Source organism: Balaenoptera ricei, chromosome 14, assembly GCF_028023285.1.
Source record: "Balaenoptera ricei isolate mBalRic1 chromosome 14, mBalRic1.hap2, whole genome shotgun sequence".
In the NCBI taxonomy this organism is placed as follows: Eukaryota; Metazoa; Chordata; class Mammalia; order Artiodactyla; family Balaenopteridae; genus Balaenoptera; species Balaenoptera ricei.
The window spans coordinates 54,777,072-54,849,160 of record NC_082652.1 but is presented as its reverse complement, the minus strand read 5'-3'; positions in this window follow the sequence as shown (position 1 = coordinate 54,849,160).

The following is a 72,089-nucleotide window of genomic DNA, read 5'->3' as shown; positions in this document are numbered from 1 at the left end:
TACATTTTGGCCCATTTCTATTAAAAGCCAAGTCAAGCACTGTCAGAGAGTGTTACAGACCTCCTCCCTCAAACTGTAATCTTGTCAGATCTCATAAGGTAAACAACGTTGGGGTTGGGTGTGTACTTAGATAAGAGGCTTAAAAATGAAGGTATTCTGGTTGAATCAGGAACTCAATCCACCTTCCTAGTCCAAAAGAGGATCCCAATGATCAGTTCATCCCTGCTCCTAATGCCTTGACCTGTGAGCCTAGACCGACAGCATGCTCACGTATCACACATTGCCTTCTCCTTCCCAAAGTTGGGGAAAATCTGGTCCTACTTGCCTGGCTCTGTTCCAGTTCAACTAATTGCTTCCTCTTGCTTTAAATTCCCCCTGCAGTGTCTATCGAAGGCTGACTCTTCATTTACGATTCTAAACGGTTGTGCCCTGTTGCTCTGTGCTGGCAAGTAGCTGTTGCTCTCCATTCCAGCTGTGGTGGAATTTTGCAGTGGCCAGAGTAAATTGTACACATGCTATATTCAACTGAGGAGGGAGAAGTCGTAAAGTCCTGGAGCTCATCCCAATGATACATGCCATTTCAGTGAAAAATTATTCTATATAACCACATAGATGCAAATGCAGAAATATACTCCTACAGTCTAGACTTGTTAACTCACTACCATCTGTCTGAGACAAATTCTCCAAAGGAAACCAGGGTGGTGAGGCAGAGTGTGGGTTGGAAGTTGTGAAATTGGAAACCCTTAGTTTCATGATATTTATTTTTATTTTTTGCTCTAGCAGGAAGATGCTAATTTAAATCAGTCATTGAAAAAACGTATCCATGTCAGTTTACAGTTTTGTTTAAACACTATTTTATTTTTATTTTTATTTTTATTTTAAAAGAGGGATGATGTTCTGCTACTCATGAAAATAAATTTTAATATTCCAAGAAATGGAGATTATAAAATGTTTGGCTTGGACACATATATGAGGACCTGAGTAATCATTTGAAATGACTTTGTTTTGGGCAAAGAACTTCCCTAGCTCCCTTCTAATTCCTTTTTATTCCCCATTTCCATAATAACTATGAAATATTTTGATCATTGGGAGTTTCCTTCTATGACACTTCTCATTCTAATCTACATTTGCCCTTCACAGTATCTAATGCCCCTAAACAATTCATTTTTGCATATAGTTTCCTATTTTATTTTTTTAAATTTATTTTTATTTTTTTAACAACTTTATTGGAGTATAATTGCTTTACAATGGTGTGTTAGTTTCTGCTGTATAACAAAGTGAATCAGCCATAAATATACTTATATCCCCATATATTCTCTCTCTTGCATCTCCCTCCCACCCTCCCTATCCCAACCCTCTAGGTGGTCACAAGGCATCTAGCTGATCTCCCTGTGCTATGAGGCTGTTTCCCACTAGGTATCTATTTTACATTTGGTAGTATATATATTTCCATGCCACTCTTTCACTTTGTCCCAGCTTACCCTTCCCCCTCCCTGTGTCCTCAAGTCCATTCTCTATGTCTCCATCTTTATTCCTGTCTTGCCCCTAGGTTCTTCAGAACCTTTATTTTTTTTTTTTTTTAGATTCCATATATATGTGTTAGAATATGCTATTTTTTATCTCTTTCTGACTTAACTTCACTCTGTATGACAGACTCTATGTGCATCCACCTCACTACAAATAACTCAATTTTGTTTCTTTTTTTATGGCTGAGTAATATTCCATTGTATATATATGCCATATCTTCTCTATCCATTAATCTGTTAATGAACACTTAGGTTGCTTCCATGTCCTGGCTATTGTAAATAGAGCTGCAATGAACATTGTGGTACATGATTTTTTGGAATTATGGTTTTCTCAGGGTATATGTCCAGCAGTGGGATTGCTCGGTCATATGGTAGTTCTAGTTTTAGGGTTTTTTTTGTTTTTTTGTTTTAACATATTTATTGGAGCATATTTGTTTTACAATGGGGTGTTACTTTCTGCTTTATAACAAAGTGAATCAGCTATACATATACATATATCCCCATATCTCCTCCTTCTTGCGTTTCCCTCCCACGGTCCCTATCTCACCCCTCTAGGTGGTCACAAAGCAACGAGCTGATCAACTGGTGTTATGGGGCTGATTCCCACTAGGTATCTATTTTACATTTGGTAGTGTATATATGTCCATGCAACTCTCTCACTTCATCCCAGCTTACCCTTCTCAATCTCCATGTCCTCAAGTGCATTCTCTATGTCTCTGTCTTTATTCCTGTCCTGTCCCTAGGTTCTTCAGAACCTTTTTTTTTTTTTTTTAGATTCCATATATATGTGTTAGCATACAGTATTTGTTTTTCTCTTTCTGACTTACTTCACTCTGTACGACAGACTCTAACTCCATCCACCTCACTACAAATAACTCCATTTCGTTTCTTTTTATGGCTGAGTAATATTCCATTGTATATATGTGCCCATCTTCTTTATCCATTCATCTGTCAATGGACTTAGGTTGCTTCCATTCCCTGGCTATTGTAAATAGAGCTGCAATGAACATTATGGTACATGGCATTTTAGGAATTATGGTTTTCTCAGGGTATATGCCCAGTCATGGAATTGCTGGGTCATATGGCGGTTCTATTTTTAATTTTTTAAGGAACCTCCATACTGTTCTCCACAGTGGCTGTATCAATTTACATTCCCACCAACAGTGCAAGAGGGTTCGCTTTTCTCCACACCCTCTCCAGCATTTATTGTTTGTAGATTTTTTGATGATGCCCATTCTGACCTGTGTGAGGTGATACCTCATTGAAGTTTTGATTTGCATGTCTCTACTAATTAGTGATGTTGAGCATCCTTTCATGTGTTTGTTGGCAATCTGTATATCTTTTTCAGAGATATGTCTATTTAGGTCTTCTGCCCATTTTTGGAATGGGTTGTTTGTTTTTTTGATATTGAGCTGCATGGGCTGCTTATATATTTTGGAGATTAAACCTTTGTCAGTTGCTTCATTTGCAAATACTTTCTGCCATTCTGAGGGCTGTCTTTTTGTCTCATTTATGTTTTCCTTTGTTGTGCAAAAGCTTTTAAGTTTCATTAGAGCTCGTTTTTAATTTTTGCTTTTATTTCCATTTCTCTAGGAGGTGTGCCAAAAAGGATCTTGCTGTGATTTATGTCATAGAGTGATCTGCCTATGTTTTCCTCTAAGAGTTTTATAGTTTGTGGCCTTACATTTAGGTCTTTAATCCATTTTGAGTTTATTTTTGTGTATGGTGTTAGGGAGTATTGTAATTTCATTCTTTTACATGTAGCTGTCCAGTTTTCCCAGCACCACTTATTGAAGAGGCTGTCTTTTCTCCATTGCATATTCTTGCCTCCTTTGTCAAAGATAATGTGACCATAGGTGTGTGGGTTTATTTCTGGGCTTTCTATCCTGTTCCATTGGTCTATATTTCTGTTTTTGTGCCAGTACCATACTGTCTTGATTACTGTAGCTTTGTAATATAGTCTGAAGTCAGGGAACCTGATTTCTGCAGCTCCATTTTTTTTTCTCAAGATTGCTTTGAGGCTTCTCTGGTGGTGCAGTGGTTAGGAATCTGCCTGCCAATGCAGGGGACACGGGTTCGAGCCCTGGTCTGGGAAGATCCCACATGCCATGGAGCAGCTAGGCCCATGAGCCACAACTACTGAGCCTGCGCGTCTGGAGCCTGTGCTCCACAACGGGAGAGGCCGCGACAGTGAGAGGCCCGCACACTGCGATGAAGAGTGGCCCCCGCTCGCTGCAACTGGAGAAAGCCCTTGTACAGAAATGAAGACCCAACACAGCCAAAAATAAATAAATAAATAAATTAATTAATTAATTTAAAAAAAAGATTGCTTTGATTGTGTTTCCATACAAATTATGAAATATTTTGTTCCAGTTCAATGAAAAATGCCCTTGGTATTTTGATAGGGATTGCATTGAATCTGTAGATTGCTTTGGGCATTATATTCATTTTTCACAATGTTGATTCTTCCAGTCCAAGAACATGGTATATAGCTCCATTTTTGTGTATCATATTTAATTCCTTCCATCAATGTCTTATAGTTTTCTGCATAGACATCTTTTATCTCCTTAGGTAGGTTTATTCCTAGATATTTTATTATTTTTATTGCAATGGTAAATGGGAGTGTTTCCTTAGTTTCTCTTTCAGACTTTTCATCATTTGTGTATAGGAATGCAAGAGATTTCTGTGCATTAATTTTGTATCCTGCTACTTTACCAAATTCATTGATTAGCTCTAGTAGTTTTCTGGTAGCATCCTTCGGATACTCTGTGTATAGTATCATGTCATCTGCAAACAGTGACAGTTTTACTTCTTCTTTTCTGATTTGGATTCCTTTTATTTCTTTTCCTTCCTTGATTTCTGTGGCTAAAATTTCCAAAAGTATGCTGAATAATAGTGGTGAGAGTGGGCAACTTTGTGTTGTTCCTGATTTTAGAGGCAATGGTTTCAGGTTTTCACCATTAAGAATGATATTGGCTGTGGGTTTGTCATATATGCCCTTTATTATGTTGAGGTAAGCTCCCTCTATGCCTACTTTCTGGAGGGTTTTTTTCATAAACGGTGTTGAATTTTGTCAAAAGCTTTTTCTGCATCTATTGAGATTATCATATGGTTTTTCTCCTTCAATTTGTTAATGTGGTTTATCACATTGATTGATTTGAGATATTGAAGAATCCTTGCATTCCTGGGATAAACCCCACTTGATCATGGTATATGATCCTTTTAAGTTGCTGTTGGATTCTGTTTGCTAGTATTTTGTTGAGGATTTTTGCATCCATGTTCATCAGTGATATTGGACTGTAGTTTTCTTTCTTTGTGACATCTTTGTCTGGTTTTGGTATCAGGGTGGTGGTGGCCTCATAGAATGAGTTTGGGAGTGTTCCTACCTCTGCTATATTTTGGAAGATTTTGAGAAGGATAGCTGTTAGCTTTTCACTAAAAGTTTGATAGAATTCACCTGTGAAGCCCTCTTGTCCTGAGCTTTTGTTTGTTGAAAGCTTTTTAATCACAGTTTCAATTTCAGTGCTTGTGATTGGACTGTTTATATTTTCTATTTTTTCCTGGCTCAGTCTCGGAAGGTTGTGCTTTTCTAATAATTTGTCCATTTCTTCCAGGTTGTCCATTTTATTGGCATATAGTTGCTTGTAGTAATCTCTCATGATCCTTTGTATTTCTGCAGTTTCAGTTGTTACTTCTCCTTTTTCATTTCCAATTTTATTGATTTGTGTCTTCTCCCTTTTTTTTTGTGATGAGTCTAGCAGATGGTTTATCATTTTTTTTTAATCTTCTCAAAGAACCAGCTTTTAGTTTTATTGATCTTTGTTATGCTGTCCTTCATTTCTTTTTCATTTATTTCTGATCTGATCTTTATGGTTTCTTTCCTTCTGCTAACTTTGAGGGTTTTTTTTTTTTGTTCTTCTTTGTCTTATTGCTTTAGGTGTAAGATTAGGTTGTTTTTTTGAGACGTTTCTTGTTTCTTGAGGTAGGATTCTATGCTATAAACTTCCCTCTTAAAACTGCTCTTGCTGCATCCCATTGATTTTGGGTTTTCCTGTTTTCATTGTCAGTTATTTCTAGGTGTATTTTGATTCCCTCTTTGATTTCATCACTTATCCCTTGGTTATTTAGTAGTGTATTGTTTAGCCTCTGTGTATTTGTAATTTTTACAGATCTTTTGCTGTAATTGAGATCTAGTCTCATAATGTTGTGGTCAGAAAAGATACTTGATATGATTTCAGTTTTCTTAAATTTACCAAGGCTTGATCTACCTTGGAGAATCTTCCATGAGCACTTCAGAAGAATGTGTAATCTGCTTTTTTTGGATGGCATGTCCTATAACTATAAATTAAGTACATCGTTTTAATGTATCATTTAAAACTTGTGTTTCCTTATTTATTTTCATTTTGGTTTTTGTCCACTGCTGAAAGTGGGGTGGTAAAGTCCCCTACTATGATTGTGTTACTGTAGATTTCCCCTTTATGATTGTCAGCATTTGCCTTATGTATTGAGGTGCTTCTATGTTGGGTGCATAAATATTTACAATTGTTATATCTTCTTCTTGGATTGATCCCTTGAGCATTATGTAGTGTCCTTCTTTGTCTCATGTAATAGTCTTTATTTTAAAGCCTATTTTGTCTGATATGAGAATTGCTACTCCAGCTTTCTTTAGATTTCCATTTGCATGGAATATCTTTTTTCATCCCCTCCCTTTCAGTCTGTATGTGTCCCTTGGTCGGAAGTGGGTCTCTTGTAGACAGCATATGAATCGGTCTTGTTTTTGTATCCATTCAGCCAATCTATGTCTTTTGGTTGTAGCATTTAATCCATTTACAATTAGGGTAGTTATCAATGTGTATGTTCCTATTACCATTTTCTTAATTGTCTTAGGTTTGTTATTGTAGGTCTTTTCCTTCTCTTGTGTTTCCTGCCTAGAGAAGTTCCTTTAGCATTTGTTTTAGAGCTGGTTTGATGGTGCTGAATTCTCTTAGCTTTTGCTTGTCTCTAAAGCTTTTAATTTCTCTGCCAAATCTGAATGAGATCCTAGCTGGGTAGAGTAACCTTGGTTGTAGGTTTTACCGTTTCATCACTTTAAATATGTCCTGCCACTCCTTTCTGGCTTGCAGCGTTTCTGCTGAAACATCAGCTATTAACCTTATGGGGATTCCCTTGTATGTTAATTGTTGCTTCTCCCTTGCTGCTTTTAATATTTTTTCTTTGCATTTAATTTTTGATAGTTTGATTAATATGTGTCTTGGGATGTTTCTCATTGGGTTTACCCTGTACGGGAGTCTCTGTGCTTTCTGCACTTGATTGAATATTTCCTTATTCATATTAGGGAAGTTTTCAACTATAATCTCAAATATTTTCTCAGTCCCTTTTTGTGTTTCTTCTTCTTCTGGGACCCCTGTAATTCAAATATTGGTGCATTTAATGTCGTCCCAGAGGGCTCTGAGATTGTCCTCAATTCTTTTTATTCATTTTTCTTTATTCTGCTCTGTGGTGGTTATTTCCACTATTTTATCTTCTGGGTTACTTATTCGTTCTTCTGCCTAAGTTATTCTGCTATTGATTCCTTCTGGAGTAGTTTTAATTCATTTATTGTGTTGTTCATCATTGTTTTTTTGCTCTTTTGTTCTTCTAGGTCTTTGTTAAATGTTTCTTGTATTTCCTCCATTCTATTTCCAAGATTTTGGATCATCTTTACTATCATTACTCTAAATTCTTTTTCAAGGACACTGCCTGTTTCCTCCTCATTTTTTTGGTCTGGTGGGTGTTTACCTTGCTCCTTCATCTGCTGTGTATTTCTCTGACTTCTCATTTTGCTTAACTTACTGTGTTTGTGGTCTCCTTTTTGCAGTCTGCAGGGTCATAGTTCCCATTGTTGTTGTGTTTTTTTTTGTTTTATTTTTTGTTTGTTTGTTTTTTTACATTTCTGTGTGCTATCAGGTTACCCTTGGATGGGCAGAGCTCGGGGGAGGGGCGCACCAGGGGGTTTCTGAGTTGCTGGTGGTTTTTTTTTTTTTTAATTAATTAATTAATTAATTTATGGCTGTATTGGGTCTTTGTTTCTGTGAGAGGGCTTTCTCTAGTTGCAGCGAGCAAGGGCCACTCCTCATCGTGGTGTGTGGGTCTCTCACTATCATGGCCTCTCTTGTTGTGGAGCACAGGCTCCAGATGCGCAGGCTCAGTAATTGTGGCTCACGGGCCCAGTTGCTCCGTGGCATGTGACATCTTCCCAGACCAGGGCTCAAACCCGTGTCCCCTGCATTGGCAGGCAGATTCTCAACCACTGTGCCACCAGGGAAGCCCCCGTTCCCGTTGTTTTTGTGTCTGCTCCCAGTGGGTAATGTTGGCTTAGTGGGTTGTGTAAGCTTCCTGGTGGAGGGGACTGGTGCCTGTGTTCTGTTGGATCAGGCTGGATCTTGTCTTTCTGGTGGGCAGGACCACGTCCAGTGGTGTGTTTTGGGGTGTCTGTGAGCTTATTATGATTTTAGGCAACCTATCTGCTAATGGGTGGGGTTGTGTTCCTGTCTTCTTAATTGTTTGGCATAGGGTGTCCAGCACTGTAGCTTGCTGGTTGTTGAGTGAAGCTAGGTCTTAGCGTTGAGATGGAAATCTCTGGGAGAGCTTTTGCCATTTGATATTATGTGGGGCCGGGAGGTCTCTGGTGGACCAATATCCTGAACTCAGCTCTCCCACATCATAGGCTCAGGCCTGACACCTGACCAGAGCACCATGACCCTGTCAGCCACATGGCTCAGAATAAAAGAGAGGGGAAAAAAGAAAGAAAGAAAGAAAGAGAGAAAGAAAGAAAGGAAGAAAGAAAGAAAGAAAGAAAAAATAAATAAAATACTATAAAGTTATTAGAAAAAAATATTAAAAAATTTAAAGTAATAAGAAAAAGAAAGAGAGAAAGAAAGAAGACAGCAATAAAGCCAAAAAACCAATCCACCAATGATAACAAGCACTAAAAAATATACTAAAACAAAAGAAGCATACACATACACACTCACAAAAAGAGAAAAAAAAATATATATATATATATAAAAGAAGACAGCAACTGAGTCAATAATCAAATCTACCAATGATACTTAGCTCTAAATACTAAACTAAGATAAACATAAAACCAGAAACAATTTAGATGTAGAAAGCAAACTCCAAGTCTACAGTTGCTCCCAGAGTCCACTGTCTCAATTTTGGGATGATTCATTGTCTATTCAGGTATTCCAGAGATGCAGGGTACTTCAAATTGATTGTGAAGATTTAATCCATTGCTCCTGAGGCTGCTGTAAGAAATTTCCATTTCTCTTCTTTGTTCACACAGCTCCTGGGGTTCAGCTTTGGATTTGGCCCCACCTCTGCATGTAAGTCGCCTGAGGGCCTCTGTTCCCAACCCAGACAGGATGGTTTAACAGAGCAGCTGATTAGGGGGCTCTGGCTCACTCAGGCCAGGGGAGGTAGGGGTACGGAATGCAGGTCAAGCCTGCAGCGACAGAGGCTGGTGTGATGTTACACCAGCCTGAGGTGCTCTGTGTGTTCTCCCAGGGAAGTTGTCCCTGGATCACGGGGCCCTGGCAGTGGCTGGCTGCACAGGCTCCTGGGGGGGAGGTGTGGATAGTGAACTGTGCTTGCACACAGGCTTCTTGGTGGCTGCAGCAGCAACCTTAGCATTTCTTGCCCGTCTCTGGTGTCTGCACTGTTAGCCGCAGCTCGTGCCCCTCTCTGGATCTCATTTAGGTGGTTCTATGAATCCCGTCTCCTCACGCACCCCGAAACAATGGTCTCTTGCCTCTTAGGCAGTTCCAGACTTTTTCCCGGACTCACTCCCAGATAGTTTTGGTTCACTATCACCCTTCAGGCTGTGTTCACACAGCCAACCCCAGTCCTCTCCCTGGGGTCTGACCTCTGAAGCCCGACCCTGAGCTCCCAGCCCCCACCTGCCCTGGCAGGTGATCAGACAAGCCTCTCTGGCTGCTGATTGCTGGTTGACACCAATCCTCTGTGCAGGAATCTCTGTTTTGCTGTCTGCACCCCTGTTGCTGCACTCTCCTCCATGGCTCTGAAGCTTCCGCCCCACCCCTACTCCCCCCGTCTCCTCCAGTGAAGGGGCTTCCTAGTGTGTGGAAACTTTTCCTCCTTCACAGATCCCTCCCAGAGGTGCAGGTCCTGTCCCTATTCTTTTGTCTCTGTTTTTCCTTTATTCTTTTACCCTACCCAGGTATGTAGGGGGTTTCTTGCCTTTTTGGGAAGTCTGAGGCCTTCTGCCAGCATTCAGTAGGTGTTCTGTAAGAGTTGTTCCACATGTAAATGTATTTCTGATGTATTTGTGGGGAGGAAGGTGATCTCCACGTCTTACTCCTTCTCCACCTTGAAGGCACCCCCCAGTTTCCTTATTTTAGAACCTCAGTTTTCTCATTAACAAGCAATCTCCTTTAGTTTAAGAGGAAAGAGCCTGCTTAAAACAATTCCCACTAAAACAAGCATCACTGTGTTTGTTTGCCTGTTTCAGTGGTTCTTTAAACCAGTCAAACACATCCAGACATGGGCTTTAGGGGTCTTATTGCAGTTTCTTTGTTATCCCCTCATTTGTTATAAATCTGCGCTTTTTCTAATCCAACCTCCACTAAACTTTGAAATCCTGCTGCATGACCCACATTACAATTCAGCTCGAGGCAGTGTAGACTTGGCGTTCCACGTTCTTAACTTTTGATTCTGGGGTTTCCACTTGTTGAGGCTGGGCTTGGTGAACTCCAACTCTCCTCACATCAAGAAAACTTTTCTCAAGATAGAAACATGTCCTCTGCTGTAGACGGGCCACATCTGACAGCCTCCTATGGAGTGTAAGAGTTCAGGAGAGGGAGGACAGAGGACTAGATTCATAGAATTGCCTTTAACTCTCCTGTGCTTATTATATTTGGAAGAAGTATTTTGGATTAAAAGTCTAGAGATCTGACTTCTAATTCAAAAATTGTAATTATTTTCTGTGTCTTTGGGTAAGTCAGCCAATCTTTTTAACTCAAGAAATTGTACCAGAATTAGATATTTTAGACTTTGAAATTATTAGAGGTTATTTGATAAAAATACTCACTCCATGCAGGAATTTGGAGGCCAGATCCAAGATAGATTCCTGTCCAGATGAGAGTGATTATTATCACTCAGAAACTTCATGACTTCAATTTTCTTGACTTTCAAGACATTCAGTCAATTCCCTCTTTGACAGATTTCTAAGCTAAGTAGGAAGCTAGCTAATACTTAGGAAGCATCTATTATTGTTCGTTTACTTGTATATACTGTTTTACTTTACCTAAGTGTAATCTGCTCCAATAGCTGTTATTTGTAGTTGGTGAAGCTGAGGCAGAGATTTAAATAACTTGCCCATGAGACTACAGAAGTAAGCTACAGTAATCAAGACAATATGGTACTGGCACAAAAACAGAAACATAGATCAATGGAACAGGATAGAAAGCCCAGAGATAAACCCACACACCTATGGTCAACTAATCTATGACAAAGGAGGCAAGGATATACAATGGAGAAAAGACATTCTCTTCAATAAGTGGTGCTGGGAAAACTGGACAGCTACATGGAAAATAATGAAACTGGAACACTCCCTAACACAATACACAAAAATAAACTCAAAATTGATTCGACACCTAAATGTAAGACCGGACACTATAAAACTCTTAGAGGAAAATATAAGAAGAACACTCTTTGACATAAATCACAGCAAGATCTTTTTTGATCCACCTCCTAGAGTAATGGAAATAAAAATAAAAATAAACAAATGGGTCCTAATGAAACTTTAAAGCTTTTGCACAGCAAAGGAAACCATAAGCAAGACGAAAAGACAACCCTCAGAATGGGAGAAAACATTTGCAAACGAATCAATGGACAAAGGATTAATCTCCAAAATATATAAACAGCTCATTCAGCTCAATATTAAAGAAACAAACAACCCAATCCAAAAATGGGCAGAAGACCTAAATAGACAGTTCTCCAAAGAAGACATACAGATGGCCAAGAAGCACATGAAAAGATGCTCAACATCACTAATTATCAGAGAAATGCAAATCAAGGCTACAATGAGGTATCACCTCACACCAGTTAGAATGGGCATCATCAGAAAATCTACAAACAACAAATGCTGGAGAGGGTGTGGAGAAAAGGGAACCCTCTTGCACTGTTGGTGGGATGTAAATTGATACAGCCACTATGGAGAACAGTATGGAGGTTCCTTAAAAAACTAAAAATAGAATTACCATATGATCCAGCAATACCACTACTGGGTGTATACCCAGAGAAAACGATAATTCAAAAAGACACATGCACCCCAATGTTCATTGCAGCACTATTTACAATAGCCAGGGCATGGAAGCAACCGAAATGCCCCTCAACAGAGGAATGGATAAAGAAGTTGTGGTACATATATACAATGGAATATTACTCAGCCATAAAAAGGAATGAAATTGAGTCATCTGTTGAGACGTGGATGTATCTAGAGACTGTCATACAGAGTGAAGTAAGTCAGAAAGAGAAAAACAAATATCGTATATTAATGCATGTATGTGGAACATAGAAAAAGGGTACAGATGAGCCGGTTAGCAGGGCAGAAGTTGAGACACAGATGTAGAGAACAGATATATGGACACTAAGGGGGGAAAACTGCAGTGGGGTGGGGATGGTGGTGTGCTGAATTGGGCGATTGGGATTGACATGTATACACTGATGTGTATAAAATTGATGACTAATAAGAACCTGCACTATAAAAAAACAAACAAACAGAACAACTAATACTAAACTTTCATTGGGTTATTTGTATGGAAATATGTTAATATAAATGTTTCGGACATTACATGAAATTTCTAAAAATCTTGTATGTTCTGGTATAATGTTATAAGTCATAATTCTAGTTATTACTTTAAAATGTATATCTCAGAAATAACTAAAAAAAAAGTATCATTAGAGGTGGAAATAACAAATGCTAAAGAATAAATATATCTGAAATAATTGTTTCTATTTCACTACGGAGATATGTGCATAGGAGTAAAACCAAATTGTAAAACAAAAAAGTTTGAGTGTTCTGATTTCCACTGCCTGTAATCAGGTAGGTATGATATTATGACTTCTTCAGCATTCAGTTAAACCAGAATGGAGAGATGAGACCCAAGTTCACTGCACTTTGGTAGGCTAAAGCTAATTCTCCAAACTCTTCACATTCTTCAGCTTTGGCTGTTTTGAGTCACACCCAGGTTTTGGATGGTCACTTTAGGAGTTAGATGGGAGCCTCCCAGGCTCACCTACAGTAGAAGACCACCTGAGTGTGCTTGTAAGGACATTGCCTTATTTCTCAGGCTCATCAAGAGGTCTGGTATATACTCTTTTATTCAAGGCCACTTTCTTCTATATACTCCTTTCTGACCACACCTACACAGGCTGCTATATCTTACTTGTGAAATCTTATTTAGACTCACATAACACTTAATTGCATGGTGTTAGTTGTCTGTTCTCTTGTTTTCCTTTTAACATGATATTCTAGGACAATATCTATGTGGTGTGAGGGCTTATTACCAAGGAAAACAATAGAAGGTACTCAGTAAGTTGCTGCCAAATAAAAGCCACACATTTCACTTGCATCTCTGTTATCTCTGAATGAAACTCAAAGAAAGATCTAAAATGGGGAGGCAAATTTGAATTAGACCAGAGGTTCTAACCACAAACCCACCTGCTTTGTTCAATGTGAGTGTATGCTGCATTTAATGAAATCTAGAAAAGCATTTCCCTGGTCTTTCAAAGCCTTGGGTGAGCATTTCACCAATAAATGCCCAGATCACTGAGAGAAATGAATCCCAAGTATCTGAGTGGTATATTTCTTCCTGGATCAGGCTGTCTATTTAATCACTTTCCAACAGCCTCCTCTATTCACATGTCCACTTGATCTACATTAATTATTTTAACTGACATCCTTGTTAAGTGAAATTGTTTTTCCTAGCCAGACTATAAATAGCCTCCACCTTGTTCATCATTTATCTCTTTGGAGATCACACTGGCTGCATTTATAAAGAAAGAAAGTCATGACTTGGCCAAGATACAGGAAGCAGCCCTCTCTAGGGGCAAAGGAATTTCACAGTTATTGGAGAGACACAGCTTATTTTTTTTTCCTGACAACACACCCAGGACAAGGCATCGGCTTTCTTTTAAGTGTGAAAGATTGCTTTTTGTAGTGTTCTTTCTCTGCTGTCCAAGGAGGAGGTGAAGGAGAAACATCAGTAATAAGGGAAAACAGCAGGAATAACTAAAATGAATAAAGCCTCATCTTCTGTCACCTCTCTTCATCCACACAACCATACACATACATTACAAAGAAAGAGTTCCAAGGTTAAAATTTATTTTAAAAGAGAAGAACAAAAAAGGAATAAGTTTTCTATGACTATATGTAAAATGGTTAAGATTAGTTAATTTCTCAATTTCTCTAGACCAATCAAAGAACTGACTACTGAAAAGGAGATAACATTCAGTGTAGAATATATCTAAGAGATTCCAGCTCATATTACTGCTTTTCTGCTGAGATATTAGGACCCCCAAATATCATTCAGGGCTTGATTATATTACACTAACAAACAACACCATAATTTCAATGGCTCATAAAATCAAAACTTTATTTCTTACTCATGCTATGTCTGCATCTATGGTCAGCAGGGTTTTCTGTTCCATGTCATCTTCAATCAGGCACCAATGGAGACTTCATGATTTTGAACATTACTAGTCATCTGCAAGGGTACAAGTAGATAGCAAGTCACACAGAGATTGTAAAGGCTTTTGCCTGGAAGTAACATGTAACTTCTGGTAATATTTTATTAGCCAATGTAAGGCACATGGCCTGGCCTGGCTTTAGCGGTACAGGAAAGTGAAGACTTGCCATGTTTCTAGAAGGAGGATAGCAGACATATTGGTTAAATAGCATGGATGACTTCCCTGAATCACCTCTCTCAGTATTAAATATGAATTGATAAGTTTTTCCTGCAGGCTTTCCTCTAATCCAGCTCAAAGTCTAGAATCTCTTGGAGATGCAGAGTAGTCTCTATAGTAGGTTTGGTTTTGCCTACTCTTGACTCAGACACCTACAAATTAAAAAATATATATATATATATGTCACTTTGTATGGGCATCATATTGACTATTCAGAGGCTGACCAGCAAAAAATCAATGAGATTGTCACTTTCTCTGTTTAAAACAATTCTGCTGTCATGTTGGTTATTTCACTGATCTTATTAACAATTAAATTCCATAGGCCATTCTATACTCTACTTGGTTGTGTGGCAGTTAACTATTATGACCATTGGGAAGATGCAGTAAACAAAATAAAGAAAGACAAAAGCACTCTATTTTGACCAAAATGATATTACAGACAATACCTTTGTATTGTTCCATATTATTCCAAATTTTCTTCTGAGTGTTTTTTACTTTGTCTTTTTGTTTGTTTCACATTAACTTTAATATTTCATTTTATTCTTTGCAAAGGTAGGGTGGGTGGAAAATTAATAATTTCTAATCATATTTAAGTTTATGGTGTGAGTTTTAGAAATTTGGAGTCTGTAGCTAGAATTACTGATTTGCTACTGCTCTTCATTCTCTTATCTCATTTCCACTTCTCTCTTATTTTCTCAACACTTCCTATTCTCTCATTGTTTATTCTTCAGTTCTTTTTACGTCTCTCCTATTTATTGTATCTAACATTGCAAAGTGAGACAGATCCTGGAATTTTCCCAATTATAAAAGCTCAGATTAACTATAATTTTAAAGAAATGAACGTTTCCATATTAGTCAAAATTCATTCAGTAGCAAGGAACAGATTCCTGATTCAAACTAGGTTATATTTTTTAAAGCATATGTATTGAGCTATTGGTCTAACAAACTACCCCCAAAACTCAGTGGCTTGAAGTAACAATCATTTATTTTCTTTCAAGAGTTAGTTGGTGAGCTGATCTCAATTGAACAGCTCAGCTTTAAGGTGCAGATATAGCTAGGGTTGGCTTCTTGCTATGGGTCGTGTCCATTCCATGAATATAAATTATGAAGCTCAGGTTGAAGACAAGTAGCACTTTTCATGGAGATGAAAGGGGCACTAGAGGATAAGCTCAGTGGGACAAATACATGTTGAGTCTCTGTTTAACATCACATTTTTTAGCATCCCATTGGCAAAGCAAGTTGTGGGGAAGAACTCAACATCAAAGTAGAGGGGAGTATACACCTCCCATGGAGGTGGTAACAAGGGAAGGAGTAATCTGAACAGTAATCTCATCCTCTACAATGAGCATTATATTGGTTTATGTATCTGGGAAGTCCAAGGGCAGTAATTAAACTGTGTGCATAGCCAGATCCAAATCAGGTCATTGTTTTTCTCCTTCTCTCTTGCTCTCACTTCCTCCAACTCCATCCCTGATCTTTCATTATGTTCATTTTATTCTCAGGCAGGTTTCCCCAAATGACTAAAAATACAGCCTCTGGTACTTTGAGGTTTACATTGTTATGTGTTATTATTCAGATGGAAAAGGGACTTTTCCTCCCTCAGAACTGATACATCAAACCTCACATAAGCTTCTGCTTAGATTAACTGGTTAGTTTAATATACCTAAAATCAGAGGAATAGTCTATGTGATTGATAAACCTAGATGAATCCATGTGTTAAGAAAGTGGGGCATGATAATTGACAGTCTCAGTAGAATCCTGTGGACTTAGGGTAAGATGGCACCACAAAGGAAAACTGGGTGGTTGTTAAAAGCAAAGAAGTGATTAATGCTGAGCAGGATAAAACAAAATATGTCCATTAGAGCAATATTGTATAATTAATATGCATACATATTATATGAAGTAGTAATTATATGATTCCACAAAAATAAATAGATATGGAATGAAATTTAATGGAGTTTACCCATTTACAAAAGTTCAGGTTTACCCTTTATCTGAGTGTTCAGAAAGGGAAACCATTCCCTCAGTTCCAGATTGCAAAGTTATCTTTTCACTTAAGACTTACATAAAAAGTGATTGTTGTCACTTTACCTTTAAATATATAGAAAATAATATCTATATTTAATTGAAATGTTTATAATGAGATTCTGATAAAAAAAAATATTGAGTGGCCAGGGAGCTTAGAGGTCCTATAATATAGCACACTAATTTAAAGATAAGGAGATAGAGGCATCAAGATAACAAATGACTCTGTCAAAGCCATAGCTAGATATCGACAGGACCCAGCTGGATCAGATTATGTAAGTTAAAATAAACAAGGAAAAAGACTAATTTGGGATTAGATTCAACCAGACCTGTTGCTTAAAAAGATCAAATTAACAGAGAAACAGGGAGTCTCCTCTTCATTCCTTAATTTATAGAAGCAAACCATCCCTATCTAGACCACATTTCAATTAGAGAAGACTAAAAGGTCTAGTCATACCAATTTTCCACAATTCAGAGATTGACAGGGATGTTGAAATGCATCCCCTACTGCACCACACCCAAAGTTGTAAACAATTACATCTTTCTCCAGCTTTCCAAATTTCATCACTGATTTCTAGCCAAAGCCATGCACTTGGTTGGCCCTTGACAAAATGAACTTCCTTCTTTAATTTCCTGGTTTTGTTCCTATAGGATATTTTGGGACAGTAAATGAATGAGATGTGCAAAATAGAGGGTCAGCATGAAGAATAAAGGAGTTCAGTCGAAGAAGTAGTATATGTGTTTATGAGTGAGGAAATCACATTGGCAGCCATTACAATGGTGTCTGTTTCTTCTCTGGGAGGGCAGACATAACACCATATGTGTAGTGTACTTATGCCCACCTGACAACTTTTAGAGGAGAAGAGGGAAAACAAAGACTTTTATTTCAGTTAGAGTGTTAGCTGAATTGTGTTCTTTCTCACTTTTGCCAGAGCCAATTTAAACAGATCTTCATTTTCTTCTCATGCTCCATTTCCACCAAATGTCTTTTCAGTTCAGATGAAACCTCTCTCAGCCAGACTTTACTTCTGTCTTGCACTGGCATAATTACAGAAAATTGCACTGTTTGCTCAATTTTTGCAAATTGAGCTAATGTAAAACTATGTAAATTATTTACCAAAAAGGAGCAAAATCAAACAAGTACATGGGTTTGTGCTGCACATTAAGGGATCAGAGTGGCACAGCCAGCATCTTGGTTACAGAGCCAGCTTGATTAACTCAACCCAGGGCTATATAGTGGGACTGTCCTTTTTTGGCTCCAGGGAGCATTACAAGGGGTGCCCCTCACTGCACACACAAAACCCTAATCAGTTTTTTCCAAGTTCTGAGTCAGCTGGAGGATTTGGAGAGGTCAATATTTCATAGTCTGATTAAGGCTCTTCTACTGCTTCTCTTCGTCTTTCTTTCCTTTCCCTTCTTTGTCATGTCTTTTAACTTTTCCCTTACTTCTCTCCTCATCCTTCATCAAAAAGAAGTTGGCATTCTGGAGTAATGATTAACTAACAGTGCAACTTTTAATTCCATGTTTTTTCCCCCTTTGTCCATCTTCTTCTCTAGCATGCTCACCCATGCTTCCTTGAGAGTTTGCATTCTCTATTTTTTTTCTCTCCCTAAACACTTTCCCCAGACAATCTCATTGACTGTCACATCTTCAACCGTTACCGTCAAGGAAACAACTAACAAATCTTAGAACTTTTTACAATTTGACTAACTTTCTGCATCCCATCCCCCCCTTTCAGTCTGCTTTCTGAGTTGAATATTACTGTCCAGATGCCCGACCCTCTGCAAAATTTTAAATAAGATTGTTCTTGCAAGCATTTGTCTTTCTGTTTTCCACCTTTTCTTAATAGAGCACCATTCTCTTAGCTACCTGGGCTCGAATTCCCAGAATTATATTCTATTCTTTCTTCTCTTTTGTCAAGTTAAATCAATGCTATTTAAAAATCTTCCTTTATAATGTTTTTTGTTCATATCCAATATTATTTGCTTCCCTTGCTGTGCTCCTACTTCAAACTCTGAGTATCCCTGTCTGCTGTTGACTTTGATATTCCCCGTTTTGTGCTCATTGCCCATTCTTCCCATTCCTCTTTTAAGTGACATTTTTCTAACATGAGACTCCACCTAACCCCTTGACCAGTGCTGATGATGTAAGAGATCAAGGTGGCTATGGCTGTTAGAAAGTTTATAACCAAATTCGGGAACACCTCTAACCAATTTAAGGAAATTACATCATGTGTTATGGGCTAACCTCACATTTACCTTCATTTTATCTTTCTACTTTTACTTTCTTGTTTACACTACTTTTATTTTTAAATTTTATTATGTTCTATGATTTTTTGAAAATTGCTATAAATAAAGATGTTCCAGCCATTGATTACCTTGTAACAGACCATGCCAAGCATTGTGACATTAAACCAAACCAGTCATTCATTATTATCTCTAACAGTTTTAGGGGGTGGCTGACTGAGATCAGTTAGGTAGTTCTTACTTAGGGCATCTTATGCAGTTGTAATCAGTGGCTGGGGCTGGAGTCATCTTCACGTCTCCTTCACTCACATGTTTGGTATCTGATCTGGGAAGACCCAGATGCCTGGCAGAGGAACAGTCTGGGAGCATCTGGCATCTCTTCTTATTGTTACGTGGTCTCTCTAGCATGACAGATTCAGCGTAGCTGGACCTCTTAAAGAGTGGCTCAGGGATCCAAAAGTGCAAATCCTGAGAAAGAGCTGGGTAGGATTTCTATCCTCTCTTAGGCCCTAAGAGAAGTCATATTAGGAAGTCATATGCCCTAACTTGTGTGACATCCTATTGCTTGAGACAGCCACAAAAGTTGACTCAGTTTCAAGGGGAAGAGATGTAGTCTCCACCTTTTGGTGGGGGAGTGGTAAGCTTCTGGAGGACCATGTGCAATGTAAGATGTTATTGCATCCATTGTTGGAAAATACAATCTGTCATCCTGGGTTAAGATACAACATAAGCAAAAATATTAAAAACACAATTTATCTTGCCACCTCCAGTGTTTGTCACCTACTAACACAACTTGCTAAAGATTAATGTCCCTACAGCATGAACACTTATCCTATAACCCTCTTCCAATCAATAGATAACCATTCCCACTTTCTTGATGTTACTTTGTGTCCTGTGATAAAAAGGTTTCTGTGGTCAAAAATTGTTAAAGCATTTAAATAAGTTTCTACACTACAGGACTTGTAAGCATGCATTGCAAATCTTTAAGAAGGATGTAAATCATATACAACGTTCTCACAACAGTTTATAGAAGCCTTTTGTTCAGAGTCCCTATTAACATTTTTCAGTACTTGTATTCTGTTGGATGCACTATGGAAATCATTGATCTACACAACACTGTCACAGCTCCTTACGTACAAGATAATCATATATTCTGCTATCAAAACCAGGTACTTTTGGGGACTTCCCTAGCAGTCCAGTGGTTAAGACTACACACTTCCACATCAGGGGGCACGGGTTCGATCCCTGGTGAGGGAATTAAGATCCCACATGCCGCAAGGCATGGACAGAAAAGAAAAAAAATAGGTACTTTTGAGAGACTGAAGGTTGCTATTAATAATCAGAGCCGTTAGGTATTCTGGACATCCCAGGATAAGGGTCATTCTATTAATGTAGCACTGTAGACTCTCCATGCTGGGTCCTAAACCAGCCTCACAACCTCATACCCGTGTATTTAGAAGCATAGCCCCAATCTCCTGCACTCATAGGATTTTTGGACATAATGCATTCTTTCCACTCTCTATACCTGTATATTTTTTCACCTTGAAAATGCTCCAATTCCCATCAGAAAACTTTTAAAGTCCTCCAGTGAAATGTGCCACCCCCTTGAATGAAGTACTTGCCCAAGGCAAACTGCTAGCCTATACAGGTATTCCCCACTCTTCAAGAGTTTGCTTTATGCCACTTCACTTTTACAAAAGACCTACATTAATACCTGTTTTCACTGACTGACAGAAATCTGAAGAAGATATTCTTTTATGAAAAAAAGACAAAACACAAAAATTATTCAGCGTTTGTTTTTCCATATCATAGAGATAGTGGGCACCCAAAGAGTGAAAGCGGCACAGCCAAGCTCCTTCCCTGGGAACCACACTCAGCATCTCTCATCAAGCAGCCATAGCTTTGAACTATCTCTGGTAGCATATGTGCTTAATCTCGATTTATTTTTTGCCTCCATTAGCAAGATCTATCCTGAGGTAATTGCTTATCCACTTTAGGACATTTTGGCTTATGAAAGATTTCATAGGAACACTTTAATTTTGGATAGCAGGGGAAACCTGTAATACAGCCACCTACATCCATGCCTCCTTTACACTGTGAGATGCATGAGTGTTGGGTTAATTATTTATTTTGTTTGAATTGATAGACATCAAACCATATCATATCTTGACTACAGACAGATAGGTATAACTTCCATATTAAAATGTTAGAGTAGAAGTCATTTTTACTCAAATATTATTAATTAAAAATGGTTTGGAGGACTAATGTATTAGCCTTTCCTAGTGCTGAGTAGCAAAGGAGAAAGAAGACATTGACCCAAATTTTGAAGATGGGGCGGGATTCATACATGTCATATGGTGAGTTCAAATACATACAAAGGTTCAAAGCAACAAATTAGTGCAATAAAAATCTATTGGTTTTATAACCATCGATAAAAAAGTCTATAATAATATATTGGCATTATTATAGTCTTGATTTATCAAAAAGGTAAGGGGAAGTGATTGACTAGAACATTCAAAAGTGGTGCAAGAAGAAGAGGTTGGGCTTCCCTTAAATAGCACTTTTGAATTGTCTTAACCATACTGCCTTCCATACAAATCTTAGTTGTGAGTTGGTTTTCAAACTGGAAAGGGGAAAACAGGGATGAAAGATACTCTACACTTAAGGTAAATTATAAGAAAACTGGAGGGCAGGAACATTTATGTTTACCTATTTTTATGTATTCCCACAATGCATTGAACTAACTAATCAGTTTAGTTTGCATATTGCTCACATGTTTATCTTCAGAGCCTTGGGTGTAACTCTCAACCCCTGGAGGAAGATCTCACCTTTAAAAAAGAGCAATGAAAATGGGGAGATATGAGTTGTAGGAATGCCCAATGGATAAGATGGGAGAAGATGCAAGGAAGTGACAGAAGCTAGAAAAAGAAAGAAAAGAATGACCTACATCAGCGGTCCCCAACCTCTGGGCTGCGAACCAGTACTGGTCCATGGCCTGTTGGGAACCGGGCAGCACAGCAGGACATGAGTGGTGGGGAGCAAGCAAAGCTTCATCTGCTGCTCCCCATCCTTTGCCATCACTTGTATTACCGCTGAACCATCCCCTCTCCCAACCATACGAGGAAAAATTGTCTTCCACGAAACAGGTCCCTGGTGCCAAAAAGGTTGGGGACCGCTGACCTACATAATTAAGTTGATTTGAAGGCAGCAAAGATAGTGTGGTAGTGGGGAGCCTAGATATCTGAGGGTAACAAATACACACATGAGCAAAGCAGGAAAGAGCTTTGAAGCCAAAGAAAAGATATTTACATTTTAAAAAGATACTAAGGGTTTAGCTAGAGGGGAAGAATGACCTGATTATTGGATAGCAGGGAGAGTTACCTTCTCAGAAACATTCTGAATTAGGTGAAAACAAAAGCTATGGAGAAAATTTGTCACTGAAGTCTTCATATCAGGGACATTGAGCAACATTATGAATGATATCTTTACTAGCACTATTTACTGGCAGAAAAGGTGTAAAATTAACACATATAATCGGTTACTATTTTGATCTTCAAATAAAAGTCAAGAGGTAATTATCAAAGTGTCAATCTATATATCTATAGATATATCTATAGTGAGAATAAATGACTATAGCTACTAGAAAATCTATGTTCTCAAATTCTCATGTATCTTTTATCCAGTTTCCCAGTTCTGCATCTAATTCAGTTTTAGGCTATCCTAGAAATTGAATCATTAATTTTTTGGGGAGCCCTGTCATTCATGGTACAAAAAATTTTTCAAACTTTGAAAACTGAGTCCTCTTCCCATTTCTCTTATCACTCAGACTCCCTGCCTCAGCAAGTTCATTCACTCATACTTCTTGAGTTACCAATTATAAGAAGATAACTCACAAATACACACATTCAGGTGAGATATCTCTGAACTTCAGATGTGTCTAGCCATCTGCTCACCTGACATCTCCTCCTAAATATTTCAAATACTTAAATCTCGATATGTTTAAAATTAAATTTGATGTAATCCTCTTACATGTCTCTTATCTTTGCACAAGGCCCTATCATATATCTAATTTATGCAATCTGGAAACTAGGAATCACCCTGACACTAACTATGCATGTTTAATTCCAAGTGTTACTCATATCACTGTCTAAATATATTTTTATCCCATCTGTTTATTTTCGTATCCACATCTACAACTTTTGTCCAGGTTGTCATCTTTTCTTTCTAGAATTTTGATGATAGCCACTGTACTGGTCCATCTTTATCACTTCTCTTCTCTTTTTATCTCTTTTCCATATTCTAGCCAGTGTTATTTTCAAAATGCAAGTTTGAATCATATGTTTTTCTAACTTAAAATCATTCAAATCTCATTGTTCTTAAATTCTACTTTGTATTTCTTAACTTGGCCTTCAAGATCAGATATGATCTAACTCCTACCTACCTCTTCAGCTTTATCTTATTGTTTAATCTACCCCACTATTTCTGATTCAGTCATTCCAATCTCTTCTCTTTGTTCCTTTCAGACTCTGTGATCAAACCTCCCTTGCATTTTGATAGTGTGGAGCCTTCTCTGCCTCCAACTTGAAATGTTTTTCACTATCATCAGTCATTACTCTCATAGTTCAATAACCATTTCTTCAGGAAGAGGTCCCTAACTTCCCAGTAGGCTGAATCAAATCCTACCAGTCATGGAACCATGTACTTCAACTTTAGAGCACTATAGCTGTTACAGTTTTACATTGGTTAATGTAGTTGATAATGTTTGTCTGTCTTATTAGAATGTGTTCTATGAGATCAAGTGTTGCATTTTTTTTTCATTACTGTATTCCCAGGATCTTGGACAGTACCTTGTACATATTAAGCATTCAATGAAGACGTTAGATGGGTACATGTATCAATCAATGAATCAAAAGGTAAATGATAGCCCAGATTAATATAAATATCATATGTTTTGTTCTCACCAGATACATGATAGAGACTTGACTCCATATGAATGATAAAAGTACAAAAAGGTAATTAATTATTGAATTTATTTTACAGTAAACTCCAAAGTAATGCATTATTCCAGTGAGGGATCCTCTTTTTTTTTTTTTTTTTTAATAAGTCATCAATTTTATACACATCATTGTATACATGTCAATCCCAATCGCCAAATTCAGCACACCACCATCCCCACCCCATCGCAGTTTTCCCCCCTTGGTGTCCATATGTTTGTTCTCTACATCTGTGTCTCAACTTCTGACCTGCAAACCAGTTCATCTGTACCATTTTTCTAGGTTCCACATACATGCATTAATATACGATACTTGTTTTTCTCTTTCTGACTTACTTCACTCTGTATGACAGTCTCTAGAACCATCCATGTCTCAACAAATGACTCAATTTCGTTCCTTTATATGGCTGAGTAATATTCCATTGTATATATGTACCACAACTTCTTTATCCATTCCTCTGTCAATGGGCATTTAGGTTGCTTCCATGACCTGGCTATTGTAAATAGTGCTGCAATGAACATTGGGGTGTATGTGTCTTTTTGAATTACGGTTTTCTCTGAGTATATGCCCAGTAGTGGGATTGCTGGATCATATGGTAATTCTATTTTTAGTTTTTTAAGGAACCTCCATATTGTCCTCCATAGTGGCTGTATCAATTTACATTCCCAACAACAGTGCAAGAGGGTTCCCTTTTCTCCACACCCTCTCCAGCATTTGTTTTTGTAGATTTTCTGATGATGCCCATTCTAACTGGTGTGAGGTGATACCTCATTGTAGTTTTGATTTGCATTTCTCTAATAATTAGTGATGTTGAGCAGCTTTTCATGTGCTTCTTGGCCATCTGTATGTCTTCTTTGGAGAAATGTCTATTTAGGTTTTCTGCCCATTATTGGATTGGGTTGTTTGTTTCTCTAATATTGAGCTTCATGAGCTGTTTATATATTTTGGAGATTAATCCTTTGTCCGTTGATTTGTTTGCAAATATTTTCTCCCATTCTGACGGTTGTCTTTTTGTCTTGTTTATGGTTTTCTTTGCTGTGCAAAAGCTTTGAAGTTTCATTAGGTCCCATTTGTATATTTTTGTTTTTATTTCCATTACTCTAGGAGGTGGATCAAAAAAGATCTTGCTGTGATTTATGTCAAAGAGTGTTCTTCCTATGTTTTCCTCTAAGAGTTTTATAGTGTCCAGTTTTACATTTAGGTCTTGAATCCATTTTGAGTTTATTTTTGTGTATGGTGTTAGGGAGTATTCTAATTTCATTCTTTTCCATGTAGCTGTCCAGTTTTCCCAGCACCACTTATTGAAGAGAATGTCTTTTCTCCATGGTATATCTTTGCCTCCTTTCTCATAGTTTAGTTGATCATAGGTGTGTGGGTTTATCTCTGGGCTTTCTATCTTGTTCCATTGATCTATATTTCTGTTTTTGTGCCAGTACCATATTGTGTTGATCACTGTAGCTTTGTAGTATAGTCTGAAGTCGGGGAGTCTGATTCCTCCAGCTCCGTTTTTTTCCCTCAAGACTGCTTTGGCTACTCGGGGTCTTTTGTGCCTCCATACAAATTTTAAGATGATTTGTTCTAGTTCTGTAAAAAATGCCATTGGTAATTTGATACAGATTGCATTGAATCTGTTCATTGCTTTGGGTAGTATAGTCATTTCCACAATATTGATTCTTCCAATCCAAGAACATGGTATATCTCTCCATCTGTTGGTATCATCTTTAATTTCTTTCATCAGTGTCTTATAGATTTCTGCATACAGGTCCTTTGTTTCCCTAGGTAGGTTTATTCCTAGGTATTTTATTCTTTTTGTTGTGACGGTAAATGGGAGTTTTTCCATAATTTCTTTCAGATTTTTCATCATTAGTGTATAGGAATGCAAGAGATTTCTGTGCATTAATTTTGTATCCTGCAAGTTTACCAAATTCATTGATTAGCTCTACTAGTTTTCTGGTGGCATTTTTAGGATTCTCTATGTATAGTATCATGTCATCTGCAAACACTGACAGTTTTACTTCTTCTTTTCCAATTTGTATTCCTTTTATTTCTTTTTCTTCTCTGATTGTTGTGGCTAGGACTTCCAAAACTATGTTGAATAATACTGGTGAGAGTGGACATCCTTGTCTTCTTCCTGATCTTAGAGGAAATGCTTCCAGCTTTTCACCATTGAGAATGTTTGCTGTGCGTTTGTCGTATATGGCCATTATTATGTTGAGGTAGGCTCTCTCTATGCCCACTTTCTGGAGAGTTTTTATCATAAATGTGTGTTGAATTTTGTCAAAAGCTTTTTCTGCATCTATTGAGATGATCATATGGTTTTTATTCTTCAATTTGTTAATATGGTGTATCACATTGAATGATTTGCATATATTGAAGAATCCTTGCATCCCTGGGATAAATCCCACTTGATCATGGTGTATGATCCATTTAATGTGTTGTTGGATTCTGTTTGCTAGTGTTTTGTTGAGGATTTTTGCATCTATATTGATCAGTGATATTGGACGGTAATTTTCTTTTTTTGTAGTATCTTTGTCTGGTTGTGGTATCAGGGTGATGGTGTCCTCATAGAATGAGTTTGTGAGTATTCCTTCCTCTGCAAATTTTTGGAAGAGTCTGGGAAGGATGGGTGTTAGCTCTTCTCTAAATGTTTGATAGAATTCACCTGTGAAGCCATCTTGTCCTGGACTTTTGTTTGTTGGAAGATTTTTAATCACAGTTTCAATTTGATTACTTGTGATTGGTCTGTTCATATTTTCTGTTTCTTCCTGGTTCAGTCTTGGAAGGTTATATCTTTCTAAGAATTTGTCCATTTCTTCCAGGTTGTCCATTTGATTGGCAAAGAGTTGCCTGTAGTAGTCTCTTAGGACGCTTTGTATTTCTGAGGTGTCTGTTGTAACTTCTCTTTTTTCATTTCTAATTTTATTGATTTGAGTCCTCTCCCTCTTTTTCTTGATGAGTCTGCCTAATGGCTTCTCAATTTTGTTTATCTTCTCAAAGAACCAGCTTTTAGTTTTATTGATCTTTGCTATTGTCTTCTTTGTTTCTATTTCATTTATTTCCGCTCTGATCTTTATGTTTTCTTTCCTTCTGCTCACTTTGGGTTTTGTTTGTTCTTCTTTCTCTAGTTCCTTTAGGTGTAAGTTTAGATTGTTTACCTGAGATTTTTCTTGTTTCTTTAGGTAGGCTTGTATAGCTAAAAACTTCCCTCTTAGAACTGCTTTTGCTGCATCCCATAGGTTTTGGATCGTCTTGTTTTCATTGTCATTTGTCTCTAAGAATTTTTTGATTTCCTCTCTGATTTCTTCAGTGATCTCTTGATTTTTTAGTAACGTATTGTTTAGCCTCCATGTGTTTGTGCTTCTCACGTTTTTTTTCCCTGCAATTGATTTCTAATCTCATAGCGTTGTGGTCAGAAAAGATGCTTGATATGATTTCAATTTTCTTAACTTTACTGAGGCTTGATTTGTGACCCAAGGTGTGATCTATCCTGGAGACTGTTCCATGTGCACTTGAGAAGAAAGTGTAATCTGCTGTTTTTGGAAGGAATGTCTTTAAATATCAATTAAATCTATCAGGTCTATTGTGTCATTTAAAGCTTCTGTTCCCTTATTTATTTTCCTTTTGGATGATCTGTCCATTGATGTAAGTGAGGTGTTAAAGTCCCCCACTATTATTGTGTTACTGTCGATTTCCTCTTTTATAGCTGTTAGCAGTTGCCTTATGTATTGAGGTGCTCCTATGTTGGGTGCATATATATTTATAATTGTTATATATTCTTCTTGGATTGATCCCTTGATCATTATGTACTGTCCTTCCTTGTCTCTTGTAACATTCTTTATTTTAAAGTCTATTTTATCTGATATGAGTATAGCTACTCCAGCTTTCTTTTTTTTTTTTATTTATTTTTATTTATTTATTTATTTATTTATTTATGGTTGTGTTGGGTCTTTGTTTCTGTGCGAGGGCTTTCTCTAGTTGTGGCAAGTGGGGGCCACTCTTCATTGCGGTGCGCGGGCCTCTCACTATCGCGGCCTCCCTTGCTGCGGAGCACAGGCTCCAGACGCGCAGGCTCAGTAATTTTGGCTCACGGGCCCAATTGCTCCGCGGCATGTGGGATCTTCCCAGACCAGGGCTCGAACCTGTGTTCCCTGCATTAGCAGGTGGACTCTCAACCACTGCGCCACCAGGAAAGCCCTCCGGCTTTCTTTTGATTTCCATTTGCATGGAATACCTTTTTCCATCCCCTCACTTTCAGTCTGTATATGTCCCTAGGTCTGAAGTGGGTCTCTTGTAGACAGCATATAGATGGGTCTTGTTTTTGTATCCATTCAGCAAGCCTGTGTCTTTTGGTTGGAGCATTTAATCCATTCACGTTTAAAGTAATTATCGATATGTATGTTCCTATGACCATTTTCTTAATTGTTTTGGGTTTGTTTTTGTAGATCCTTTTCTTCTCTTGTGTTTCCCACTTAAAGAAGTTCCTTTAGCATTTTTGTAGAGCTGGTTTGGTGGTCCTGAATTCTCTTAGCTTTTGCTTGTCTGTAACGCTTTTGTTTTCTCCATCAAATCTAAATGAGATCCTTGTGGGGTAGAGTAATTTTGGTTGTAGGTTCTTCCCTTTCATCACTTTAAGTATATCATGTCACTCCCTTCTGGCTTGTAGAGTTTCTGCTGAGAAATCAGCTGTTAACCTTATGGGAGTTCCCTTGTATGTTATTTGTCATTTTTCCCTTGCTGCTTTCAATAATTTTTCTTTGTCTTTAATTTTTGCCAATTTGATTACTATGTGCCTCGGCATGTTTCTCCTTGGGTTTATCCTGTATGGGACTCTCTGCGCTTCCTGGACTTGGGTGGCCATTTCTTTTCCCATGTTAGGGAAGTTTTCGACTATAATCTCTTCAAATATTTTCTCTCGTCCTTTCTCTCTCTCTTCCCCTTCTGGCCCCTGTATAATGTGAATGTTGCTGTGTTTAATGTTGTCCCAGAGGTCTCTTAGGCTGTCTTCATTTCTTTTCATTCTTTTTTCTTTAGGCTGTTCCACAGCAGTGAATTCCACCATTCTGTTTTCCAGGTCACTTATCCTTTCTTCTGCCTCAGTTATTCTGCTATTGATTCCTTCTAGCGTAGTTTTCATTTCAGTTATTTTATTGTTCATCTCTGTTTGTTTGTTCTTTAATTCTTCTAGGTCTTTGTTAAACATTTCTTGCATCTTCTCAATCTTTACCTCCATTCTTATTCTGAGGTCCTGGATCATCTTCACTCTCATTATTCTGAATTCTTTTTCTGGAAGGTTGCTTATCTCCACTTCATTTAGTTGTTTTTCTGGGGTTTTATCTTGTTCCTTCATCTGGTATATAGCCCTCTGCCTTTTCATCTTGCCTGTCTTTCTGTGAATGTGGTTTTTGTTTCACAGGCTGCAGGATTGTAGTTTTTCTTGCTTCTGCTGTCTGCCCTCTGGTGGTTGAGGCTATCTAAGAGGCTTGATGGGAGGCTTTGATGGTGGGTAGAGCTGACTGTTGCTGTGGTGGTCAGAGCTCAGTAAAACTTTAATCCACTTGACTGTTGATGTGTGGGGCTGGGGTCCCTCCCTGTTGGTTGTTTTGCCTGAGGCAACCCAACACTGGAGCCTACCTGGGCTCTTTGGTGGGGCTAATGACAGACTCTGGGAGGGTTCATGCCAAGGAGTACTTCCCAGAACTTCTGCTGCCAGTGTCCTTGTCCCCATGGTGAAACAGAGCCACCCCCCGCCTCTGCAGGAGACCTTCCAACACTAGCAGGTAGGTCTGATTCAGTCTCCCCTGGGGTCACTGCTCCTTCCCTGGGTCCCGATCTGCACACTATTTTGTGTGCAGAGGGATCTTCTTGATGGCCAAGATTTGTATGTCAAGGTGCTTGGACTGTTTTTAGTCTTTTGTGAAAACTTAGAGTGAGGAGCAGTAAAAGAAAGAAATACAGCAGGCTAAAGCCAGTTGGCAGTAATGAGGGAAGGAGTGATTGCCAACAACTGCACTTTTCAGTGAGACAAGAATGTGATCAAAGCAATTAAAACCTCAGGGATCACGCATCAAGTCAGTGTACTTGCCAGCCAGCAATCAAATCTTCATCCAATGTACCAGAAAATGCACTGGCAGGAAACCAGAGCCAATTTGTATATTGTTATGAAGTGTCTTAGTTTTTATCTTTAGGAGTGTGATAATTCATCTGCCTATTGTCCTAGAAAGGTTATTCAACAGGAGTTCCAAGCAAAAGGCTCAGTCATCAGTCCTGAGATAGATAAGCCAGTTATACGGATCAGGGTCTACAGACACTACAGAATTCTCTCATATGTCCCAGTTTTGTTTTAGGCACTGAACTATGTTCTGGAGTGCATGTGTGTGTGTGTGTGTGTGTGTGTGTGTGTGTGTATTTGGAGGGGACATTAAAGTCTTTGTCTTCAAAGAACTTATTTTAGTTTAGCATTCAACAGTCTCAGCTTCCCTCTATAACCTGACGTTGACCAATAAATTTACAAAAGGCTTACTGTGCCCCATGCATTGTTGTAGCTATCTCATGTGCCTTACTTAATTTAACCTTCATGACAAATCCATGCTATGGATTTCTATTATGATCTCCTTTGAGAAGATTAGGAAACTGAGACATAGGTATGTTACAAAACATGTCTGAGATGGGGATTGAACACAGGCCATGTTACTGTAAAACCTGTGTGTTACTCACTGCAGGGTTTAGCTTCCAACCTCTTTGCCAACTGCAAAATAAGCTGTACTATTTGTTTACTTGAACACTTGGGGGATATAATCTTAAAGCAGCAGTATCTCGATGTATTAATTCAATGACATGGCCAGAGAGAAGAAGGAGTCTAAACATTTGAGTCTTATGGAATTTGTCTATGCCAATTTCCAGAAACACTGGTAAAACAAATACAATCACCTTAGCTATCCATACTATTTTGCCAATAGTGGGACCTTAGGTAAAATTATTCACATAGTTTCCACTTGGCAAGCATACATGCAGTTTGAGTCTGTCCCTGAAGAAGAAACTAAACTACAGTGTAGTTGATAAGCCATGACCAGTCATGCCAGGTTAATCCCTCTTGGGCTTTTGTGATTTGAAAGAAAAAGGCAGCATGTGCCCATATTCTGGTCACCTGAAGACACAGTTATGATGGGATTGGACTAGATGCTAGCCATTGCTGTATAACCTATCATAATACAGCAATATGGAGAAAGAGGAATAATAATAATGAAATTAACCCAGATCAGGATTCTGGATATATGCTTTTCATCCAGAGAAATTTGGAAGATCTATTAGTTTGTTGTAATTTCTGGAGAATAAGGTTATTGTATCAAAAGTCTAGATCAGCTTATTGCCACTAGCCTCTGCATGTAGGGTCTCCTTTGAGGAACTAGAAGAGACCATGAAAAGCATACACACCTAATCATCATCATCATCATCATCATCACTATCATCATCCTGCTTTATATAACGTATTATCCTTTGCTAAACATGTATCCCTTTGGCTCAGTTAAGTAAACTGTAACTTATATAATATCTGTAGGGCTTGATTTCATGCCTAGCAGAGTCTGTTTACTTATTTTGGTTCCTTTCATTAACAGTGTTCATTTTCTCACAAGCCTTAAATGCCTAGCTAAATAATACAGACAGTGAGTAATAGTGTGTGATAGTGAACCAACAGAAGTGTAACTTAGTGACTGTAGGTATGAAATTTAAAAGAATATTTTTGTCTCTCCCCACCTCATCCCACTTTAGCTGCCCCATTCCCATAATGGTGCATAGTCCACACTGCATTTTTCTTTGAGAAACAGAAGTAACACCCATGATTTATACTGATATCTGTATAATGAGGATTTAAGTCAGCATGCATCCCTGCCTGCAATGTTTGCATCTTATCGTTATGTTTCAGTTTCAGTACAAATTTTCCAGACCGTTAAAGGAACATCAGACAACTGTGAGGGCATAGATAGATAGTGTGTGGGTGGAGGTGAGGGGTGTGGAGAGTAATGAAAGGGCTTCCAGTGTCCCTGAAATCACACAGCAGAAAGACCTACTTATCTGCCAATGAGAGACTAGCTGGCACTGTGGAGGGGGGGACAGGCAGACAGATAAAGTGGCTCTTACTCAATGCACTTGTACCTAAGCCTCCAAATGGCACCCACAACATCCTTTCCATACAGCAGTCTCCCTTGACATTAGAGAAAATATCACTGACACCAGCCTGCCATATGTGCTTCTCCAGGCAGGGCATCTGCTGTGTGCTGTTGAGGCCCATGGTGGAGACGAGAAAGGTTTAACATTTTTCATTAGTGTATGCCATAGACAGTTGAACTCCATTATAATGTCTGCAGGAAGAATCTGATCCATTCCATTATCACAGTGACAAAGAGAAAGGATGACTTGTGATTTCAGAAAGGTCACAGTGAACCCGTGTTCAGCTGTAAGCACTCAAGGTATGATGATAATAATGGGAGAAAGGGTTTAAAAGATGAAGTTTACAGTCAGACAAAAATTAACATTTAAAAAGAAACACTTATCTATGAGATATTCCTATTCTTCTCTATTTCTGTCTCCTAGAAATTGCTGGTTGTTAGTGTATTTATATATAAATATGTTCTTTCTCCTTCAAGAATTCATATCTGCTGTCTGATTATTCCCATACTGAAGTGATAGAAAGAAATGTCAGTTACTATGGGAGTGACTGTGATGTCACAAACAGAAGACAATTGTTTCATTGTGCTATTAAACAAAAGAAGGAAATGAATTGGGAAGGGGAAAGCTGATGGTTTATCTGCATTTCAGGCTATAAGTGGCTAATTATTATTAGTTCTGTTGGCAATCTTGGAAATAACGTTAATCATTAGGGAATTCCTAGCGTACAAATGTGTTTGAGGTGTGGCATGTAACTACACTAGAATCCACATTTTATGGTGACATGTCTAAAATAATGACAAAAATTAACTATTAGAACATCATCTGCAGAACTGATAATAAGATCAGGCAACTGTCTGCCCCCTCCCGAAAGCCTCTCTAACCTCTCTAATTAATGAAAACCTCTCTGATAGTTGTTTATCTCCTACCCATCCATTTCTTTACTTGATACAGTTTCTATTATGCCAAAAAAGGAAAAAAAATCATATAAATTCATTAATTATAAATAACTCTCCTTCAATACATGGATTGTAGTCAGTAAATGTTCAGAATTACTGAGACCAATTTTTTCCCTCTCTTCACTCTGCTTCCCCAGCCCCTGGCTTTTGTTGTTGTTGTTTTTGTTTTTCATTCTTATTAATATTCAGTAAATACTATCTGAATTGAATCTAGTATTAGGTATTCCAGACTCTGCAGCTTTAAGATGACTCATTTACATCTTTGTATATTTCAGCTTCTTCCTAATTAAAATCAACAAATACATGTTAGCACTGTTTGTTGCAATCAAATTAATTCTTATATTGAACATTCAACCCTAAATCTAACTCCAGTACCAGCCCTGATGCTACCAGCCTATCTGACCGGGACCAAGTTTATTCTAGTTCACCATGACCAAGACTGGCATGTTAGACACGAGGATCTGATAGGCATAAAGCTACTCCATCTTTTTGACTTTTGCCTCATGCATCTAATAATTTCTGGATCTTACAGTTCTTGCCATCCACTGCTATAGCCAGATGACATCCAAAATTATCTAATGTTACTTTTGCTAAAATAATTTCCCAGTCCCCATATATTTCTTAGTACTTATTTCTCTGAGCCAGTATGCCAGTATTTGATATTGTGGACAATTTCTCCCTTTTCAGTTTTTTTTTTTTTTTTTTCCCCCAATCCCTTGGATTTTGCATGCCAGTCTCTCCTTTACATTTCTAACAATCCCTTCATGTATTCTCTTAACATTATTTTATTCTACTCATTATCAAAATGTATGCATGATTTTAATTCCTTCCTTGGCCTTTTTATCTCCTCACTTTAGACATTTTTACCTAGGAAATGAAATTTATAGGTTGAGTATCCATGATTGATTCCCACTACTATGTATTTTCTTAAATCATGTAGATACTGAAATCAATGTCTCAAGTTCAAATCTCTTAACTAAACTGACTTTATATTAACCATCATTCCTTGAATGTCCCATAGGCGGTTCCTATGCAATTTAATACAAATTAATTAATTAACACATTTACCCTCCCCATGTACAAAACTTCCTTGCCTTAGGAATTTCCTGTTTCAGTCCATGGCCAAATTATGCAAAGATTTCCAACATCCAATTAATTTTGGAACCTGTGGATTGTGCTTCAGAAATATTTGTGAAATCCCTCCCCACTTTCTTGATTCTTATAGCAATACTTTAATTCAGACTCTCATCATTGTCATGTTGTTTGGTTTTCTAACTGGAATTCTTGTTTCTAGCCTCTCCTCCTCTCAAACATCAACAGCTGTTCACACAACTGTGAGCTTCTTCTTTCTCAAACACAATATAACCATTTTATTCATTCTTCACAAATCACCGGAAGCTTGACCAAGTTGAGCAATTTAGTAATATGTGTTAAAAGCCTTAAAATTTGTTCTGCAATTACACTTTTAGAAACATTCCATTAGGAAAAGTTGGACAAATTAGCAATTATGTACATGAGAAAATGTAAACCAAGTTATTGTTAAAAATATCAAAAATTACTCCCAAATCAAGAATGCTAAATAATGTATGCCAACTCCATATAATAGAATACAGTAGAAATCATTATTATATTTTTTTAACAAATCTATGGGTTTTTTTCTAAAATAACATTGAAAATATATATTTAAAAAGTTAATTATAGAAAATTCAGCTCTGGCCAAGATGGAGGAACAGGGAACATACTTATCCTCTTACTTGAAACAACTAAAAATTCAAAGTATATGAAATTATGATTCTTAAGATATTGAATATCAGTCAAAGGACACTCATCCATGGGAAACAGGAAGCAAAAGAAGTGAACTCTACAACTGTCCCAGCTCAGCCTGTATAAGTTTCCCAGGCTTGGGCATAAGGTAAGTGATCCAAGTTGGACCTTTGAAGTCTTCCTAAAGTAGATGATACAAAGCTGTGAGTGTGGGGAAGCCAAGAGAGGTACATTTTACAAGACAGGGTACTAGAGAGAAGAAAGATGCACAAAGAAAACTTTGGATTTCTGCAGAGGGTCCTTATCATGTTTTCAGCTGAGTACTGAATACCTCATACATGTAAGGAAACTAACATAGACTGAGGAAAGAGATGCACAAAAAGACTTTAGCAAACAGTACTCAGAACTTTCACAGGACTGGAAATAGTTCATATCACCACCAGCAGTGTAGAAAAACCTCATAATTCATCAGACAATAGTGGTGTAAGAGAAGGGATTTGTCTCAATAGTGGGGAGAAAATAAGATCTAGAAACTTAAAAGTGAGGCTCAAAAGATCAATTAAATTGCTTAAAACCAGTGATAAAGAGAAAATCTTAAAAGCAGCCAGAAGAAATGGCACCTTATATACAAAAGAATAAAGAATACAAAGATAACAAACTTCTCCTTGGAAGTAACTGGAGCCAAAAAAACAGGAGAGCAACATTTCAAGAGTACTGAATGAAAAACTGTTAGCTTAGAATTCTATACCCAATAAAATGTTTTTCAAAAATGATAGTGAAAAAGAGACTATTTCAGACATGAGAATGTTAGAGAATTCATCATCAGTAGACCTGCATTTCAAAAATATATTAAAGAAATTCCTTCAGAGGGAAATAGTACTAGAAAGAAATCTAGATATACCAAAAATAATAGAGTATTAAATAGTAACTATGTGATTAAATTCTTTTTAAAAAATTGCCTATCTAAAACAAAAATAAAAATGCATTGTGTAATCTATAGCATAAGTATAAATAAAATGTATAACAGTAAGAATTCAAAGACTGGAAAAGGAGAAATTGGTGTGTACTGTATTAAGTTTCTTAAACTATATATGAAGAGGTATAATATTACTTGAAAAAGATAGACTGTGACAAGTTAAAGGTATACACTATAAACCCTAAAGCAACTACAAAAATTTATAGTGAATGAGCTAATAAAGGATATAACATGGAATTCTAAAATTTCTCAATCTGAAAGAAGGCAGAAAAAAAGAAAAAGAGAAGCAAAGAAAAAATAGACTACAACAAAAGCATATGGCAAGAGGACTGTTTTAAATGAAACTGTATTAGTAATAACATTAAATATAAATGGCTTAAACATCTAAATTAAATGGCTTGGATTGTAATATTGAATGTAAAATTGTAGATTCAATTCAAGACTACCTAGAAGAAAGATGCTTTATGTAAAATAACTAAAAAGTAAAAGAATAGAAGTAGATGCATCATGATAAGAATAACTAAAGGGAATCTGGAAAGGCAATATTAATAATTTATATCATATTTTATCTATATTTTATACATAATCTATAATATTTATGTTTATTTTTAATAAAATAAAAGGTTTACCTCATTGACATTATGCTCTGCTGGTCTAGAGGTCTTAGTACCAAAGGAAAGAATGTTTTTTATCAGTGCACACAACAAAGATTCTGTTGAACTGAAAGCTGAGATGGCCGCCTGGTCACTTTGGGCTCTTCATGCCTCTGAATCAATAGGCTAAGAACTGATTTACTTTCCTGGCAGGGATACTTGATCCTAAGTGGGAGAAATTGGGTTGCTACTACAAAATACAGGTAAGGAAGAGTATGTTTAGAATATAGATTATTCCTTGGAATGTCTTTTAGTATTATGATACCCTATGATTACAGACATAGGAAAACTACGATAACTAAATTAAAGCTGGACTTCTAATGACCCAGATCCTTCAGGAATGAAGGTTTGGGTAACCCCAACCAGCCTATAACCACCTGACATTTTGCAAAAATAAGAACTATAACGGTTATGGGTATTTCTTATTTATTTTGCTATAAATATGTGAGTATATGTATTAAGTGAACATTTTCCTCTGATTTCCTTATCATCTAACATATGGTGTATTAATAATAGTTTACATCAGAGTATTTAAGTTATGGGATATTGTGGAGAATAAGGAATGTTGCTGAAGAACTTTGTATCCTTTTCTGGGAAAAAGGTTAGTGTGATACTTAAAGAGAAAACATGTGCCCCATAGCAGACTAAGTGCTGGGGGAAAATCTTGAGAAAGAAAGTGAGAGGGAGATAGGATAAGTCAGGTTCGATTTTTTTCATAACCTGCTATACCTCATTTAGGCATGACCAAACAAAGGCAGATGCTCCATCTCACTTCTGGAGTTGCTGTACGTCCGTACTTTGATATCAGGATATTCATTATTTACTACAACAGACAGAAACATCAAGGATTGAGGACAACAATTAGATGGGGTGTTGGGAATAATCAGTTTAATTATTATAGTGTGAGATGGGGGAGCTTGACATCATATCAGCACCTTGATGCATAAGGTTGTTGCCTGAATATCTCAAAGTGCAGCATTTGCCTACACATGACCAACCTTTCCAAAAAAGTGTTGCTTGTACAGTAGTTTGCAAGGCTGGTTTGAAACATTTAACACTCACATCCACACATATGTAGGTGTGTGCAGACACATACATGTATGTCACCTGGCATTTTCCAATATAAACTATTGGATATGAAGGTCCATCCTTTCTTTGGATTTAGTTGATTGATCTTTTTAGCCACATGAAAGATCTTCCTTTCAGCCTAAATATGTTTGGAGAAAATTAAGAATGAGGATTAACCTGGGTACAGTTAATTAACATTAGAATCATCTGGGGATTTGGAAAAACTATCATTATCTGAGTTCCACATCTGGATATGAGATGTAGGCATGAGCATAAGCCATTCAGACAATAAACTGTATCTCCTGGTGCTAAGTTAGGGTAGTTCTCAATCACCACCTTCTAAGTAAGGATCCTGAGTTATGTTGAATACAAGGAAGAATTTGTTTTCTCATAGGTAAACTGGATGTTCCAGAGCTCTAAGAAACAAGAACAAAACCATACAAATAAGAATGAGAAGAAAAAAACAACATGGGACTTTTCCAGTGATTTTTCAATGGGAAAAATATCTGGGAAGAAAGGCTTGATGGCATGAGTCTTAGATAGACCATGCAACAAAATATGAGTACATTACTTTCAAGAAAAACATGATTATTAAGAGAAGAGAGTTAGTAATGTGGGTCAAGTAGATGTAGATAAGCATGGATATCCATGAACTGGGAGGTAAGGATATTTGAGGTACATGGACACAAGTTAAAAAAGGAACAGACATGCTATTGTGGGAGTGTGCCTTTGGCTGCCCATGCAGACAGAAGAAATGAATTTTTTTTTTTTTTTTTTTTCATAACAATCTCAGATTTGGGATATAAAGTATGATTACAGAACATTAGTTCCTGGTTTCCTCTTCCAGTTAATAACTGGTCAGATAACTGCTTATATTTTCTGTCATGATTTTATCTCCTAGAATGTAGAAGGTGAGTTTTAGAACTTTCCTATTGGGCCACACTAGATCCTAACTTTTATACCTGCCCTCTTCCCAACACCAAGGCTGATACTGACATGAGGTAGGATGTATTCAAGCCCTTTTACAATCCCTGAAGCCCAACCTAATGGTAGGATCCTATTTTTTTTTTTCTAAAGATTTATTGATTGATTGATTGATTGATTGATTGCTATGTTGGCTCTTCGCCTCTATGCTAGGGCTTTCTCTAGTTGCGGCAAGCGGGGGCCACTCTTCATCACGGTGCGCGGCCCTCTCACTATTGTGGTCTCTCTTGTTGCAGAGCACAGGCTCCAGACGCGCAGGCTCAGTAGTTGTGGCTCATGGGCCCAGTTGCTCCGCGGCATGTGGGATCCTCCCAGACCAGGGCTCGAACCCGTGTCCCCTGCATTAGCAGGCAGATTCTCAACCACTGTGCCACCAGGGAAGCCCGGATCCTATTTTTTATTGACAAATCTCCCCTAATCCTGAGTCCCTTCTTGCTTGTATTTATTTGTTTTCCCATTTATGTGTTTCTCCCACTTTTTCCTCCAGCTTTTGCTGTGCCTGCCCCCCTTAGTCCAGTAGTTATTAAATCTATGTTGTAAAATATGCTGTTATGATCTTGTCTGTTTATATCTTAAAATATCATCAGTCTTTTTCCACCCATGCTTTTTATGTTAGCCTGTGGTACACCATAGGTACTACCTGAGGAAGCATTGGCCCCTTCCTCTTTACTGAGAGGGCTACATCAGAAACCAGATGAATTACGGATTCAATCCTGAGAAGCAAGAGGAATCAGCTTTTGGAATGGATCTGCTTTTATCCTTTGCATAGGTTAGGAGGTGAACAACCAGGATGGTGAAATAGTTCAGCATCAAATCAAATAGGAGTAATATAAAGAAGCATGTTTGGTGCTTAGTTTAAAAAAAAAAAAAAAAAGGAAATTCCATATCTCCCCCCAAAAGTTTTTGACTTTAAGAATGAAAATAGGGCTTCCCTGGTGGTGCAGTTGTTGAGAGTCTGCCTGCCAGTGCAGGGGACACGGGTTCGGGCCCTGGTCTGGGAAGATCCCACATGCCGCGGAGCGGCTGGGCCCGTGAGCCACAATTGCTGAGCCTGCGCGTCTGGAGCCTGTGCTCCGCGGCGGGAGAGGCCGCGGTGGTGAGAGGCCCGCGCACCGCGATGAAGAGTGGTCCCCTCTTGCCGCAGCTGGGGAAGGCCCTCGCACAGAAGCGAAGACTCAACACAGTCGTAAATAAATAAATAAATAAATAAATAAATAAATAAATAAATAAATAAAAGACCGTGAATTTCTAAAAAAAAACAAAGAAAGAATGAAAATAAAAGAAGCATATTTGTCTCAATCCAAATACAGACACCAGAAAGACAAACTGGGACTATGCAATGAAGTAGCTTGCAAGATAATACACTGAAAATGTAATCATGCATAAATCATGCACAAAGTAGAAACCACAAATTCTGTATTTGGCAAGCCTTCAGTTCCTTTGCATAATTCTTTCATTTTCATCTTGCTGCTTCCATTCTCTTCTCATAGAAATAGCTACATAAAACAAAGACATAAACTGTGTGCAATTAAAATGGGAAAATAGCTGAAAGGAATGTATTGATAATTATGTTAAAATCTATACTGTAAGGATTCTTGCATTGTTAGGCATCTAATTTGTCATCTGTTGATATCAGCATTTCAGTTCTCCCCAACATCTGAAGCTTTGTTTTAGGCAGCTTCTTTCAGAGTGAGCAAATTTATGTATCATTGAGTTGACAAAAATATAACTGTATCTTACAGAAGGAGACCATTGAGTAACCTCTGGCAGTTATATGGACTTTCATAAAGACAGAACAATCTGTGAGAGACAGAGCTAAGGGAGACAATTTCCCTTGACTAAAGCAAGTGCTAAAATGGTACCCTCACTAGCAAGGCTGGCCATGGTTGACTGGAAGGAGAAGCAAAACATTGAGTCATTTTCTGTGTGAGGAGTCCTGTTTACCTTCATAAACTCGAGTGAAGTGAGTTTATTTGGGGAGATAGAGTGCACTGTCTTTACATATAGGGAGGGCACTAGTTATTTATAACAGGCTTAGGGACACTCATTATAGCCTCCCGTATCTTTTCTCTTAATTATCATTGCCTGGTTCATGAAGCTCAGATATACATGATCTCTTCTTTCTGTCACGATCTATTAAACCATTAAAGCTCTAAATCTCATTTCCATTGGGGTTTAAATGCTGCATTATAACTTAAGACAAAATCTGGCTCTGATGTTAAAAATATTAAGATGAGAAGCAGTATGACATAGTGCTAATGAGCAGAACTATGTAATTCTTCCTGAGTGCAAATCAGTGATAGTCCAGGTTAAACAATCTTTTTGTAACTCAATTTCCCCATTTGTAAAATTGTAATAATAACAGTACTAACCTATATGATTGTTTTGGGGATTAAATTATATAATACATAAAAATCATTTAGTAAAGCATCTGACACTAACTACCATTTATTGAAATTTTATTGACAAGAAGAATAAAGAAAAGAAAAAAATAGAAAAAAGAAGAAAATAAAGAAAGAATGGTTAGAACCAATAAGTCAAGGCACATGATAATGTAGGAAACAGTTTTTTAGCTCTTACTATAGGCCAGAAGACACTGTGTTCAATGCTTTTAAAACTCATCACTGTTCTTTGACATGGGTAATAATATCTCCATTTAAAAGGTGTGAAGGCTGGTGACTAGATTATCAAAAATCACACTTCTAGTAAATGACAGAATTTGAATGAGAAAATGGAAGCTGAATTCTTAGTCTTTATATTGTTATATTTAAAAATAAATTTTAAGTTATTCTTAAATATTAATAAATCAAATCAAAATAAAGCAAATCAAAATCATCAGTCATTTCTTTGTATTACTTATGCTGTGCTTTCCCTCCCCTCCCCCTAGCAGGATGTAGTGGGAAAACGTTTGGATAAGCAATTAGGAAACTTGTGTTTTTGTCACTAATGCATCGCATTGAGAGATCTGTGTGTAACATGTGAAAGTGTTCTGAAAACATATAAAACACCATATAGACGAAAGACATAGCAAAACAGATTTCACAGGGACTGCTGAGGAATTTGCTATATTGATGGTATCCAATCCCAGTTACACTGCATAAGGTTGCTGCCTGAATCTTACATTTCAAAAACTTGAGAAAATGTAACTAAGACTTATGACATAATTCAAGCTTTTCAAATATATTCGTTAAAAGAATATACTCTTTCCTCTCCCCATTAACTAGTTTCTGACCTCACAGTGTTCCCTAGTTGGTGAGACTTTCATCTTCACACCCAGCTCTATTGTCACATTTTCTCCAGGATTTGCAACACCCAGAAGAGTATGAGCACCAATGGAGACAAAAAATCTAGTCCAAGGAGCCCTGCATATAATTGTTGATAAGTTCATTACAGTGGCAATGGAGAGAAATAGAGCATTCATAATTTAGTTAAGGAGAAACAAACATCAAAGTGGACTGCTGTGGTGTAAAGCAGTGTCAAAATGAGGCAGTTCATTCTGTTCTGGAATGACTCGTGCACCAATAACAAGCCCTTATTTAGAACTGCATGGAGCATGGCCAGGGCAGAAAGCGGCAATTCGATCAAAGTTTGGCCACATAGGGAGAAATTAGGGTGGTGAATTAGGAAGTAGACATGGTTTCCTAGAATCCATTGCCTGTCCTTTGTTTTCCTCCCAGTGCTATTTCCCACCTTTCTCAAACCAGTGTCTCATATTGACTTCACAACCCAAAGTTCTCCACCAGTCAGTTTTAAAACCTTGCAGTAGCATCTACATTTTGCCTTTATTGTTTACCCCGCATTGTGTCATGTACTGTCATTAAAGTTAGCAGGGTCCCCTCCATCAATGCAGGGGAGGTGGACCTCTTCTCTTCTCTATTAGCTCTTATTTATTAAGCACTGGTATATATGTATCAGTATAGTGTTAGGATTTATTGATCATATATTATAAACAAGAAAAGTAAGGTTCAAATAAGTGGAGTGGCCTGCCTGAAATAACATAACTAATAAAAATCAGGATTCATAACAACATCTAAATCCAAAATGCAAGCTTTTTTCCTAACCCCAGGTTTCCTTGGTATAAATATGCTCTGTAGAAAAGAGACAATAGTGTTTTCTTTCTCCAAACATTTTATGAAATGTTTATAATTCTATTCTGTTGGTGGATGTAGCTCAGTTTCTGGAATTCAGCATTGACATAAGCAAAAACCAAACAAACAAAAACAAAAAGGAAAGAAGGAAGAAACAAATAAGGACAGAAGAACCTATTTTACATCTTTCACATCTTTTAAATAATTAGAGCTTGTATATATACCAGGTTATGTTTTTTTCTGGTCGTTTCCAAAGTAATGTCTCTCCACTGAATCACAATATTTATTTCCAATTACACAAGCTCAGTAAATATCTATTCTATCCCACATAAAAGCATGGGTTAATATGGTAAAAGACTCTTACAAGTACTCTGTTCTTTCTTACTGATGCTCCTTCCCTTTCTGCTGGCATGTTTCACTAGTTTATCCTCTGAATTTCTTGAAATGTTATTTCAAATCCCTCCTGAGACTTTGAAAATTATGCATCTATGTGAATCCTACAATTGTTTAGCTAATTCTTCCTTAAAATCAGGAACAGGTTTGAGACAAAGATGGTTCTATCAAAAGAGATTGCCTGTCTCTCCTGTTCCCCTTTCTCAAGAAGATGTGTGCAGTAAGGATGCATGCTGAAGCTTTGAGACGACATCGCCATTGACAGAGGACCACACAGGGTTTAGATACAGAGTATAGCAGAGTTAAGTGCCTCCCTTTACTGTACCAATGTTACAAACAAAGAATGGAATTATCTTATGATGCATCAAAATTGAACTTCTAAGGGAAGTAACTTTTAGAAAAAACACAGAACTTTTGAAGTTTTGCTGCATTTTTATTGGAAAAAAATCTATTTTAATATGGAAATAATTTCTCTACAATCAACTGGAAGATTTTTAAAAGAATGTTTATGCTAGGAGTTTTATTGTGCTAGCAAAATAGCTTCTCTTTCATGGCTTATTGCAGTAGAACAAGGCAAATCCTGCCTAGCAAAATGCTTCCACATGCCAAGTGACAAGGTCTAAGGAGCTTTCAGGAAACCAAGAAATCTGATCACTGCTGAGGGCATTTTAATACATTAAATTAAAAAATTATTTAAGTTTGCTTTCTTACTGCTGTTTCTCTACTAGAATGAGAGCTCAAAGAGTGTTTTAATGCTCATTTTTTTTCTCAACCCATATTAACACTCAAAGAATCTTTGCTAATAAAGCAGTATCTCAATAAATATTTATAAACCCTTCTTCTGTACAAAGCTCCTAGCAGGATATTAGAGGGTATACATAAACATAAGCATATTTGTCTTCTAGAATTGTGTGGCTCAACAAGGTATAAGTAATACTGTTTTAAAAAACTAAAGCAATAAACAGAGTGTCCAGAAATTGGTCCAGGGAAAGCATGCTATAGGAGTGCAGCCCAGGATGGGTACATATTTCCTGTCTCCCAAAGTGGAACCTACAACAAAGAAACCTGGTGAGCTTGGGACAAGAAACATTTTCAGTGGTCTCATTCGGACTACATACATAGGATAATGTTTGCAGGGCTATGTTTTAAAAATCATTTTGCTTCAGTTCTCATAGCCTAAGAGATGGAATAGTTTGCTCAAGCTCATGAACAGGATTAGAGACCAGGTCTTCTGGCCCTGAGCCCTGTGCATTTGTAGCAATTCAGGGTTTACTTTTCTTCAATTAGCCAGCAGTACTCAAAGAAGGGGGACTTAGGCTGATGCCCAGTAAGGAGAATATTAACAGCCTAAGCTTCAGAATCAAACTTCCACTTTGGATTTTAGCTCCAAAGTAGAACAGCTATGAACACCTGAAGATGAAGTGGGGAGAACACTCATCCTACCAGGCATGGGAAAAGACAATAGAAAATGTCTAGTGTAATCCTTGACATGGGCTTACTATTAACTTTTCTTTTTTTTTTTTTTTAATTATATGAACTAAAATAAATTTATCTGTTTTAATGGGATTGACTATCTAGGTAAAGAGAAGTGGAAGAATAGCTTAGGTCTGAAAAGTATCTGTTCTCTCAGAACACAAGAAAATGATAAAAAGAGAGTATTTAGAGGATATTGACGTTGTGATGGGGTTGCTGTTTACTTATACAACATGGATTCGGTGAATGCTTCTTCTGGGGTAGGCACTGGGGATATAGGAGTGCATGAGATAACAAGGTCTTTATACATACTCTGCTCAAAAGTGTGTTAAAATTAATAATGTGAATATGAAAAGAGAAACACCTGGACTCCATAAACACACAAAATAGGTAGCTATTCCTGAAATGAAGCCAGTTGGGAGAATCAGGAAAGGCCCTTTTTTTTTCTGGGAAAACAGCCTTTAATTTGAAACCTGAAGTAGGTAAAGCAGAGGAGTTGGAAGAGCAAAAAGTGTTCCAGGCAGAGGGAACCATACACATAAATGCCTAGAGAACAAAAGAGCATGGTTTATTGGAGGAATAGGAAGTCCTTTAGAATGTCACCAGGTAGTGTGAAGTAAGTAGTGACAAATAATGGGGTTGGAGACACAAAAATGTGACATTATACCAAGCTGGATCATATAAGAGCCTCTGTGAAGTTTTGGATTTATTATTATTATCCTTAGACTTTGGAAAACTACTGACAGGTTCTAGAAAGATTTTGGATTTTCCTGGTTACAGTGAGGAAAATAAGACTGGAGATGCGTATTTGGAAGGTAAGGCAACCAATTAAAGGAATTGGAAGAATCCAGGCATTGGTGATGATACTGGAGATGAACTGGTACTGAACTGGATGGTGGTCATTGGGATGACACAAAGTGAAAAGATTTTTAGCAGTTAGATTGACAGGACTTGGTAACAGATTAGATGTGAGTTTCTGAGAGATAAGAAGTGATAAGTAGTATAGAAGGTAAGAAGTGATAGGTAGTATAGTGATTTCTGGTTTAAATTGATGGATAAAAGTCCGTGATTAAGGAAACAAGAGTAATGCGGCCAAGTGAACAGAAGTAGGGAAAGGTCAGGGAGGATGACCGTTTCGATTTGATACCCAATCTGCAATTAGCATGCCAACTTACCTAAACTTTTATTCATTAGGCATTGCACAAGTCAAGAGCCAAACATGAGTGAACTGCTTCTGGCACTTTCCAGAAGAGCTGGTGTTTACTGAACCGCATGTCATAGACAGTAGGATGAAGAATAGCTTTTATTATATAAAAATTTAAAGTGCTAATTGAGTTTAAAATAGTGAGTAAAATAATAATTTAAAACTTATGAATAACAATGTATTCCCTGCTCCCTCCTTAATCAAAATAAAGAAAAAAAAAACAAATAAAAATGGTAGAAAAATGTCATTTTTCTATTTGTATCAATTGTCCTTAGAAGGGAGAGTAAGCAGGTAGATTTGCTCTGCTTATCTACATAGTTTTCTTCCTGTTTGCTTTCAAAATCATGAGACTTCTTTCAAGTTTTCACCTTTATGAATTGCTAGCCATGCCTCCCAACACTGAGCAAAATTTATAAAGATTCATTTTTCCATCATCCATCAAGTTATCTTACTATAACTTGGTTGTATCTGTTCTGGAAGGGACATCAAAGAATGCCGTTCCTGAGTGTTACCAAGGGGAAAAGAGGATGGGTGAGACCAAGGGCATTGGGGCCATCTCAGAAGTCCTCATGAGGAAATTGATGCCTCCAGAACTCTTTGCTAGGTAGTCTCTCTTTCTCTCATATTTGAGGTTTTACTAGGAGTCTTGGGAAGTAGCTAGTAAGTGGACACAAGGTCTCTCTGTTGGAGAAAGGTGGGTCATAGACATAAGAAATGAGGAGATGATCTGTGGGCTCCACACAAATCAGGGGCCATCATTCTGCCCTCTTCAGAATCTCTATACCAGGTCCTTTCTTGCCAAAACCAAAGTATGACTACAGTAGAGAAAGAGGTCAGAAGCCAAGGCTTGATTATCTCTGTGCCCCTTGCCCTTAAACATGCTCAATTTTAATTCAGCAATGTGCAGCCCCACTTCCTGTCCCTCAAGCTGAATGGAGCCCAAGGTTTGTGTCTGGGAACCCATGGAGGAGAGGGTCTTTATTTATTAGTATCAGTTTCTGCTATTTACACCAGATGGTTAAGTGTTAGCTTTTGTATTTGACCTTTTACCTCCCCTCCAAAACCATATGGCTTGACTTTATTTTTTAGCATATTGCCCAAAAGAAGAATTGGCTATCTTTACCACTTGCCACTCAAACTCAAGGGGGGAGGGTACATTTAAACATATACATAAAGTGTGATTGCAGGAATATGACATGCATCAGCCAGAGGTAATATCCCCTCACAGATGACTGGTGATGCTGGTCTCACACCTGGTCTTCAGAATGCTGCCATCAAAGGGAAACTGGAGAATGGTCTTGATGAGGAAAGAACCAACTCCAATCAAGAATTCGTTATCTTATCTTCTGAAAAACTAAGGACTGTCCCCCAAAGTATTTGTTCCTTCTCACTGGGAAGCCCGCCACTAGACAGCAAAAGGAGAAGAGTGGAGAAGTCAATTGCTGCTGGCCTCTGGGTTGTAGGGCAAATTGTAGTCTTGCCTTATTAGCATCACAGAGAGCTAGGAGTGGATAAGGTGGTTGAGATGATGTGTATCATCCCAGAACAGACCATCCAAGTAATTACAACATCACAGTTCTTTATTTTCTGCTCAGACGTTACCCTGGACCCATTCTGTTGTTTCTTTGGTGAGAATGAGGTCAGCTTTGATGGTGACTGAGCTTCCCCTATTGGAACAAAGGACAGGAAGTTCAATCACCCTAGCATTCAAAAGGGCTAGCCATAACGTCTGTGTGTAAGTTTTTGTACAAGTGTGGTATGTGAGATGTTTGATTCAAACCTTATGGATAACAGTAGACTTTTTAGAAAAGCAGCCCGTTTCATGACCTAGATTGATCTACATCATGACCAAGAGACTGAATTGTACTCAAACTATCTCAACAGCTCAAATGTATTATGCTTGCCCCGAACCTAGGCATAGCTCGCAGGGGCATTTCCCACATGATACACATATAGGAGGATAAGAAAGACAACAAATAGCATTAATCACACTAATACGGGTGGAAGAAAAAAAAATGAAGCCAAGTACACAAAAAACAAATCAAAATCTGCCTAACTCAACAACTCTGCTTTCTGTATTTGTGTGATTAATTTACTCCATGTACATTGTACAGTTAGCTTTACCACAGTTGCTGGATTCATGTTTAAAATAATGGCAGTATTTAAGGACAAAAAATACACACTGATTATCACATTCCCCTTCATAAAGGTTACTTACTGATTGGAGCTGCATGTGGACCTGTAAGACCCATTTTATGTGGCAAACCTTAATTATTCTACTCTCTCAAAGATACTGCTAGTATTTAAAGTATATTATTTGAGAATAAAGGTTTCACTTTGCCTAAGCATTAGGACTTAAAAAAAACATTTAACTTTGACATTTCATTTATAGGAATTTTAATTATCTGGATGGTTTCCTTTAAATGCTAGATGTAGGCAGAGAAAATTTGTACCTATATAGAAGAAAGTGCTCCCAGGACTCCCTAATTTTCATGTGTTATGAATTTTAATGCCTTCTATGGGTCAGGTTTTCATAGCCATGAAGAGGGAATACATTGACCTTAAACTATTGTACAGTTGTAACAGTATTTTTAGTCTCTGTTTGTTATGTTATGGGCAGAGAGGAAATATATTTTGTTTCTGTTTTCTTTGTCAAAAATTCTTACAACAGAAGGAAGAGAGCCCCAGGCATCTAAGAAAGATCTCACATTTTCTTTTCTTTCTTTTTTTTTTTTTAAAAGGAACATTTATTTATTTATTGACTGCGTTGGGTCTTTGTTGCTGTGCGTGGGCTTTCTCTAGTTGTGGCAAGCGGGGGCTACTCTTCATTGCGGTGCTCAGGCTTCTCATTGCAGTGGCTTCTCATTGCAGAGCATGGGGTCTAGGTGTGCGGGCTTCAGTAGTATGGCACATGGGCTCAGTAGTTGTGGCGCACAGGCCTAGTTGCTCCACGGCATGTGGGATCTTCCTGCACCAGGGGTCAAACCCACGTCCCCTGTGCTGGCAGGCAGATTCTTAACCACTGCACCACCAGTGTAGTCCCAGATCTCGCGTTTTCACTATTTCCTTTTTCCTTAAAAAATTTTTTTTAAACAATGAGGTAGCAATAAAACAGACTGTATCTGCACAGCTTAAAATCAGTGGGGCATTGCCTCACGGACAAAGGTAACAAAACTAGCAGCAGCCCCTCCTTGCAGATAGGATCAGTCATCCATTACAGTGCAAGGCTGATAACATTGGCTATCAGAGCCCCCACCACCACCCCGTTCCGCTGTCTGTCCCCAACCCCTGACAAGACACTTTCACTCAGGTGTCCAGAGTCTCGATTGTTTCTCACTGCTCTGGAATTTTACCTGGCTGCCCACCATCTCTCACTGTACCAATCCTAGCTACGTATTTCTTGTACCTTCTTCTATCATATCAAAATCTACCCAAACTCTCTACTATCTCTATCCTGGGTCTTGACTTGCAATGTGATCAACAGATTTAGAGTAAGCTATTAGCAGTAGATAGATACTATCTCAACTACTCTGTGGGTTATTGTAGATAAAATAGCGAATGTGAGGATAGATGAAAAAGAAGATGCCAAAACATCATTTAATTTGTCATTGTTTCCAGACAATATATGCTCTTCAAGTTTTAGCTACCTGGAGGCATAATAGTTTGGCTATAATAAGTGAATCACCAATGGTGTATTTTACAGCTCATAACAAGTAGATGTGGGATAACATCTGTGCAGATAAACAAATGTTCTTAAAATAAAGGTGTGGCTACAGCATGTTGACAATAAGGCAATTTGGTTACTTAGACAATGGAAACCACATTTGTGATTTTGCATAACTTAAATAATGGGAAACTCTTCTTTTTATTTTTTTCAGTATTGATAACCAATATGTTTTCTTTTCTGAATTTCCAGAGTACACATATCCTATACCAACAATTTAATTCCTAATGAACAACTGAGATTTGCTGCTCTCCAGTAGTTTGTACATGTAAATATTCTCTTCCACATGATCTTTGAAATACCATCTTTTGAATTCCCAACAAGTGTCAAGTGCAAGCCTAAGAAAGTGACAAACCATTAATACAGACTCATTATAAATACTCTTGGAATTCCCTTGTGTTTTAAAGTCCCGGTGTGTTGGGTAGATGACTGCCAAAAAGCCTAACATGGTCCTGTAATTGCACACTTGCCTCATCCCAGGGAATCAATTTAAGTGAACTCTTCTGCATCTTAAAATAAAACTGTGCCAGTTTTTTCATGATGTAGTTAAGCTATAACCCACAAATTTCAATAAAATGGAATATTTTCAAGGTCAGAAAAATCTAGGAAAGCTCCATCCCCCACCTCCTGAACTCCCTCCCTGGACTTGGAATGGCCATCTGTTGCTCTGGCAGATTTACAGTTCATTCACACTGTGAGTGATAGGAGGAGGAAGTGAGCAGAGCTAATCAGAGCTAAGTAGTTAACGAGCAGAGGGCTAACGAGCTGGTGAGTTAACGAGCTACGCAGAGAGCTAATGAGCTGCTGTTTCCCACTACATGGGAGCAAATATATCTTTCAGGTGATTGTTTACCTTTAGCATTCTTAGCAGATGTCCACAATGATAGAGCTAAGTCTTTGACCACTCCTCAAATATCTCAATCTAAAGAGAATTCAGCCATTCCTTCAGTCTTAAGTATATGTGCTACCGTTGTGACCTTGAAATGAAATCACCTTATTTTTTAACATAGGCTAGTGGACACTCCAACATGTTATTTTTCATAAATATTATACTTATTTACATAAAATTAATAAAGATTACCTACTGGGCACCTATTCCATACTAATTAATAGATATAGTACTAATGATGTGGGAGAATAACAAAATTTAAAAATTAGTGTCTATCCCTCAAGATTTGTCCATTTAATTGGGATGAGACCAGCCAGAGAGTTAAAGGAATAGAGAAAATAAGTATTAGGTGTCAGTAACAATTGTCACTAGGAATTCAGATAGCGGGGATACCATTGTGTAGTGGAGCACAGAATGGGTCTGTGTGGTCAGGGGAGGTTGTGCTTTATCCAGCCTTGAGACTGAGGTCATGAATTAAGTGATATATTATATAGATAATATTTTAAAAGAAAGAAAGAGTAAAAACATGGCCTGAGTCAAAATTGGCTGATTATGCCACAGTTACCCCAGATCCAAGTTGCATCAGTTATATGTGAAGTACTCCTTGCTCCCTGCTGCTGAGTCCAGTTAGCAGAGTTACTGGAAGACCTGGGGCTCACTGGAGACCATGGGACAGCAGACTAACTTATATGGGGTGTCTCTGTGTGTCAGCCTACCATGAGTTTGAAAAGACATCACATTTCACTAGTAAATCAGTTGATCTAGGCCATTAGGCTACAGGTAGCTCTTCTCTGTAAGTCTCTCCTCCACTCCTGAGATCAATGTGCTATCCCAAAGATAAAATAACAAGAGTCAGTTACCAATGCAAATTGGCAAGGTAGAAAAAAAAATCACAAGATGCTATTCATCTATGTAATTAATGAATAATAAACTATTACTTTTAGATGTAACAGTTACAGAATATTGCAAGAGACTCCTAAATAGCCTTTCTGTTTTCTCATCGTTCTTATTCATTCGTTTAAAAAGAAGAGTGTTAATTGAAACTATCCTGTGCCAATGATTGTTCTTGGCACCAAAAATAAAATAGTGTCCCTGAATATTGCTGTTCTCATGGAACTAACCTTAACTGAGAGTGGCAGGAAACAAACAAATCCACAAAGGAATAAATAAACTATTTCTTTTAGTATGTGCTAGGCCAAAAAACAAAGCAGAATGAGAGGAAAGAAGATGAAAATGGGGTAGAGGTCAGGTTTTTGTAGAAAGATGGGTCAGGGAAGGCCTCACTGAGGGGGTGACACTTAAGCAAAGACCTGAGTGGGGAGAAAAATGAAGGCTTAAAACAATCGGAGAGAAAATGATTCCAGGTAAAGCAATCAAGGCTAAAGGTTTAGACAAGATAAAGAAGTAGGTCTGAACTGTTTACTGATAGCAATAAGACAAGTATGAGTGCATCCGAGTGAGTGAGGGATAGAGAATGAGTGAGCAGAGGTCACCATGGAGGATATTGTAGGCCAAAGAAAGGAGATTATGTTCCATTCAACTGTGATGGTTATTTATTGAAGGATTGCAAACAGAGGAGTGTCATTTAACAATTTTCATTTTAGAGCATTTATTTCAGGTGATCTGTGTATGAAGTGTTAAAATCTAAGGATTTCTGAAATGAAGGAGAACAGGGGAAGTAGTAGGTCTCTTGGATGGTGAAATAGGAGATGGGTTCTTTGAAGGTATTTTTAAACATGTTAACTGAAAAGAAAAAGGGTAATGCATTACATGAGCTGTTTGGGTAAAGATGTAGAGTGAAGGAGTCAATAGTAGGTGAAGGTCAGAGAGTATTGTACTCAAAATCAGGTTCTGGAGAGTGCTGGTTGTTGATGACGACAAAATCTAAGGCATAAACATGGGAGTGCAAGGCTAACAAGAGGTAGTAGGAAGTGAAGGAGTCAAGTAGTTGATATAGGAATGTGTCCAATATAGATATTGAATTGCCAAAAACAATGACAATGGAAATGATGGCAAAGCCATGGAGACAGAATGATACAGGGTGGGAGGGAGTGGTAATCCATAAGATATGTAGAAGACAGTAATGAGAAAGAGTTGTAAATTGTGACAGCCCATACTTCAAATGAATTGAGGATTCTGAGAATAGTATACAACACAAAAATAATATGAATCTGGCAGTGGGGAGAAAACAAAAAAAAACACCTGAGATATGCAGAGTGTGAGAAAGAAAAAAGAAAAGCACCAAAACACTACTTGAAAGGCTAGCAGTATAAGCAATATTCTCAGAAGATAGTCAAATTTACTCAGATCCAAAGAAGTATAAAGTGTATAATATAGGAAATTTTGCTGAAGATACTAATGGCACTAATAAGTACTATTCATTGAGCACTCTACAAAGAGTGTTTATATAATTTTTTTGTTGCTGCTGTTGTTCCAAGTGTTTTATGTGTATTCACAATTTGAATCCTTACAGCAACCATATTATTATGTATGCTTATTTTTTTTTCTTTTTCATAGATGAGGAAACTGAGGCATGGAGATGTTAAGTAACATACCTAAGATCACACAGGCAGGCAAGATCCAATACCAGGCAGGATGAACTGTCCAAAGAGTACATTAGAATGTAAATTAGATCTGACAGGTCAGAAAGAGATGGAACATGGAGAAAAGAGTTACATTAAAGAGTTAAAAAGGTCAGACAAACCAGATGGGAGTCTGTGTGATGATGGAGAACCAAGGGTCTTATACTTCAGGTGGCATCGAAGGGATAAATGTGAGACCTGTTGAGTTCAGTGCTATTGATCCCTCAGCAGAAAAGGGAGAATTTATGATCTTCTTCAGGTCTAAACACTTATGGAGGTTGCAGGGATGCCATAGGCTATGAGTGTCTTAGTTGGGTCTGGGTAATCTTGCTAGGAGCAATAGGAGGTCCTTAGATATTCTTTCTAACTTGAAGCTAGATCACCATTCTATTCCATTTTGTTGTCATCTCCATCCCCAGAGCACAGCCTTTATATCATTCCATGTATTAAAATATAGTGTTTCCTCATTTATTGTCTACAGAGTAAAATTCAAGTTATTTAAAATGACATTAATGTTCCTCCATTAACTAGGTCCAGTCAACCTGTCTACTCTTTTTTTTTTTTTTTGACACTGTTTTTCATAATTCTTTAAGGACTAGTCAAATCAAATGAATTATAATTGTTCATGTACTATTATGATGTTTTCTCATGAAGAATGCTGTACCTAATAAGCCCTTCAGATATTTCTATAATCAAGAACTCTGCTAAAGGATGGCTTCCACTGGCAAGGATTAAGCAACCCTCCCTTCCTCTAAATTCTGCACAGTTGTGAGTCTATGTTTCCTCTCACTGTTTACATTCCTTCTGTGCTCTAAGCTTCTTGAAGGTAAAGATTGTGCCTGCCTTACCACTGCTACTCTGGAGAGCTTAGCTTGGCACCCTCAAAGTAATTTTTTAGTGATTAAAAAAAAAATAGTAAGATGATGGTCAGCAAAATCATTGTAAAGGAAGAAGGAATTGGAGTGAAGTTGAAAGATGGGGCAGGCTTTGGGTGAGTGTGGAAAAGAGGGAAGCAAAATTATTAGGGAAAGAAACAGAAACTCAGATTCATGAAAGTGGAGTGTGCCTACAGAAAGGACAGGGAAATTTTTGCTAGAAAGATAGTTCTGGATCAAATTGTGTGTGATTTTGAATGCTACACTGAAGAGGATTGAATTTTTATTCTCTTATATTTTCCACCTTCTTGTATTTCAAAATAGACTTTCATAAAACATCACATTGACGCCAAATGGAAGATGAAGCTGAGCACCTTCAAGGGGGTAAATAGTTGTCATTCAAGATGGTATCAAAGAGCATGGATTCCAAAATCTTATATGCAAGATGATTCTATAGGGCTCAAAATAACCTACAGCTAGTGAACATGACAGTTTTATAGATGAAAACCCTGAATGCCCTCTGCTATTCAAAGGGCAGATAGAATCATGACTTGAACATAGAGTTGGCATGTAGGCATACATTAGCTAAGACTATGTGGGTAAGAGTCTAGAGAGTTTAGACTGGATGTGAGACTGACAACCATTTGACTGACACTGAATGTGTCCCCCCAAAATTCATATGTTAAATCCTAGTGCCCAATGTGATGATAGGTGGAAGTGGGGCTTTTGAGAGGTGATTATATTAAATTGGTAGATCCTTCATGAATGGGATTTGTACCTTAATAAAAGAGACTCCAGAGAGCTCCCTTGTCACTTCTGCCAAGTGAGTTTACATCAAGAAGTTGGCTGTCTATGAACTGGGAAGCAAGCCTTCACCAGACACTGAATGGACTGACACCTTGATCTTAGACTTCTCAGGCTCCAGAACTGTTAGAAATAAATGTTTGTTAAGTCACCTATTCTATGGTATTTTTGTTATAGCAACCTGTACAGACTAAGACACTGACCCACAAAGGATAAAGGCCAACTGTTTAAATTATAATATTATGGGAAACCAGTAAATACCCATTTAACTTGTTCTGCATGAATCCATTCATTCCAAAAATATTTATTGAGTATTTTCCATGTGTTAGGCATTGTTATAGGCATTAAGGATATAGAGGTTAAAAAAGAGAAAGACAGAGAAACAGAGAGAGACAGAGAGAAACAGGAAGAAATAAGTCTTTGTGCCCATGGAGCTTATTTTCTGGACAAATGGGTCTGAGCTCATAAAATGATCCCCATGGACAGACAACAAGTCTCCAAGGAGGTTTTCTTAGTTTGAAACTGAATCAAGGTCATTACTAGGGGTCATCATGTGTAGAGCCAAGTCCTCTAGGTAAAGAAGACTGGCTAGAGTTCAGACTCCACTGTGCGGAACTGGAATACTCTCAAAGAGCCCAAGCAGCATGAGCCTGAGACCTACTGGGCATGTATATCTATAGAGGTGGGGGAATGTAGCAGCAATGTGGGTATTTAAGCCCCAAGCTGGACCTAAGGAAGTCAGATTAATGTCTACATCCTACCTCCTGCTAGGAGTGAATCTCCCATTCTGATAACCATTTTTATAGGCAAGAAAATGAGTTGAAATGACCCTGGTTTTCTGTGTGATAAAGGATGGAAGGGCAGCACAGGGTAGTGGTCTAACACAAGGATTCCAGCGGTAGCTAGATTTCATTTTCATTTCTTACTAATTGTTAGATGTGGAGCTATTTATTTAAACCTCCTAAACCTCAACTATCTCTTGTGTAGAGTATTCCTGCTTCATAGGTAAACTGCATGTGTATGTCACACATATGTGTATTTGACTGTTTATGAATGTGACAGAGAATGACATGAGATGATGCATTTAAGACTTTTAGTATAATGTCTAACACATAGGAACAGTAGAAACTGGAAGTCATTCTTATTCCATTTTAGTAGCCACAATTAATAGTAGAAGCACAACCAGAATATAACAGGGTTGGTTTGAAGCAGTGGGTGATAAGAAAGATGGGGAAGATGTGTGAGGGAGGAAAGAGGAAGAAGGATGGAAGCTTCCAGAAATATACAATCTCATTTTCCTGACTGGGCAAGTGAAGGTGTATAAACCCTGTGTTATGACATAGAATTTCATTCACAGAAATATGGAAAAAGACTGAGTCCCCAAGGTGTTGAGGTGTAACCTGGATATTGATTTGCACATGATTGATTAAACCAACTGAATTTCAATTTTCTTATTGTAAAATGAAGATAATATTAAAGTTTTTCCCATAACAATATCTTGTGCATCAATAAAATCATGAGTGTAAGGGTACCTGCCCCAATGCTTAATTCATGCTAAGTGCTCAAAAAATATTTATTCATCCAAGCCTGTTTGGAGTTGGATCAAAAAAAAAAATTAAGAAGCATCATTTCCTGACATGAAGTATCTGCAGTAGTTAGCTTTATGTGTCAAATTAGCTGTACCACGGTGCTCAGAATAATTAATCAAACATTATTCTGGACGTTTTAATGAAAGTCTTTTTTGGATAAGAATAACACTGAAATGAGTAGACTCTAAGTAAAACAGATTACTCTCCATAATGTGACTGGGCTTCATCCAATCAGGTGAAAGGCCTTAATAGAACAAAAACTGACCTCTCCAGAGCAAGAAGGAATTCTGTCGGTAGACTTCCTTGGGTCTCGAACTGCAACTTTTCCTGAGTTTCCGGCCTGAGGGCCTCACCAAGCTATCAGATGGGACTCGCCAAGCCTCCACAATGAGGTGAGCCAATGCCTTAAATTCTTAAAATTCCTTAAAATTATATATCTATATCTAGATCTATATTTATACCTATATCTATATCTATCTAGTTTCTCTGGAGAAACCTGACTAATAAAATAGCTGCACATTTTTCTATCAGGATTGAACTTTGAGTGTAGCAGCCAGAGAGACTGAGAACTCCCAGCAGCCTTTCCAGATGGGATACGTTAGTAAAGCGTGTAGTTCTGGGATGTAGCAATGTGACAGAAAACTGACAAAAGCATAAGCAAATACTAACCAGTACTGGGGTAACGAATGATTCCTGATTAAAATAAAGATTCCCTGAAGAGGTGCTGGCAGATAGCACCCTGCAAGATCTCACTGTAATAAAAGCTGTATATTATTGGAAACATGCTGAACATTTTTGGTTACTAATAGTGAAATATTTTTCCACTTCATAGTCAAGCTTAGCTTTTCTTAATTAATTAAAGTTCATAGTTAAGGAAACTGTTTCAAATATATATTTAAACTTGAAATATCTTAGTTGGGTGGATCTCAGTGGCACTTTAAAACAATTGCATTGCTATTAAAAAAAAAATTTTACAGCAATTATTATGAATTGAATGTTTACGTCCCCCTAAGATATATGTGATGAAGCCCTAGCATATAATGTGATGGTATTTGGAAACGAGTCTTTTGGAAGTAACTAGGATTAGATGTAGCCATGAGGACAGGGCCCTAATGAGGACATTAGTGATGCCAGAGAGCCCTTTCTCTCCCTGCGATGTGAGAGCATGGCGAGAAGGCAGATTTCTGCAAGTCAGGGAGAGGGCTCTCATCAGAACCCAACCATGCTCCCCCTGTACTTGGACTTCCAGACCCTAGAATGTATGTTTTTAAGCCCCTGAGTCTATGGCATTTTGTTATGGTACCCTGAAGTGACTAAGACAAGTATTTTACCATTAAAAATAACATTTTAAATTAGAGCAACAAAAAATTCTTATACAATCACTTTTTTATCCTTTTATATTATAGTGCAGTATTTGTCTATATGTATGGATATTTTTCACTTAGCCCCTGATCTTAAAAATGCCTACATTTAAGTCATTATTCTTGTGCTAGCACTGGTAAATTAAGTAAGTGCATGGCTTACAACTGCACCAAGCTCTTAGTAAACAGAATTTTATGAACATGTGGAACCCAAAAGATATATGTTAACCTATAAACTTAATTTATATCTTAAACCAGTAAAATTTTATGATCACAGACAATGATATGATGAATTAAAAAAAAAGTATATATGCCCTGGATGGCATCATACTAACATTTGCATAAATAGTGTATGTTAGTTCCATTTACATAAATGGTTTAAATTGTGGCTATTACTATCATTAGGTGTATTAATAGTGAGTCTTGTGGCAATTTTAATGGAGTCTGTTTGCAGTCGGTGGCCCTCAAATTAAGGCACTTATTACTCTTCTCTCAAAACAGGTTTAAGTGTCTCTCTACCCTTAAAACAGGACCCTGCTGACACAATAAATTTCAAAACGCTTTTCAAAATATGTATTATTAGAAACTCTCCTTTGATGGCAGAGGCATGTAATTGGAAAATGTAGCATCTCACTTCCCTCAGGTTCTAGGTAAGTAAGGAATAGCGTGGTTCTTGGGAAGTCTTTGTTAACCAACCCAGCTGAGAACTCCTCCCTTAGAAGTTACTACTGCCATGCCCAACCAAGGTTAGGTTATGAGGGGTACGCTGCAGTTAGGTGTGGGCTGGTCTCTCATTAAGCTTGGTTAAGGGTCAGACTGCTTGTTCTATCTTTAACTTTCAACCAAGGTCATCAATTCCCTATTATTTCCATATTTGCATAATGAATGAAATACCCATCGATAATAAACCTGAGAATGTGAAACACAGAGTTGCACAGGGAACAATTTACTCTTGTAAATATTACATCTTATTGTTAAAAAGGCTAAGGATTGGTGTTTGTGAAAGATTCCAGGAAGAAATGTGTTTGATATAGAACTTAGTCATCAAATTAAAGATCTGGAACAGTATTTCTTTGTGTAGTAGCTTAAGTGAACATGTGTGTGTATGTGTGTGTATGTGAGAGAGAGAGAGGACAATAAAGTATTTTTTTAATTTATTCTAATTCTCTGTTTCTGGATAGGAAGACAACAGCAGATCATGAATAGTGAATAGATATTTATCTATTATGTCTTCCAAGAAAATATCACAGTTTTTCTATTTGATGCATACCTTATATTTTTCTCCAACTGACCTCATGCATTTTGACAACTGCAAACAACCAGTAAGACTCTTGACTATAAATTGCCATGTTTTCTGAATTCATTATGAAGCTATCCAGCATTGGAGGACATCCAGAAATCCAGACTAGAATTTTTTGGGGGAGTAGCTTCTACTTCACCCTACTTTATCCAGACAAGTGTGAAACTTTTTCTATTATACTTCTTTTACCTGTTATATATTCTTCTTAGTTTCTCTTTTTAAAAGTATTAATGGCGAGTACCCTCTGAACACTCTGTATTGCCAAGTGCAAAAGGAGCCGCATAAATGAAGAAGTGAAAACAAAAAAAAATGGCCCTTGCAGAGGTAGGAAAGGAGATTATATATATATATATATATATATATATATATATACACACATACACACACATACATGTACATACATATATATCATATATATTAATATAAATATATGTATACATAAAATGTTTAGGGAACACAATAAAGGACAATTCACCCTTGCCTTATGCAACAAGAAATTTTAGACAATTATCCTGGAAGAGGTTGATAATTGTACAGTGCAGACTATACAAGTAAGAGGGAGTGAAGGAATAAATTCAGTATAGGGAAGCTGCAGGTTCAGTGTGATTTCATTTATTCCAAAATTGACTGTAGCGATAATAATAGTTCCTTGCATCTCTATAGTGTTTTAGAGCTTTTTAAAAATTTTATTTTATTTTTTATTTTTTTTAACATCTTTATTGGAGTAGAAATGCTTTACAATGGTGTGTTAGTTTCTGTTTTATAACAAAGTGAACCAGCTATACATATACATATATCCCCATATCTCCTCCCTCTTGTGTCTCCCTCCCACCCTCCCTATCCCACCATTCTAAATGGACACAAAGCACTGAGCTGATCTCCCTGTGCTATGTGGCTGCTTCCCACTAGCTATCTATTTTACATTTGGTAGTATATATAAGTCCATGCCACTCTCTCACTTCGTCCCAGCTTACCCTTCCCTCTCCCAGTGTCCTCAAGTCCATTCTTTAAGTAGAGAATGGACTTGTTTTAGAGCTTTTTAAACCTTTCTTGCACATTATTCTACTTGGTTATTTTAACTAAACTGTAATGTAGGTACAACAGGTTCTATATTTTATTTGTTTATTTATTTATATGACAGGTGAAGACATTGATTCTCAGGATAGTTTGGTGATCTCTATCAGATGTATGAGTAACCAGAGGATAGAACTGGAATAAAAGTCCTCTTGGTAAACCAAGTCCTTCTTATTCCTACTCTTGCTCTATGTAATCCAACTGGAAGTGACCAAACTTGTCTGACTGGCTCACATTATTCCATCTGTGGGAAGAGGTTAGCTTTGGTGGTTTATATCTAAATATGGAATTTGCTTTATGAGATTAACTAAATTATTTTCTGGATTAAATAATTCTACAATTTTAGAGATATGTTTCTTTTGAGAATCACATGACATTTGATTATTCAATGCTACAGGACCATTAGTGAAAACTTAAATAAAGGGAATAAAATTAAAAAAAAAACATTAAGGAGTACAGTGATGGTAATAAATATTAATTACATAGAGAACATGTATGTGTGTGTATGTGTATATATATATATATATATATATAATATACACATTGTCTATTAATTTTAGAAAGCTGGTATTTTTTTTCTCCCTCTGTATATGCTCTGTATATGCTGTTTTTCTCCCAGTTCCCAATTGAACACAATATTACCACACTTCATTTATGACAACCTCATGAAATCGATGCTATTGTGACCATATTATTGGTGAGAAAACTGAAGGTTAGAGAATCAATTACCCATGATCACCCAGCCAATAAGTGGCAGAAACAGGCATTCAAAACCAAATCTGTCTTGAACAGTGTTCTTCATATTTACATAATTTCAGATAGGAAAGCCTGCTCAATCAAGGAAGATTTTTGAATGCTCAAAAGATGAGTAGGGACAATCTAGGCTCTACTTATCATAGTCACTCAAGGACCCAGACTGACAGAGGCTCCTTACATGTATGATTTTTCATGGCCAAGACAAGAAAGAAGGAAGTGGTAAGATGTATGCTGCCTCTGAGAGCTGCTGCCTAGACATGCCTCATTTTAATATATTTTTGGGCTGAGTCAAGTCCCATGACCACCCCTATCTTTAGGAGCATGGGGAATTGTAATTTGACATGGGCCTGAAGACACAGGAGAGCTGGAATATTTCTAAAAAACACTTATAATACCCACCATGCTTTAAGTGTTTTCTCAAAATAGAATTTGTTTCTGAAACTCTCACAAGGGTTGTCTAAAAGTTCTCTTATCTTATTCAGTAAGTTCCTAATGTTTATTCCATTTAGGAAATCTTTTCAGACTGATTAGAAAGTGGAGGTTGGATTTGGATTTCTCTATTAGTTGGTGTCGGGTCCTAACCTGTAATACACACAGCCCTGACAATTTCCTCATTTGAATAATGGTAACCCTAGGATGTAACTTAGCTAGAAGATGAGAATAAAATCATCTGAGAAATACAAAAGTGGCTAAAGTGGGGCCTGAAACATGGTAAGTATAAAAATATATATCTACTTCCACTCTTTTTCTTTTCCTTCTTTCAGTTCTATGTTATATCTTGAAAAAAGTCTGTATGAGAACTTTTCTTGAATTCTGATTTGATGACTTCTACTACATGAACAGTTTATCTTCTCTGGACTTCACTTTCTAAAGTCCCTTCTTGCTTAACATTTTTATGAATTTAAGAAAATTTGCATCACTAAGAGAGATAGCTACATTGTGATCTTGATTGAAGTCTTTTCAACTGCAATGATTCTCTATAGAAATGCAAACATAACATTATAAAGCACAATCTAATCTGGATCTTCTATTTACTGACTTGTCACCTCTTCTTGGACAAGCCATCAAGCTCCAGTAACAGCATAGTTTTCCCATCCTATGAGGCATGAAGAAGTAGAAAAAAGTTTCCATACCAGTGGTAAAAAATCAATTAGCTGTCTTCAATTTCTGGGAAATAAAGTGTGAAATTAGTGCTTGGACATGTGTTTGAGCAACCAAATACTCACACACACTAAAGACACATTCTCTCACATACTCCTTCATCCAGGATTTTCCTATTTCACTTTTGTACAAAAATTTCCATGTCATCCACATTTATGTCAGAAAATAGGGTGAAACATAACATGAGCATGATAAAAATTTTACTGCATGTAGAAAGATGTCTCCACATACCTACTATTTACACAGCCTATTTATTTAAAAGTCTGACTCATTCTAACTACATTTTGTAAAGTTGCAAGTGGTTATTATTAGAAAGCTGTTCTTTTACAATAGAAGATTCAGGACTCTTTGTGGTTGAGCACTTCAATTAATAGGTCTAAAACTCTAAAAATTGAATAGTCTGCATTTGTTAAACAATCAGTGAATTAACAATGACTCGATTATTGCTTCCAGAGCACCTACTAAGTACCAAATACTGAGTTAATAACTATAGGAGACTGTCTCATTGAAATTATAAAGAGGATACATGGAGGAAAAAACCTAATAATGTATTTTTCAAGTGACAAAAATTTTTAAATAATGGTATATTTTCAAGTGACAGGAAAATGAATATTTCCAACAATATAAGCTGTACCATACAGAGAAACAGGGGAGCACTTGGTGGTTTGAACACCAAAAGGAGTTGATGACATATGAACCAGCTTTTGAGGACGTGGATTGTGGAGGGAAATGTGAGAGACTGGCCTAAGAAAGATGTCAGTAACCATAATAACGTCAATTAGTTCTCCCTAAGGCAACACTGGGATTTTGTTTTAGTTCAGCTAAGTCAAGTTAAAAATATTTTTAGAAGTTACTTTTACTAAGTCATATAAAGGGGTGAGTAAAATAAAAGTAATATAAAAGTCTAGAAAACAGCTGTCAATGACAAAGATTTCTGGCTTTAGTTTCCAGCAATACCTAACAGAAGCCCCTGTGAGTTCTGTCACTCAGGAATCAGGCTTTCTTCAGCTCCGTTTGTACTAAGATACTGAGCTCGGTTCATGTGAATTGGTTCCATTGCCAGGATGCATGCCAGAATCCTTTGGTCTTCCTGGACGTTGTTTAGGCTCTGGTTCAGTATGTGAGTCATTCTTTCTGCATTTGGTCTCCAGTTTGGTCTGCATTTTTGTTCTTTCTGACATATATTGGTCCACACCTGGCCTCAGGACACAATTTGTTGACTCTCAGTCACTCTCAACCTGAATGTCTTGGATATGCTTTCAGGAGTTTTGTTTGTTTTGTTTTATGTGTTCCTACAGCATGTCTTTAAGAGCCGTCAACCTCTTCACCAGAGCTTCTAAGCCTCCATTTGCCTTTTTCTCTCCTTTTGGCAAAATATGTTGTTGTTTCTCTAACTCATGCAAATCTTGTTCTTTAAAGACATTTATAGTACCTGATGCAGAGTCTGTGCTTAATCAATTTTTGGTGAATAATTGATAAGAAAAAAATTAACTGATATGTCTTTACTCCAGGAATGATCCAGTCTTCTGTCTTACAAGTAACCAGTCCTGCTCCTTGTTTTGATGAGTTATTATTCAGATTCTTCCCATGGGAGCACTTTTATTCAGAATATTGTCACTGCCATTTCAAGTTTATCAAAAATACATGTAAAATATAGGAAATATAGCAAAAGCAATTTCTACAAGGGAGAGGAGATAAATAACATAGTAAATAAAGGCTTGCCAATCTTCCAAACTAAATTGCATTGGTAGATGCAGATCTACCAGAGTACAGAATCTCTTTCTGCAGCTTTACTGGAGGAGATAACAGTTTTCTCAACCATAGTTTATAAGTCAATAAATTCAGACCCACTATTTGTAAACTTCTAAGGGTAGGGTTTATATCACCTTTTTCTTCTGACATACTTAGGAGTGCATTACAAAGGATAACAAACATAACATAAAAGGCTAGAAATACAAGATAAACAAGATTATTATTACATAATAACTTATTACACATGATTTTTAAAATTTATCTTCAACAGGCAAGTTAGGGGAGAAGGAAGATACTTTCAATGTAACTCCTATACACCCCTCCACCCTCAACAGCCTCCTTTTTATCTTTCTCTCCTTTTGTTCAGTCACCAAGAAAACAAGCCCATCAATGCTGGGTAAGTCAGTGGCTATGCTATTGATTCTATATTTGTTTGTCATAAACCACTGGTGCCACACTATAGCACTGTGATGGAAATGTATATAAACATATAGTAGGAAAAAGAATCATCTCTAAAAACTAAAATGTATAAATAGTTATTTAATATATTCTGATATATTTAATGGCACTTTCTTTAGTTTTCTTCTTACCCCTTTTGGATTAACAACAAATATTTTAGGAAACCAAAACGCTCAAATGTCAAAATTTTCCAAATGGCTGTTCACTCATATCTGGGTACAGGAAGATACTATAGTGTAAAAAAATACAACTCCCTTGTACTTATTAGAAAATGAAAAAGGGAATTATATGATATCCAGGATATGAAAGATTCCCAGAGAGATGTCCCTGCCCTTAATGAGAAATCACAGAGAAAGCTGCCATCGCTTGCCTGGGTGCCTGGGCTTATCAGCAGGTCTCAGAATTTAGGTCTCTGCGATATTGAGTGAAGATTATAAGCCAGATGGGCCACAAATTCTGTCAAGCCTTCTTGGCAGCTGCTCTCATTACAAAAGCCAGCCAGCCTTTTCCAAAAATAAGAATGTGAAGCAAATTGGGCTTATAGACCCTTATAATGCAATTGCACGCAGAGATAGGGGCCTGAGCAGGCAGGCAGAAATATTATTGATGGCTGGTGAAAACAGGGAATAAGATGTTATTAAGGCAACTCAGAGATAGATATCGATAGCTAATATAAAGCCTTTATTGGTTTACAGGCTCTAGGAAAAAGGTTCACAGCTTCGACCCTTTACTTTGCTTTTAATTTCACTGAAGGTACAAAGTTTATGAATAAAACATATCTTCACTCATGATTCTGATATTAGTCACTACTTTCTCTGTCCCTTGTCCACCAGAAGCAAGCAACAGACACCAACAACACGAACCTTAAAGGCTTTTACTGAGGAAGAGAATTTTGTGTGTGTGTTGGAATGAGAGAGGACCATTTTCTAGAAACACTAAAATTGAAGGAAAATAATAAATTGCATTTAAAATAAAATTTCCAGAACAAAATACCAAGGTATAATATAACATTCAAAATAGCCCATGTGATAAAAGAGAAAGTAACTTGCATGACACAGTAAATCAAATTGGAAAGGACAGTTAGGATCACCAAAGGTCCCAATGAGTCAGACTTGTAATGCTTAAGGAAACATGGTTTTGAAATGATATTTACTTGAGAGTGAGGGATCAGATGGAAGAATTAATTATTACTTTCTTCAGACTTTGCATATTACAACTGAGACTGATTCTCAGTTCCCATCTGCCAGGCATCACCACAAGGGTGACAGTTTTGCTCAGTTTCTTCCATTCTAGTAGAAATAATAGCTAAACTGCATGTAAAACTGACTGAACTAATCAACCACTCATTTGATGGACTATTATGCAATCACTGCACTTTCTTCCAAAGTATTTATAAAATCAAGGGTGATGCAGCCCAGTTTGTATTACAATTAGCTTAGAAATAGAACTCAATTTGCACTACTCCTCTCTCCCCTTCCCTCTTCCACCCCTCAAAAAATGTAGAAAGCACAAGGAAGGCATGCATTGCTTACGTCTCTAACCAACTCACTGGATGGGAATCGATGTAATCTGAAAGGGCATTTTTATCTGGTGTATGCATCTCATTCGGTCATGAATAGATTTTTAAATAAACAGACAATTGCTCCTTCCACAGACCACACAACAAATGGTGGGGTACACTACAATGGTGTCCCTGTGGACATTCTTTAAGTTTAAATCTTTACCTTGCTAATGAGCACACACATCACATATCAACTGTAAGAATATCTATACCGTGTTAAATTATCTGAAGAAAATACGAGAACTTTAAAAAATTAAGTAAAAATAGGCACTGGATTGACTGGACCAACAGAATTGAAACCTATTACTGTAACAGGTCATTTTTTTAACGTTTCATCTAAGTCATTAGACTGAACTAAGCAGAATTTGTGATATTGAATAACTTGTTGCTTTTCAAAGAATATCCCTATAATCTTGGGTTATTGTGGTTATAAGGTCCACATTCCTGGACCATTTAGAAACCTTGGGTTTTCTGATTATATAACAATGGTCATTTAAAGCTGTCAGAAAACAGTCAAATGCAATGTGTATGTTAATGTCAAGCTCACATCAATAGTTATTTCATTTATAACTGTGTAATTGAGAATCAAATAATTCTATTTAATTACCCAATATTGTCTGTGATTATTTTTGTGAATTTTAGTTTCCAGTATTTTGATGGGTTGCAAACACATTGAGAGTTATGATGTTATATTTTTAAAATTAAAAAATAAATAAATATCTGTCTTTTTATCATGAAACATTTGGTGCTATTCCATATACTTAACAAGTACAGTATACTTGTTAGAGGGTTTGCTCATTATCATATGCATTTCCTTAATGGAAACCCCTACTTGATTATTTTTGGATATAGGCCTTAAACCCATTTGGTGTCATCCAGCATAAGAGGGGACTTGTATTTCTTCTTCTCCCATCTATCTACTGGTCCTGCTCACCCAGACTCAGCCTGGGTGAAACAAATCCATGAAAATATTTGTAACTTAGAAAGTATCTTCTATAAGGGGGCAGGGTTGTAGTAGAAGGAAGGGAGAGTGTTAGGTAAAAAAGTAGATCACATATACTACGAGAACATAGTTAAACATTTTTTTCCTTTGCAATTTTGAAATAGCATACAATTATAATCAAAATTGTCATGCCATCATATGTAAGCTGATAGAGAAGAAACTTTGTTTCTGACAGTTGCTTTATTTCGACTCCTACAGGCTCCAAAGACACTAAAATACTGTCTTGTTCTATGGCCTCATTTCTACATCTTATAGTGTCTATGTCCACAGGGCCACTCAGCGGCATAAGATTATTCTGGTGCCTTTCTGCTTTGTGCTGTCAGGTCTCCTTAGCATCAGCCTCACGGTGTCTCTGAATTGGCAATTGGCATACAGAAGCGGGAGCTCAGAGGTTTGTAGCAGACAGATTACTGAAGTACTAAGTATAAGAGAAGAAACAGGAAATGTACTTTTGTGCTCCCTATTCTTGCTGGTGTTGCAGAATTCTTTAATCACATTGAAGTCTAATCAGGTATCCTAGGACAGTATCACCTAATTTTCACATTTTTCATTTTTCTCCCCAAGGGCATAGTTGGGCCAAGCTTCACTGAATAGAGAAGGGGACTAACTTGTCTTGGTCAAATACTATAAATTAGACACTACTCTAAGTACTTTTTTTTTTTTTTTTTTAACATCTTTATTGAAGTATAATTGCCTTACAATAGTGTGTTAGCTTCTGCTTTATAACAAAGTGAATCAGTTATACATATACAATATGTTCCCATTTCTCTTCCCTCTTGCATCTCCCTCCCTCCCACCCTCCCCATCCCACCCCTCTAGGTGGTCACAAAGCACCGAGCTGATCTCCCTGTGCTATGCGGCTGCTTCCCACTAGCTATCTATTTTACATTTGGTAGTGTATATATGTCCATGACACTCTCTTACCCTGTCACATCTCCCCCCACCCCCTCCCCATATCCTCAAGTCCATTCTCTAGTAGGTCTGTGTCTTTATTCCCGTCTTGCCACTAGGTTCTTCATGGCCTTTTTTTTTTTTTTTTCCTTAGATTCCGTATATATGTGTTAGCATACTGTATTTGTTTTTCTCTTTCTGACTTACTTCACTCTGTATGACAGACTCTAACTCCATCCACCTCATTACAAATACCTCCATTTCATTTCTTTTTACGGCTGAGTAATATTCCATTGTATATATGTGCCACATCTTCTTTATCCATTCATCTGTCGATGGACATTTAGGTCGCTTCCATGTCCTGGCTATTGTAAATAGAGCTGCAATGAACATTGTGGTACATGACACTTTTTGACCTATGGTTTTCTCAGGGTATATGCCCAGTAGTGGGATTGCTGGGTCGTATGGTAGTTCTATTTTTAGTTTTTTAAGGAACCTCCATACTGTTCTCCATAGTGGCTGTATCAATTTACATTCCCACCAACAGTGCAAGAGTGTTCCCTTTCCTCCACACCCTCTCCAGCATTTATTGTTTCTAGATTTTTTGATGATGGCCATTCTGACCGGTGTGAGATGATATCTCATTGTAGTTTTGATTTGCATTTCTCTAATGATTAATGATGTTGAGCATTCTTTCATGTGTCTGTAGGCCATCTGTATATCTTCTTTGGAGAAATGTCTATTTAGGTCTTCTGCCCATTTTTGGATTGGGTTGTTCGTTTTTTTGTTATTGAGCTGCATGAGCTGCTTGTAAATCTTGGAGATTAATCCTTTGTCAGTTGCTTCATTTGCAAATATTTTCTCCCATTCTAAGGGTTGTCTTTTGGTCTTGTTTATGGTTTCCTTTGCTGTGCAAAAGCTTTTAAGTTTCATTAGGTCCCATTTGTTTATTTGTGTTCTTATTTCCATTTCTCTGGGAGCTGGATCAAAAAGAATCTTGCTGTGATGTATGTCATAGAGTGTTCTGCCTATGTTTTCCTCTAAGAGTTTGATAGTGTCTGGCCTTACACTTAGGTCTTTAATCCATTTTGAGTTTATTTTTGTGCATGGTGTCAGGGAGTGTTCTAATTTCATACTTTTACATGTACCTGTCCAATTTTCCCAGCACCACTTATTGAAGAGGCTGTCTTTTCTCCACTGTATATGCTTGCCTCCTTTATCAAAGATAAGGTGACCATATGTGTGTGGGTTTATCTCTGGGCTTTCTATCCTGTTCCATTGATCTATATTTCTGTTTTTGTGCCAGTACCAAACTGTCTTGATTACTGAAGCTTTGTAATATAGTCTGAAGTCAGGGAGCCTGATTCCCCCAGCTCCATTTTTCGTTCTCAAGATTGCTTTGGCTATTCGGGGTCTTTTGTGTTTCCATACAAATTGTGAAATTTTTTGTTCTAGTTCTGTGAAAAATGCCAGTGGTAGTTTGATAGGAATTGCATTGAATCTGTAGATTGCTTTGGGTAGTAGAGTCATTTTCACAATGTTGATTCTTCCAATCCAGGAACATGGTATATCTCTCCATCTATTTGTATCATCTTTAATTTCTTTCATCAGTGTCTTATAATTTTCTGCATACAGGTCTTTTGTCTCCTTAGGTAGGTTTATTCCTAGATATCTTATTCTTTTTGTTGCAATGGTAAACGGGAGTGTTTTCTTAATTTCACTTTCAGATTTTTCGTCATTAGTGTATAGAAATGCAAGAGATTTCTGTGCATTAATTTTGTATCCTGCTACTTTACCAAATTCATTGATTAGCTCTAGGAGTTTTCTGGTAGCCTCTTTAGGATTCTCTATGTATAGTATCATGTCATCTGCAAATAGTGACAGCTTTACTTCTTCTTTTCCGATTTGGATTCCTTTTATTTCTTTGTCTTCTCTGATTGCTGTGGCTAACACTTCCAAAACTATGTTGAATAATAGTGGTGAGAGTGGGCAACCTTGTCTTGTTCCTGATCTTAGTGGAAATGGTTTCAGGTTTTCACCATTGAGGACAATGTTGGCTGTGGGTTTGTCATATATGGCCTTTATTATGTTGAGGAAAGTTCCCTCTATGCCTACTTTCTGCAGGGCTTTTATCATAAATGGGTGTTGAATTTTGTCGAAAGCTTTCTCTGCATCTATTGAGATGATCATATGGTTTTTCTCCTTCAATTTGTTAATATGGTGTATCACATTGATTGATTTGCGTATATTGAAGAATCCTTGCATTCCTGGGATAAACCCCACTTGATCATGGTGTATGATCCTTTTAATGTGCTGTTGGATTCTGTTTGCGAGTATTTTGTTGAGGATTTTTGCATCTATGTTCATCAGTGATATTGGCCTGTAGTTTTCTTTCTTTGTGACATCTTTGTCTGGTTTTGGTATCAGGGTGATGGTGGCCTCGTAGAATGAGTTTGGGAGTGTTCCTCCCTCTGCAATATTTTGGAAGAGTTTGAGAAGGATAGGTGTTAGCTCTTCTCTAAATGTTTGATAGAATTCACCTGTGAAGCCATCTGGTCCTGGGCTTTTGTTTGTTGGAAGGTTTTTAATCACAGTTTCAATTTCAGTGCTTGTGATTGGTCTGTTCATATTTTCTATTTCTTCCTGGTTCAGTCTCGGCAGTTTGTGCATTTCTAAGAATCTGTCCATTTCTTCCAGGTTGTCCATTTTATTGGCATAGAGTTGCTTGTAGTAATCTCTCATGATCTTTTGTATTTCTGCAGTGTCAGTGGTTATTTCTCCTTTTTCATTTCTAATTCTATTGATCTGAGTCTTCTCCCTTTTTCTCTTGATGAGTCTGGCTAATGGTTTATCAATTTTGTTTATCTTCTCAAAGAACCAGCTTTTAGTTTCATTGATTTTTGCTATTGTTTCCTTCATTTCTTTTTCATTTATTTCTGACCTGATCTTTATAATTTCTTTCCTTCTGCTGGCTTTGGGGTTTTTTTGTTCTTCTTTCTCTAATTGCTTTAGGTGCAAGGTTAGGTTGTTTATTCGAGATGTTTCCTGTTTCTTGAGGTAGGCTTGTATTGCTATAAACTTCCCTCTTAGCACTGCTTTTGCTGCGTCCCATAGGTTTTGGGTTGTCGTATCTCCATTGTCATTTATTTCTAGGTATTTTTTGATTTCCCCTTTGATTTCTTCAGTAATCACTTCATTATTAAGTAATGTATTGTGTAGCCTCCATGTGTTTGTATTTTTTACAGATCTTTTCCTGTAATTGATATCTAGTCTCATAGCGTTGTGGTCGGAAAAGATACTTGATACGATTTCAATTTTCTTAAATTTACCAAGGTTTGATTTGTGACCCAAGATATGATCTATCATGGAGAATGTTCCATGAGCACTTGAGAAAAATGTGTATTCTGTTGTTTTTGGGTGGAATGTCCTATAAATATCAATTAAGTCCATCTTGTTTAATGTATCATTTAAAGCTTGTGTTTCCTTATTTATTTTCATTTTGGATGATCTGTCCATTGTTGAAAGTGGGGTGTTAAAGTCCCCTACTATGATTGTGTTGCTGTCGATTTCCCCTTTTATGGCTGTTAGTACTTGCCTTATGTATTGAGGTGCTCCTATGTTGGGTGCATAAATATTTACAATTGTTATACCTTCCTCTTGGATCGATCCCTTGATCATTATATAGTGTCCTTCTTTGTCTCTTGTGATAGTCTTTATTTTAAAGTCTATTTTGTCTGATATGAGAATTGCTACTCCAGCTTTCTTTTGATTTCCATTCGCATGGAATATCTTTTTCCATCCCCTCACTTTCAGTCTGTATGTGTCTCTAGGTCTGAAGTGGGTCTCTTGTAGACAGCATATATATGGGTCTTGTTTTTGTATCCATTCAGCCAGCCTGTGTCTTTTGGTGGGAGCATTTAATCCATTTACATTCAAGGTAATTATCGATATGTATGTTCCTATTCCCATTTTCTTAAATGTTTTGGGTTTGTTATTGTAGGTGTTTTCCTTCTCTTGTGTTTCTTGCCTAGAGAAGTTCCTTTAGCATTTGTTGTAAAGCTGGTTTGGTAGTGCTGAACTCTCTCAGCTTTTGCTTGTCTGTAAAGGTTTTAATTTCTCCATCACATTTGAATGAGATCCTTGCTGGGTAGAGTAATCTTGGTTGTAGGTTCTTCTCCTTCATCACTTTAAGTATATCCTGCCACTCCCTTCTGGCTTGCAGAGTTTCTGCTGAAAGATCAGATGTTAACCTTATGGGGATTCCCTTGTGTGTTATTTGTTGTTTTTCCCTTGCTGCCTTTAATATGTTTTCCTTATATTTAATTTTTGACAGTTTGATTAATATGTGTCTTGGCGTGTTTCTCCTTGGGTTTATCCTGTATGGGACTCTCTGTGCTTCCTGGACTTGATTAACTATTTCCTTTCCCATATTAGGGAAGTTTTCAACTATAATCTCTTCAAATATTTTCTCAGTCCCTTTCTTTTTCTCTTCTTCTTCTGGGACCCCTATAATTCGAATGTTGGTGCGTTTAATGCTGTCCCAGAGGTCTCTGAGACTGTCCTCAGTTCTTTTCATTCTTTTTTCTTTATCCTGCTCTGCAGTAGTTATTTCCACCATTTTATCTTCCAGGTCACTTATCCTTTCTTCTGCCTCAGTTATTCTGCTATTGATCCCATCTAGAGTATTTTTAATTTCATTTATTGTGTTTTTCATCATTGCTTGATTCCTCTTTAGTTCTTCTACGTCCTTGTTAAATGCTTCTTGCATTTTGTCTATTCTATTTCCAAGATTTTGGATCATCCTTACTATCATTATTCTGAATTC